Source organism: Myotis nattereri, assembly GCF_964212035.1.
Source record: "Myotis nattereri genome assembly, chromosome: 8".
In the NCBI taxonomy this organism is placed as follows: Eukaryota; Metazoa; Chordata; class Mammalia; order Chiroptera; family Vespertilionidae; genus Myotis; species Myotis nattereri.
The window spans coordinates 32,718,753-32,789,507 of NC_138083.1; the positions used below are offsets into that span (position 1 = coordinate 32,718,753).

The following is a 70,755-nucleotide window of genomic DNA, read 5'->3' on the forward strand; positions in this document are numbered from 1 at the left end:
AGGACATCCATAAGCAAAAAACAAACCTTGACCTAAACCAGGGCCTTTATATAAAATTAATACAAAAATAGATTATGGACTTGAATATAAAGCTATATTACTCCCAGAAAAGGAAAGAAAAGAAAAGAAAATCTTTGATACTTAGGTCTAGGCAAATGTTCTCAAACTTGACACCCAAAACATTATCCATAAAGGGAAAACTTATAAAGTGGACATTATCAAAATTAAAAACATTTGCTCTGTGAAAGATGCTGATAAGAGGCTGAAAGGACAAATTATGGACTAGGAGACAATATTAGAAAATAACATAAGCAATAAAAGACTTCTGTATAGAATAAACAACTCCTAAAATGCAACAATAAGACAAAAATATCCAATTAACAATGTGCAAAAGACATGGCAGACACTTTGCCAACCAGGATATACAGAATTTGTACACAAATGTCCATAGTAGCTTTATTCTTAATGGCTCAAAGCTAGAAGTTATCCAAATGTCTTTCAATGGATGAATGGCTAGACAAATTATTGTACATCCATACCATGGAATATTATTCAGCAGTGGAAAGCAACTGTTAATACATACAACAACTTGGACGAATCTCGAGGAAATTGTGCTGAGTAAAGAAAGATAATTTCAAAAGTATACATACTGCACGATTCCATTATATAATGTTTGTGTAACAACATAATTATGGAGATGGAGAACAGATTAACACTTGCAGGGGTTAGGGTGGAGGAGAAGGTGTGGGTGAAATCATAAAGGGGCAGTATGAGGGAGTCTTGCGATGGTTCCGTTAGGTGGTTTTTTTTTGTTTTTTTTAAATATATTTTATTGATTTTTTACAGAGAGGAAGGGAGAGAGATAGAGAGTTAGAAACATCGATGAGAGAGAAACATCGATCAGCTGCCTCCTGCACACCTCCTACTGGGGATGTGCCTGCAACCCAGGTACATGCCCTTGACCGGAATCGAACCTGAGACCCTTCAGTCCGCAAGCCAACGCTCTATCCACTGAGCCAAACCGGTTTTGGCTGTTAGGTGTTTTAATGTAGCGTTGGTTACACGAAGTTATACATGAGATAAAAATTGCATCCCAGCCTGGCTGGTGTGGCTCAGTGGTTGAGCGTTGACCTACGCACCAGATGGTCACTGGTTCAATTCCTGGTCAGGGCCAGTTGGGGCTTGATCCCCGGTAGGGGGCGTACAGGAGGCAGCCGATCAATGATTCACTCTCATCACTGATGTTTCTATCTCCCCCTTCCTCTCTCAAATCAATAAAAATATATATTTAAAAAGCACTGCATCCCAGAAAACTCTTTAATCCTTGGCAAATCGGGACAGTTGGTCACTCTAGCAGGGACCACCTTGCAACACTTACAACTCTGAGGAGTTTGGGCTTCACCTAGAAAAGATGTAGGTCCTCAGCTGAGATTTTGTGTTCTCCCAGAGCCCTTGGGAAGAGCTGCTTAGAAAGAAGAGCTTGCAGGTGCCAGAGCCAGCACAGGTAGGAGCTGCTGCCTCACTGGAGCTACTGCAAGAGCAGCCCAATGTGGCAGGCTGGCCAGATGTCCACCAAACTCGTTGGTTTTCCTCTGGAGCACATGGCTAGACGATATTACTCAGCAGCCCCTTTAGATGGGTGAGCCACGTGTCTGCGTTCTGACCAATGGGATGTGGGGGAACATGCTTCGCCCTTCTATTTGTAGGTGGACCTCCATGCCCTGACCCATCCACAGTGAGCTTTTTTTTTTTAAGTTTAGAGAGGAAGGGAGAGGGAAAGGGAGATAGAAACATCAATGATGAGAGAGAATCATTAATCAGCTGCCTCCTGCATGCCCCCTACTGGGGATCGAGCCCACAACCTGGGCATGTATCCTTGACCAGGATTGAACCCAGGACCCTTCAGCACACAGGCTGATGCTCTATCCACTGAACCAAACTGGCTAGAGCCACAGTGAGCTTTAATCCATGTACTGAAGAACTCAGAGTATCCGCTGCAAGGGACCCAAGTCCCCGCTATCCCACTGAGAAGGATTTGCTGTCAGGAACATGAACTGTAACCATAATGTGCTTCAGCCATTATACCCGTTTTCATCTATTTATAACCGTTTCCGGTGGTTCCTTAACTGATGCCTCTGGTGTGTTCACACCCCCTGGGGATGCCAACAGCACCACTGGCCTCAATGTCTTTCCTTGGTGCCTACATTCAGGGAGGATGATCGGAACAAACTGGGATTCTCAGACAGCCTCCTAAAAGCTAGAGAGCCCAAGATCCTCTGAGTAGCTCAGGGTGACTTGGGCCCTGAGTTTTGGGTATTAGAATCCTAGAAATATCAAGTTCTGAAAAGTCTGGAAAAGCTTTGAGAGAACACAAAATCTCAGCTGAGCTATTGAACACGTGGAGAAATTGAGCCCACGAGAGCAGGAGGTAGTTGAAGTGCCACAAAGAATTGAGGAATGAGTGAATGCTCATTTATTCATTCTACAAATATTTAAGCGCTTTGTGTGTTGGCACAGGATAAAATAGAAGATTTCTGAAGTCGATCCCCAGTAGCGGGTGTGCAGGAGGCAGCCGATCATTTTATTTTATTTGGAGTGGTTTATTCTATTTTATCTAGAGTGGTCAGAGAGCCCTCTGAGAAGGTAGCCTTGAGCGAAGACAGGCCCTGAGGGTATCTGAAGAAGACTTTTCCAGATGGAGGGATAAGAGGCTATAGCCTGCAGTCATGCTAAAGGGTATGACTCCTGTGCACACTGACCTCTGCTTACCTGGGGGCTGTTCTGTTCTGGACTTTGGAGACTTCAGGACTGGGAGTGGTTGGGTAGAAACTGACTTTCCAACTTTCTAACGCTTGATCTTCTAGGGTCACTTCATTTCTCCAGGTACCTGAATTTCATATATAAGCATGGAGACTTCTGCATCTGAAGAACTCATCCATTCATTCATTCATTCTACAAACATGCCAAGCCCCTATGTCTGGCATGGGCTGGGCCCCAGGGACCCAGATATGACCTCATCTCTGATCTGAGGGAGTTGAGAATTTAGAGGACGGGATCCCACCTGGTGTGATCAAAGCTGTGATAAAGAGGCGCTGAGCCTGAACTGAGAATCAGGGAAGGCTTCCTGGATTCGGGCATGTCCAGGGCTGGGTCCCGAATGAGTCAGTGGAGCAGGGGGAGGGGATGCAGGCTAGCATTCCATGGAGAGGCCACATGAAAGGCTCGGAGGTATGAGAGGCCTGGAGACGTCTGTGAAATACTAGCGTTGGGTTCTCCAGGATTAAAGGGGTGAGGGGTGGAGGTCGTGGGGAAAACTGAGATCAGAAAGGTCAGAACATGAGGGCCTTGGCGGGCATGGTGGAGGGGGCCCTGCTGGGACACCTGGTTGCACGTCCCAGCTCTGTTCTAGCGTCACTGAGCTACTTAAGATAGGCCGCCCAGTCCAGAGGCCTCAGTGGCCCCATCTGTGAAATGGAGCCGTTTGGGTGGGATGACTTTGACAGTCCACCAAGATCCTTAGAATGTTGTCTGCCAGTGTTCATGGAATCCCACAGAAGGATGGTCAGGCCAGAGCTGCCTCACTCCCTGTGTGTTTCCCTTCCCCTGACATGTCTTCAAATGCCCTCACTGCCCTGGGGGACCCCCTAAGGAGGGGGAAAGGGGGCTACAGAGGAGACATCAGCGTTTACCTTCCTTTTCTTTCAGATCAAACCACATACATAAGAAAAAGGAAGGACAATTGTTCAGCAAGAACATGTCAAATGTAAGTGTCCCAAGTAGTTGCTAAGAAGACAGGCGCTGAGCTGTGTGGCTTTAGGCAACTCACTAGGCCTCTCTGAACTTCCCTTTCCTCCCTGTAACATGGGGCTAATCAGAATAGAGCCTTGCTGGTTTGTTTGGAAGATTATATTATGTGTAAAGTCCTTAGCACAACGACCTCAAAAATGATAGTTAGCATTATTATTGTTGTTATTGTTTTTAGTGGGTAAGGCAACAGGGGGCAAAAGTGTGCTGTTTGTTTGGGTGGGAGAAGGGATTTGGCCCTGAGAGGGTTAAAATTCAAACCAGCTGCTCCCAGTCCCACAGATAAGGGTGGAGAAACACAGTCCAGGTCCCCAGCCCCTTCACTGCAGAATTTATGAGGTGCTGGTTGCTTTGAGTCAAAGATTAGGGGCTTCCTCCAAGCGGGGCAGGAGAAATTCAGGGTCAGTGGCCAGAAAGGACTTAGGACTCTTGTAAGAAACAGAGCAGGGAGAAACAGAGGCAGGCGGCAGGGCGTAGGCATGCACCCCACCTGCAGGCGGAGAGCAGAGAGGTGGGCGCCAAGAAAGAGAGAAAAGGCAGGGCCGGGGGCCAGCCAGGTGGGGACACGGAGACAGGTGCCCAGTGCGAAGGAGATGGGCAACCGAGAAATCAAGAAGCTGCAGTGGGGGTTGGGGGAAGAGACAGCAGAGGAGGACCACAGACAGAAAGAGAAAAGCAGAGGCAGGAGGCGGTAGCGGGAGGTGCTGGGAACCGCGGGATGGGGTCACTGGCGTGTGTGTGTGTGTGTGTGTGTGTGTGTGTGTACCTGCGTCTGGCTGACAGTAGATATGCGAGTAGGACACTGTAGGGGGCGGAAACGACGCCAGACCCCGGGGAAGGCGGGGCCGTCGGGCCACTTGGTCCCTGGCCGGGCGACCCCCTCGCCCCACCTCCGACCTCGCGCGCCGCCCAGAGTGGGTAACGCGCCGCCCCGCCGCCGGCCGGCTCCTCCCCGCCGCGGGCAGCGTCCCCGCTCCGCCGACGCCCTCACTCGACCCTGTGGCGGGTCCTCTGGCGGACGGACGGCGGGTCCGGACAGCCCGGAGCAACCCCCGCGCCCGCTGCGCCGCCCCGCCGTCGGGTTGCCGCCGGGCTATTGGGCCTCCCCGGAGTCCCCGCTGGCGCCGCCTGGGTGCCAGGAGACCGCACACCCGCCCGGACCAGGCTGCCCAGATGCGGGTGCCACTCTGCCTGTTGCTGCTCGTTGCCCACGCCACGGACATGCTCCCCCTGAACCGAAGGAGAAAGCAAGGTACGATGGGGCAGCCGGGCAGGGTGGCCAGGCGGGCACAGCAGGGCCCACCGGGGTGGCCTCCGGGGGCATCTGCCCGGTGCCCTGGGCTATTGACTCCTCCAGGTAGGTGTCAATCCCACTTTACAGATGGGGAGACTGAGGCCCATGGCACCCGCTTCGCAAGCTGGACCCAGGAGGCTCTGGGAGGAGAGGAAGGGACGGGCAGGGCTCAGTGTCCCCGCTCCCTAGGGTGGCATCAGTGCCAGGAGGAAGGAAGGTGGCTCTGTGCAGACAGGAAGCCTCGGGTGCAAGGCTGCAGGGCCCTGGGACTAGGGCACGGAGTTGGTGACCTAGAAGGCATCCTAAACATCCGGATAGGCCAGGAGGTGACACAAGGAGCTGTGGGCTGCCCAATCCCGTCACCTACCTGACTCAAGGTGTCACTCCAAGAAGTCATCGATCTTCAGTCCCCCCCCCCCCCTTGGGGTGAGGGCATGAGCTGCAGGAGCTCAGGGAGACCTGAGACCTGCTTTGGGGTCTGTTTTTTCTGGGAATGACCTGGAATGTCCAGCCCCTCCAAGAGCCTCTGTTTTTTTCATCTTGACCTCCTGGGGCCACTAGGAAGATGACCCAGGGTTTAGACTATAACCCGGGGCACCAAACCAGGGGCCCTTCCACCCTCACCTCAGAGTCCTATGCCACTGCCCCTGGCTGGGGGAGTCAGCATCCTCAAGAAGGGGGCGTGAGGGGGTCCCCACAGAACTGGAGTTGGCAGAGCCCGTGGGCGCAGGAGGAACAAGTTTCCACCTACGCCAGGCAGCCCTTCAACCTTTGGGTGCCAAGCTGAGAATCGACAGTCGAATGCCCGCCACTGTACCAAGGGGTTTTCACATACGAAGGGAATCCCCACTACATCCTCACGACATAGCTGGATGCCAAGTCTCAGACAGGTGAAGTGACTTTGCAAGTGGTCCAGCAGGTGCATGGATGACTGGTGGCTTCTTTCTTCCCAGGTGTGGTGTTAGGGCTGAGCAAGGCTACACGGGAATGAGAACCAGAGTCTGCCTTCTGGGGACTTCTAGTTCATTTGAGTGAACAGCCCTACATATGGGCACAGGAGTGGAGCAGGAAGCAGAAAGGGGCTGTGGGAGAGCGGGGAGGTAGGATCGGGTGGGGCAGGGAAAATGTGGCTCAAGGGCTCCAAGCCCTGGTGGGATGGGATAGAAGGACCCAGGGAATAGAGGTGGGTGGGCTTTCAGTAAGCCGGGGGGGGGGGGGGAGGAGGGAGGGGGAGGGACACTCCTTGGTGAATGGCCCTGACATAGTGGTTAAGTGCGTAGGCTCTGGAATCAGCCTGCCTGGGCTCAAGCCCTCTCTTCCTCAGTTACTAGCTGAGTTCCCTTGGGGAAGTCACTTTGCCACTACGAGCCTTAGATTACCCTTCTGGGGACCTTTTAGAGGATCTCTAAACTCTATCCGTTCTAGAAAAGAGCAAAAAACTTTCTCCTCATTGACTCCTCTATAAAATAAGAATAATCGTCTTAAGTGTGAATAAGTCTGAATGAGTTCATGGGTATGTCAAGTGAGTAGCCGAGAGCACCCGCTCCTAGTGGGCACTTGTATTAGTCACTCTTGTTTCCTGTCCATGGTGTTCTTGGCTGCTCTCAACAGCCGAGCCGGGCTGCTCATTATCCGCATGAGGAACCGGAATCTCAGGGAGGGAAACTGGTTGTCCAAGGTTGCACAGCCGGTAAGCAGCAAAGCAGGCTGGCACCCCCAGGCCTCCGACAGGACACAGGTGCCTCCCTCCATGCTGGGCTGGTCTTCGCTTCTCAGAGCTTCCGTTTCCCCATTGGAAGAAGAGCTGTTTTAGAAGATGTTTAGGATGTTTGTTTCTAAGTTCTAAAAAGACACACACAGAGAGACACACACACAGAGAGAAGAAAGGAGAAAAATCCCATTCCCAGTTGCTCAGTGAGGAGGCCAGGCATGGCTGCCTGGTGTGGTGGGGGCTCTCGGCACCCCTCCCCACGGTAGTTGACCTGTTGCATTTGGACGCATGCATGTCCACCCAGCCCGCATCTTCAGAGAAAGGTGTGGCTCCACTCATCAGCCAGGTGCGATAGAGACGGCTTTGGGCTTCGTCCCACTCCCGACACCTTTGTACGGGGTGGCCTTGAGTAAGTGGATTGTCCCCTCTTCCCACCCACAGCCTTGGTTTCCCCATTGGTACTGGGGTGGGTGGGTGTTGGAGGGGGTGTAGGAAAACTCTTCCTACAGCATCTTCTGCAACGTAGTCATAGGATCCCTGGCCACATAGGTTTGGGAAATGCTGGGTTTAGTAGATTTATTGACTGCATGACTTACCAGAGCATTCGTGGTGAAGAGGTGAGGATGGAGAGTGGGGCCTTTCCAAAAACAATTACACCTCAGAGACCATTTTTTCATAAGACAGCTGCTTGGAAAATTCCATGAGATTTCTGAAGGTCTTACTAGTGTTGACATTCTGGTCTAACTTTGGCAGGAGAATGTGTCCTGAAGGCACCTGGGTATTGGCAGTGCTTCATTCACTCATTCATTCATTCATTCATCCATCCATCCATCCATCCATCCATCCATTCATTTGGGTGTTCATTCAGCAAATGTTACAGGGAAATGTCTGTGCCAGGCTCTGTGTTTGGAACCTCGAGGATGCCAAGGTGAACAGACCTGGGGCCTGCCCTTGAGGAGCTGCCAGTATGGAGGCATGCCCCTCCTCTGACCTGCCCCAGCCTCCCCTCCATGCCCAGTCCTTGGCCCCAGCCTTCGGCCTACTCTGGGAGATCAGGAGGAATGACTCTGACCAGCAGCCGCCCCGTCTGACCCATCACCCCCGGGGCCTGGCTCCCACAGACCTGGGCTTCCTCGGGCTTCAGCGTCACTGCTTCTTGATTAAACTTAATTTTTCTGTTTCTAAGACAAGAAAGAATGAAAGAACAAGCTTGAGAAAGGTTTTTGGATCTCGTGTCTATTACAAAACAACATTTTGATTAATTAAATATAAATGAATCAGAACCAGATGGGGACATTTCTCTTAAAACACGCTGGGGCGTCCTGGCAGTGGGGCACTTGGACAAAGTGAGGGGGCTCTGGTCTGCACCCCCCACCCTGACATAGAGGTTCATTAGGCAGCGAGGAGAAGACAGGCTGGGACCGACTCTCCCTGCAGTCCAAGGACGCTGGGGGGCGGGAGGGGGGGGGCTCGGTGGAGGCCAGAGTCCCCCACATTCTTATGGTGCTTTTCCATCCTTCTAAACCTGAGGCAGTAAGGGGCCGAGGGAGGAGCTCTGGAATTCTGACAGCCCTGGGTTCAAACCCTAAGGCTTCTCCTGCCCTAATGTGACATCTTGGACAGGCCACGTGCCTTCTCTGATCCAGGGCTTCACATCTGTGAAATGGGAACAATTGTACCCACCATGTCCCAGAGGGAAGGTGCCCAAAGGCATACAGCAGGGTGAATTCAACCACTTCCTCCTCCCACTTGACAGCAGAGTGGAATACTCCGGGATTGGGGGAGGTGAGACTCACATGGGTTGAATCTCACCTTTGCCTCTTTTCCTTTGTTTGTAAAAGGACTGTGCCAGCGCCCCCTCCAAAGGCTTGTTAGGTGGACTGAATATAATAATAATTCTCTGTAAACAGGAAAGCCCTGTGGGCAGCCGGCGGGCAGCACTGCCCCGTGCACAGACAGAGAAGCTGAGACCCACAAGCAGGTGCCCAAGGCCTGATGGGAGAGGACCTGGATTTCTCTTCTCCAGTTCAGGGCCTTGACTAGGCACAGAACAAGGTGCAGCCCCTAAACGCGAGCGTCCAGGTGAAAGCAGGTGAAGACGCATGTCAGGGCGGAGCTGGAGGGGAAACAGGACTCCTGAAGGGCAGAGCAGGGGGGGGGGCGGGGTGATACCCACATGGGGAGCCTTCGGGGAGTGGCCCTGTGGGTCAGTAGAATGCTATCTTGGGCAAGTCCTTCTGCCCCTCCAGATCATGGTTTTCCTCATAACACAGGGGCTGGTTGAGAAAAGGGAAGCAGGATCCTCAGCGTGGAGTAGGTGCTCAATAAAACAGGCCCTGCTCACCCGCCCTCCTCCTCTGAAGCCAGTTTTGAAGCCAAACTTGGCGCTCAAATGAGATGCTGTTTTCACCTCACATGGCTCTCATTCCCCAGGGAACCCACTTCCTCTTCAGTGGATGGGAGCCACCCAGCCTCCACCCAGACTCAGAAGGAGGCCCTTGAGACTAAGTGAGGGCTGGCCACGTGCAGGAGCTGTGCATACGGGCCGTGAGTCCTCACTGTGGCTCTGCCATCTCTCAGACAAGGGAGCTGAGGCTCAGAAAGGGACAGTGACCTGTCTAGCACCTTCCAACAGCTGAGCTGGGATGCGGAGCTTTGGAGGCTCCAAAGCCTGTGCATAGAAATGGAAGTGAATCCTGTTCATGACTTGCCAAGGACTGCCCAGCAGAGGCACCTGAGAGGAGCCTCGTCAGAGGGGTAGGTTTAGGATTTTGTCAGGCGGGCATGGCAGCGAGGTAGGGGCTGGGGACTTTGGCAAGAGGAGAGAAGGTTGTATCTAGGTGGAAAGGGTCCGAGGAAGTGAAGGTCAGATTGCAGACAGGGCCAGACTCAGTCATGGATGGCCTCGGATGCCACTCGCCTGTCACCATAGTCACAAAGAAATATTGATTGAGCCCTTCCTCGGGGCCAGGCCCTGGACTAGGTGTTGACAAGGACAGCAGAGATGCGCTCTACTGTCTCTGCTGTCAGAGGCCCAGCATCTCCTTGAGATGCTAGGAACAGGTCCCTCGGAAGGATGACATAGACAGGATCCCGCTGCTCCTCAGCCCGCCTTGGGAGGGGAGACAGGTCGGTGGTGGTCCCACGCTCAGCTGAGGGGTCTGAGACTCTAAGATGGGACTTTGCTTGCTTTAGGTGTCACATGGATTAGGTGGCCCTGCTCATTGTATTCCCCTCCATGTTCTTGTCTCTCAGTCCACTGTTTGTTCATCCATCTTTTTGTCCTTCCATCTAGTGAAAAAAACCTGAAGCTCACATTAACGAAAAGTTTTTCACACTGCGGTTTGCAACCCAACAGCAGGTCAGGCAAATGCATTTAGTAAAGCACAGCCAGCATTTTTAATGAAATGGAGTGGAACGGAATAGAATAAAATAAAATATGTGGGGTCGGCAAGTATGTCTGTTGAGGGCCAGATACTTAATATTGTCAGCTTTGCAGCCATATGTGATCTGCCGCATTCTCTCCTTTGTTGTTGTGGTGGGGTTTCCTTACATTGCTTTAAAAATATGAAACCATTCTTAGCTTACAGGCCCTACAGAAAACAAGCTGTAGGCCAGATTTGGCCCATGGGCTAGAGTTTGCCAACCTCCTTTTTAGAAAATATTGGAGTGCATTGCACGTGTTAACATGAATTATTATTTTGGAAATGTGTTAGAATTCTCATATACATTTGAATGTGTGTGCAAGTGGTGAGTGTGTATGCACATGTGTGGCAAGTGTGGGTGTGTGTGCACATGGGTGTTGGCATGTGTGAATGAGTGTGTCTGTGTATTCTGTGCACTGTGTGAATTTACATAAAAGTGCAATTTCACCATTGTCAAAAAGCATGGGTCAGCCTGGCTGGTGTGGCTTAGTGGTTGAGCATCGACGCATGAACCAGGAGGTCACTGGTTCGATTCCTGGTCAGGGCACATGCCTGGGCTTGATCCCCAGTAGGGGGCATGCGGGAGGCAGCTGATCAATGATTCTCTCTCATCATTGAGGTTTCTATCCCTCTCTCCTTCTCCCTTCCTCTCTGAAATCAATAAAAACATATTTATTAAACACACACACACACACACACACACACACACACACACACACACAGGGGAACTGGCTTGTCCACAGTCATCTAGCACATGTGAATGTGACCTGGGCTTTCCTGATCCCAGATCCACAGGAGCCAAGCCTGCCTTTTCCAGAAAACCCATTCAATGCAGCTGTTCACCACCCTCTCAGTTAGACAGCACTTTACAGTTAGCAGAACGGTTCAACCTTCATTTCCTCTCCGGAGGTCGGAGAAGGGTTATGAATAACGGAATGTTAGGGCTGAAAAGGCCAATTGAGACCTTTGAGACCAACACTTGGAAAAATGGAACCTCCAGTCAAGGTCCCCAAGACGGGGGTGAAAGTGGGGGTTCAGGAGAGATGGGGTGAGGGTGGCTTTGGTTAGGTAGAGGAAGGCAGCTTGTCCCAGAGTTGGAAAGTCTGACTTAGAGCTTCTCAGAGCCTCAGCTTCCCTCCGTGTGACTTGGGCGTGCTCTCTCTGCTCTGCCTTTCTCCCTGGTCTAAGGATAAAGGTCAGATGAGCAGATGGACCCACGAGGCTGTTCACAGCTTGAGGGCTGCCTGCAGGGGTTTCTTAACCAGAGGCCAGTCTGGGGTCAGGAGCCGCATAAGGGCCTCTAGAGTTACCGAGTGCCGCATCGGGTCTGTGGCCGGAAAGGGACCTGGCGGAGGCCTGGGCCAGATGCAGAGCCACCGTGGCCTCAGAGCCTCGGGCTGTGGACATTGTCAGGACATAGAGCGGCCCCGGACTTGTTGGGCACCCAGAAGCATGCTCCTCACCTGTAGATCTACATTCTACACCCATATGTGTTCCTTGAAACATATATTTTTTCTTTGAGAATACTTAATTTCCAGTGACATGGAAGGTTTAGGAAAGTCTCTTTTGGATCTGGTTTTCTGGTTGAGCATTTACCAGATGTTACCCGTTTGGTTTTATTCAACAACGTCAGGCACTGTTCTAAGTCCTTTATACATATGAACCGATTACATTCTCCTAATAAACCTTTGAGGTGGGTACTGTTATCCTTATTTTACAGGTGACACTCAGAGGTTAAGTAACTTGCCCAACATCACACAGTCAAGTCCTGCCTGGTCCCAGACCCTAAGCTACAACTCCTGAGCTCAGTAGCCTCCCAGCCTTAATTCATCCTCACAGCAACCTGTAAGAGGACTGTTATCCACATCTTACACAGAAGAAAACTGCCTTAAGAGAGAGGAGCATTACTTGGAGTCTATGAAATGGCCATTTTTTGTTGGTAGAATACAGCCACATATTAGCAATTTCATATGGTTGAGTCCAACAGCTTGGCAAGTACATTTGGCAAAGCCAGAATGTAAACCTAGATAATTGATTCCAAAGCTTGGGTGCCTAGACACCCTGCCAGGCCTTCTCCCAGTTCATCCACATCATAGCCCATGAGTTTGTTTGATCTTGTTGTTCTACAGACGAGGCCCTCCACGCTCAGAGAGGGCAATCAACTGGCCAGGGGCACACCGCCAGGGTGGGGAGAGGTTGGGATGTGCCCTCAGCTCTCCACGGCCAGAGCCTCCTTTCTTAACCCCGTGCAACAGTCAGCACCACCTAGGACACACATGCCCTGGGCCCCATCCTGGGAGACTCCTCCAGATCCCACAGGGAAGGGTCCGATTGCCATGGATGGGCGAAGCTAACGCCTCTGGGGCACTGCTGCCTCAGGCCGGGCCGCCACCGCCTGCAATGGAATGATTTCTTGCAGCAATGCCCCATGATTCATAGGGCCCGCTCTGTGGCCCGTGGTGGGGGCTCCATTGTGCCACTGTGGGTGGGGGGTTCTGTTTCACCAGCTCAAAAGAAAGGCATTCCCCAGCCTGGGGGACCCGACCGCATGGAGAAACCACTCCCTTTCGCCAGAAGCCTCCACTTTCCCTGAGTCCTGACAGCCGTGCCCACATCCGCAGGGTGGAGACCACGGAGGAGGAATGTCACACTGCCCTTCCGGAGCCCGCGCCGGGTTTGGCACATGGGCACAGCTGTCTCCAGCAAGTGGCAGAGCGGAGGCTGGCAGGCTGGCACGAAGGCCGTGGGCTCTGCCGCTCAGACTGAGTGGCCTCGGGCAGGTCATCTCTCTCCTCTGTTCCTCTGTTGGCTACCGTGACCGTGGGGCATGAAGTGCATTCCTTGCACGTAAGGAGTGCTCAGTTAGTGACCACGATGAGTGTCCAGAGCAGTCGCGGGGGGTGGGATGTGGGCGTGGCAGGCCTGGGCGCCGCTCCCAGCTCTGCTACTGCCACGCTTGGGTGAAATACTTCCCTCCTGAGTCTCAGTGTCTCTACCAGTATAATGGAAACAATCTACATCACATGGTTGTCTCAGAGACCACGATTCCGCATGTAACCCCCCTGGGAGCCAGCAGGTGCGCAATACATGGTGGAAACAGTCATGATTCTGGGGAGCTTGGCTCTTTCCAGTGTTCAGAATGCTCCAGCCTGAGGTCAGATCTGCCTCTGCCTCTATTTGAGAGTTCTCGGCAGACCCGTTCATTGCAGGAAGGTTACTTTGAGGAGCCCAGATCCAGAGGATGGGGTGGTCCTCAGTGCTGTGTGTCTGCGGCAGAGTGACTCACCCTCCCTGAGCTTCTGTTCACTCCACTATGAAATCTGCCTCAGAGGACAGCAGCAAGGATGGAAGTGTGCGTGGGAGTGTGCGCGTGTGCGTGTGTGTGTGCATTTGCGTGTGTGTGTGGTGCTGGCCCATTACGAATGTTTGAATAACGTGATGGCTATTTGTGGAGGAAGCATGGTGGGGCCTGTCAGCCTACCCCCTGCCCACGGCGGGCTGGAAAAACCCAGTCAGATGCTGCCTTGCAGACATGTTTCCTTCCTCCCCCCTCTTGCCCCGCTCTGGCAGGCATTGGAGTCCATCAGACTCCTTAATTCACAGCACATTATCAGCACCAGTCATGCAAGACCCTGCATGCTTGCATTTTCCTTTTTCTTTTTCAATTCTTACAAATTGCTGGTTTTCTATTTTACATTTAACATTTGTTTCATTTTTTAAAATGTTTTATTTTTATTTTAACATTCTAATTTTATTTTTAACGTTTTTAATTTTAATGTGATTTATTTAAATTTACACTTTTAACTTTTTCTCAGTTTGTTTTTCATTTTCTATTTTATCATTTGTTTTAAAATGCTATTTTATTTTAAATTTTTTAATAATTTTATTCCGTTTTATTCCCCTTGTATTACATTTTTTTATTTTACTTTTTAGTATTTTCCATTTTAAAATCATTTTTGTATTTTTATTTTTCTCACTTTTTTATTGGGTTTCCTGGATTTTTTAAAAATATGTTTCTTATTGTTGATAGCGTTACAGATATCTCCCATTTTCCTCCCCTTTACCCCCCTCCTCCCAGCCCCTACCTAATTTATAGGGAGTTCCTTTTATTACCTACATTAATGCCCGCAGTTGACTTGAACATGGGAGATATCTTTCTTCAGTCTGACACTGACCTCTTAACCGTGCGAGTCCGAGTAGCAGTCGCGCAGGATGATACTGTTTGTGTGGTCGCATCTCCTGAAGGAGGAGGGGTTTCCTCCGCCTCACGGTCTGGCCTTTTTGAGTTTACAAAACGTCCGATAGTATAGGACCTATGTGAAGGGCTCATAAGAGGGGCATGAGCCCTCAGTTCTCTGTCCCGGAGCAGACACCTGACCCCACGTTCAGGGACCACCTTCCCGGGAGCGAGTCTTCGGTCACACGTGTGGATGGTCCTGATGCCGTAGCGCTCGGCCTTCCCGAGGACACTGCTGGACGTCCCGAGTGCAGGTGACACTTCCCTGTTCACCGTCGCCCGGGATGTCCTGAGCCTCTGCATCGTGGTCAGCACACACCTGTCGAGCACTTGCTGTCAGCCGGACCCTGTCCTCGGGGCCCAGACTGGTGAGGAGGCAGCCCCAACCGTGGGAGTCTCAATGTAGAGTAGGAGAGCGGTCAGCGGGAGCCCTGCCCCCGGACAGGGGTGGTTGGCTTGAAGTCCTCCCCAGAGCTGGGCATCTCTGGCCAACGGCAGACATTTCCCAGGGCTGCTTTGGCTCAGTGGCTTCACTTTGTGGATCATCTTATTCTCCTGCATCAACAACACCCAAGAAAGAGAAAGAGGACGCTCAGGACGTTTGTGCATAAAGCAGACTTGACTGAAGGTCTGGGGAGAGCTGCTAAGGGCTCATCCCTCAGGGCAGACGGTTCCAGATGGACAGTGACTGTGCTGGTCCTACAGCCTCCCCTCTCCTCCGGTCTGGGGTAACTCCTCTGCTTCTGTCTGTCCCCACAAACGGCTCGGGGCTCCTCTCTGACGGGCCTTGGGCCCTGAGAGATGTATGGCTTTCAATGGCATTTCCCTGCTTTTGGAGGGACACTGGGCAGGAGTCAGCAGGGAGGGGCTGACAGGGCACAAGGGGGCAGCTAGGAGCTTGGGCTCAGGTTTGCCTCCCCTGACTCCTCGCTGTGAGTTCTTAGGTCAACGCTTCACCTTTCAGCCCCAGTTTTCTCACCCATGAAATTGGGGGCCGGTGTACCCCAGCTTCGTAGGGTTGTGCTGGGTGTGAGATGGTTCCACACAAGGACCTGAGTAGCATGGAGTCCTGCAGGTGGCAGCTGCCCAGCCAGCGTCCGCCTGGTGCTGCCTGTTTGCAGTCCTGGCCCCTTTGAGGGTCTGCCAGAACTCAGAGACCCGCAGGTCCAGCCGCAGTGGCCCCTCTCGGCTCCAGCTCTCAGTCTTGGTTTTAACTGGGCCAGAAGGACATGGCTCCCATTTTGCAGATGAGACCCACTGACGCCTCTACGCTCTACATCTCGCTGCTGAGCGGGGCTGATTGGGAGCCTCGTCTGTGGTGGGGAAGGGATGACAACAGGAGAGCGTCACCTAGAACAGCAAGGCCCCAGCCACCCTGAGCCCCAGAGCAGGTGCAGCAACAGTGTCACGGGCTGTGCACAAGGCCAGGGGCCAGGCTGTGCACAAGGCCAGGTGGGAAGGACCAAAGGCACCCATTCCGAGACCAGGGTTCCGGTCTGCCCTCCAGTGGCCCACTGTGTGGCTCTAAACAAGTGCTGGCCCCTCTCTGAGCCTCAGGCAGGGCACCATCTCTCAAGTGGTATTATTGCCGATTTTAAACTTTAATAGTCTCTGCCCAAATTCCTTTCTCAACAGGGGCACTAGATGCTGTCTGTCTTCTATATTTGCCTGTCTTGTAGGCCATAAGTAATAATTCATCTTTTTTTTAATCATCATTTTGAAAATTATTAGTGAGGTGGGACAGCTCTTCATGTGGTTACTGGCCCATTTGTCTTTTTTTCTTTGAATTAATATCTTTGCCCATTTTCCCACCTTGGATTGTTCTTATTGTTCTTACTGATTTCTGGGAGCTCTTTGTATATGGAGGATGGTCATCCTTGGCCTAGTTTGTGTGTTATTGGCTTAATGATTAGTTTGAGCACATAATAGAAGATTATAAACATGACATGTGTACTTTTTTTTCTCAAATTCTCTATTACGTCTCTAAAACTCAATCCTTAATAAGTTTGGGCAGATCTCAGAGCTTCCTGGTACTAAAAAGCCCAGTCAAGTGCTACAATTTAAAATCATGTGTCTCCTTCAAAGCCCTCTCCTTCCCCACCACTGACTCCAGGTATCTGCTCTGTGGGGAGATGTGTCCTGCTCCCTCTCTCTCTCCCTCCCTTGTGTGTTGGGAGCAGAAGAAAGGATGGGACAGGGACTGCTGTTTCTTACTTCTCCAATACTCCTGCGACCTCACAGCTCTGAGCACAGAGAAAACTCAGGGCCCCACTATCAGCGAGCAGCAGGGGCAGGTCTAACTGTCCCTCTGCCTCCCCCCATGCCCTCCACGTGTGGCAGGTGCCCTACTGTGGCATGGGGGTGACATGGGCAGGAGCATGGGCTTGACCTCTTCTGACCTTCCTAGCTCCCTCACTGTGGTCTCCCCCCGCCCCCAGCCTCTTTTGGGTTGGGGATCTGCAGTTTGGTTCAAGCTCAACTGCCTCCTTCAGTGTCCACTTGACCCGGACAGAGAATTGACCAAATGGTGGCTGTGCAGGGTTCCCAGGACTGCCCCTGCCCCTCTGCATCTCTCATTATATTCTCCCCTCTACCCCCATAGCCATGGGGAGGGTCAGCAGGTGTGTGCAGTCAGAGGATGAAATACCCATCTCCATGGCCATCAGGTCCCCTCCAAACTATGAGGATTCTCTTGCCACCGCATCAGGGTTTAGGGAGGCAGGGAAGTACTCTGTCTGCCCCAGCCCCTGGGGGTGGGGGCAGTCCTTGGATTTTCTTCAGACATCTGCTTACGTGGGCTGGGAGGCAGTGGTGGGCAGTGGAGGGCGCATAGACAGTTGGCCCCACTCACTAAGTCCCAGAGGGGGTGTCTGGCCCCAGTTCCACCCTCATGAGTCAGCTCTCTTAGAACATGGTGACTGGGGGTGGGGAGGACACAGGCTTTGTTCCACCCTTACTCACAAGTTTTGGAGCAGTAAGAGAAGTCCTGCCCATTCAGTCAGTCAACAAACGTCTGCAGAGCACCCGGTGCACCTGGCGCTGGGCATGGCGCAAAGGCCTGGGGAACTGACCTGCACAATCCACTATCATTTTGCACGTATTTCTGAAATGTTTTCACCCTTATATTCCTGGAGTTTAGAAAAGGGCCTGGTACATTGTAGACATTCAAGAAATACCTGCCAGATGGATGGGTGGGTGGATGGATGGATGGGTGGATGGATGGATGGGTGGGTGGATGGATGGGTGGGTGGATGGATGGATGAGACCCTTATAAACACTGTCTTTACCCATCCATTTGACAGACAGGGAAACTGAGGCCCAGAGACAGGGAGAGACTTGCTGAGGATTCACAGAGCAGGAAAGAGTTCACCTCAGGGCTCTCTCCCTTCTACTAGGATGTGAGAGGGGGATGTGCCTGTGTGGAGAGGCCAGGCCCAGAAAAGGGTCCCTGAAGATGCCTGCTCACTCTGTGCCTGGTGTGGCTGGAGGCCCAAACTGAATTCCTGACTCTCTGTCACCCCTTAGGACCTCCAGGTCCCTTGGGTGCTGACTGAGGGGGCTAGACTGTCCCTGGAATGCCAACAGGGTGTGGTCTGAGGGCCAGATTCAGGCCCGTCTCAGCCTGCCCTGACTTTTAGACCCTGAGGCTAACTGGCAGTATGACCCCAGGTACCCTCTGCACGGGGAGCTGATGGTGTACCTAAATCTTCCTTAGGGCTTAATTTTGTGAGGTGAGGGGAGTGTTTGTGTTGGGCCTGTTTTGAGAGGTAGGCTTCCTCCAATGCATAATAGTAACTGCTCGTTAGTAAGACTGCCTGCCTTTAAATCCCACCTTGCCACGTACCAGCTGTGGGATCCTGGGCAGCTTGCTTGCCTTCTCTGTGCTTTAACTTCCTTGTCTGTAAGAGGAGATCATGATACCTTATAGGGTTTTCACAACAGTCTAGCCGTGTAAGAGCTCCACACGGCTCACATCTGCCAAACCTTGTTCTATGCATGTCACACCCACCAGTTTACTGCGCCTTCACAGCAATGTATGAGGACAGTTAGTGCCTTTACAGGTGGGGAAACTGGCCCCGAAAGCTTAGGTTGGGGTTTGAACCCAGGCTGTCTGTTTCCAGAGCCAGCGCTCCCCCACCTCTCCTCCTGCCGTGAGCACTGGGGTCCTGTGGGCTCGGGGGGCTTAGAGGTTATCCAGGCCCGGGCAAAGGGAACCCAAAGGCTAGGCTTGCGAGCCTCACCTCACCCCCATCCGGCTCCAGCTCTTACCGGCCCTATTCACTGAGCTCCCGTATCCATCTCGTCTCAGGAAGAACCAGGCTTCCTTGGCTGAAGAAAGCTCGAAAGCCCTCTATCAAGACCAAGCCCTGTCTTTCTGCTGGGGACACCGAGGCATGCGGCCATGAGGGGTCTGCCAAGGGCAAGGGCACACATGAGTCTAAGTCCAGCCAAGGCAGGAACCATGGTCCTTCCTAGTTCTTAGCCCCAAGGACTTCAACGTGACAGAGTAAAGGAGGTCATTTGTGGAGCAGAGGGCAAAACGTGGTATCTTCCTCAGTCAGATTAATCTCTGGGGTCACAGGCTTTCCGATCCTTCTTAAAAAGCCCACTCCGGCCCCCACCACCTTCCTAAAATCCTAGCACTCACATCTGCCCCAGGGCTCGTGGGGGGCCTCCTGGTTTGGACTGCGGGCACCACCCCTGCCCCCGAGCGTGGCAGTGGGTCTCCAGATCGGCTGGATGTGTCCCTCCCTGGTCCTAACTGCGGCAGATGCCCTCCCACTCAGCCAAAGCTGAGGCATGTACAGCCTCCCAGAGAGCCACGAGAGGCAATGCAACCCTGATGAGGAATTATAACCTCCCTCCCCAGGGGAGGGAGGGACTAGCAGCCAGCGTTTATTGCCCCCCGGCCTTGCCAGACACTTTACACACAGCTCTCAGAGCACTTTACAGCAACTACGGGAGGCTCAGAGATGGCTGCCCGAGGTCACACAGTCAGACCATCCCACTGTGGAAAGAGCCAGAACTGGAAGGGTCAAGAACCTGAGTCCCTTCTCCAGCCCACAGGGTCTCCCTGAGAACCTCCTACCGTGTACCAGACACTCACTTAACTCTACCAGGTACTGGGGGCGTAGCCAGAGCAAACAGAAACAGGCTGCCTCAGGGAGATTCCATTCTGGGGGGACGTAGGTAGCGAGTTCTCTTGAGCACCTACCATGCTCCCGGCACTGTTTTGAGCATGCTGCATTGATCCTCAAAACAGCCCTCTGAGCCAGGTACAGAAGGAGAAACTGAGGCACAGAGTATTTTAAGGCCACACACACACAGCAAATGTTTCCCTATCACATGAAAAGAAAAAACTGTCCTCTCAATATTTTTTCAAAAGAATGGCAACCTCACATACCCCACAGTTTCATGACAGTTTCACATACAGGGCAACTTTAAGGCAATTTCTTACACAATTTCACACACTTGACAACCTTCTGACACTTTCACACACAAGACAGCTTTGTGACAATTTCCAAGACAGACTGACTTTTTGACAGCTTCACACTCAGGGCAGCTTCATGACAATTCTGTGTTCACGGATAACAGGCGCTGAGCTCTGGGGAGATGGGTCCCGGGGAGGAAGTCCGCTGTGGGTATGACTGCCTGCCCTGGTCCTGGCCTCGACCAGCTGCCCTGCCCCCAGCGTTAGCCTGCCCAAGGGCGGGGGATCCAGCAGCAATCCTTTCTAAAAAAATTACGATTTTCTGAAGGTCACTGGTGGCTGTTCTGGGCTGCTCAGGGCCCCAGAGCTCCCACCAGGAACACAGATGTGACTGCTCTTTAATGAGTGACTAATGGGGGCGGGGGCGGCAGAATGCATCTTGTGGGTCCAGGGCGGGGTGTTAAGAGACAAGGGGGAGCAAAGTGAAGTGGTCAGATCCTGGACGTATTTCGGAGGTGGAACTGACTGGTTTCTGATAGACTGCATGTAGGATATGAGGACGAGAAGAGGCGCGATGACACCAAGGTTTTTGGCTGCGTGGAGTAGCCATTGACTAGGACAGATGGGAGATACAAGTGTGGAGGGCATTGTTGTTATATTCTGAGGGCCTTGGACCTTCACCCCTTGGGGTCATGCATTGACGCCTTAGCAGGCATTTGCTGTCTGCTCCTTGGCCAAGCTCTTTCCCTGCCACCAACTCACATACCATCCTGTGCTCACCTCTCTTAAAATCCTTTCCTCCTCCTACACAAACTAGTCCTGCTTCTGTCTCCACACCTGCCCCTCCAGAAACCATCCCTCCGGGCTGCAGTCTCTGAGCCCAGCCCTCACTCGGCTCTGAGCTCCTGAGCGGACAGCATCAGCTTTCTTTGCACTCTCTGATCCTGGTCCTCCCAACCAGACTGCAGGCTCCCTGAGAACAGTTTTTGAGAACATTTATTATGCCATCATTCATTCTTTCATTTAAGCAATAGTTAGTAGGTACTTACAATGTGCACGGCTATGGATATTGGAAGGACAGCACGCCAAGCTGGGCCCCAGCCCTCCAGGGAGCACCTTCGGATGCCTCCCATTTACCCCCATGAATCAAGCAATGAAACAGGGCTTATGCATCTGCCAGGAGCTGCGCAGAGCACTCCGCATGGATGAGTTCACATCACCTTCACAAGAGCCTGGGAGGTGATTGCTACTACTGTTCCCATTTTGCAGAAGAGGAGACTGAGGTTCAGAGTGAAGGCACTTGCCTTAGGCCTCCCAGCCTGGAAGTGGTGGTTTTCAGGCCCCAAAGTCAAGACCACCTGAACATGCTGCTGAACATGAGACCCTCTAGGTTCCCTCCTGAGGACTCAGAAGCGTCCGGGGGCTGGGCACCTCTGGCCCCAGACGCCCTGGGAGTCTCAAAGCCAGGAGTAACTCCAGGACCATCCCTTACTGGGGATGATGCAATCTGCCCCCCAGGCAGGAAAGCCCCATTCTCCAGTGGCAGTGACTGCCTCCCATATGTGGCGGCTGAGGAGGCAGGAGGGAGCCCAGATGTTACTTATTTCCTCTGGTCATTGGTGACAGCATCCCCCAATGCCAGGCAGGGCTTAGGGAGTGCCCAGCACTCCCTGCATGTGGCCCCCCTACATGGTTCTGGACCCTTCCCAAGGACAGAGCAGGACCTGTCCCTTTGCAGGTTGCACAGCCTCGGGGCTGGGGGGCAGTGGTCTCTCTTTTCTCATCCTTCTCACTCCCAGGGGGTCCTTCAGGACAGCTGTGTTAAATCCTCAGTCCACCATGACACATGATGTTCTCATGCAAGACACACTTCTCTGGGCACACCCCAATTATGAAGAAACTCTATCCCCAAAAATGTTGACATCAAAATGAAGCGTTCTGCCCTGACTGCCAAAGCAAGTCCAGGATTGCAAACACCCACGGAGGCATGGCAGGTGGGGATGGTCATATCACGGAGACCTCGTGAGGGTCAGGCTCGCTCAGGTCCCCACAGCATTATCTGTTAGGTCAGCCAATGCGGTTCCTGTTTTACAAATGAGAAAACTGAAGCACAAAGAGGTTAAGTTCAAGGTTACATGGGCCAGGAGAAGGGGCAGAGCTGGGATGTAAACCCAAGCAGTCTGGCTCTTAACCCGACTCCGCTCTTAAAGTGTGGTCCCAGGACCAGCAGCAGCAGCAGCATCTGGGAACCTGTTGGCAATAGACATCCTCACACGCTGCCCAGACTTACTGAGCCAGCAGCTCTCAGGGAGGCCCAGCCTCTCTGTGCGAACAAGCCCTCCAGGTGAGTCTGCTGTGCGCCCTGGTGTGAGAACCCCTGCTCTTCAGGGCCTTCTAATGTGAGGGAGTGAAGTGGGTGTAAGAGAAGCAGCAGCTCCAGGATGATAAACATAGGAGCTGACCTTTGCCCTCAGTGCCAGGTATAGTAGGGAGTGGTGGGGACTGTAGCAAACTGGAGTGCATACACCCCATCTATGTAACTCCCACCAGTTATTGCCTTGCAGCACTGTAGGCCCAGCATTGGCAGATATTTTGACTTTTTATAGAGAAGCCCAAATTCCAGGTGGTATTTTTTTTTATGTGAAATTTGATTTTTCAAGTGTTGGTAATCTATTCAAATTAGTGGGCGGGGGGTGTTTTCTGTTTTGTTTTGTTTTTAAGCGTGGGGCTGAAGTTCTTCACGTGGGTACTGAAGCTTTTTCGGGGACACATTCGCTGCGGGCTGCTGAGGAGGTGAACCTGTCTGGGGGAACATGTACTTTTCAGAGCCTCGGATGTCACCCTGTGCCTTTTGAACCATCCCCACAGGAAGCTCTCCGAGTAAAGGCAGCTGCATGATCCTGCAGAGATGACCCCGAACCCACTCCAGATCCCTAAATGGAAAAAATATGGAGATCACATGCAACTGCTGAGCCATTGATTCCAATCGCTCAGGATGTGGGCCACCCTGAGGTTTGAAGAGTGCAGGTCATTCCAAGATCCCAGCAGAAAGAATAAACTACCTTTCACCTAAGAGCAAAGTTACCGCCTCATGTCCCTGCCCTGAGCTCTTCACTAGCCCAAGGATGAGAGACCATCTCCCCGGAGATGGTAGTTGGTAGTTGCTGTGCTCTGTTTGCTCACCTATGAAAGGGGAAGAGGGTCGGAGGGTCCAAATGTGGGTGTACAATCCCACCGTGTGTGGTGACAGTGTGGGGACAGGGAGGGCACTCACATTTATGGAGAAACGCCAACTATGTGCCAGGCACCTGCCGGGTGATTTGCACACACCTTACACCAAGGCCCATGAAGGCAGCAGAGGGTACCCGTCCATGGTCTCCCAGCGAGTGGAGCCTGGATTGGAATCTAGGCACCTGAGCCACAACACATGGCCTTAGATTTCTGAGGCCAGAAAGCATGTCATCTGCTTCAATATAATAACAGCAGCTCCGTTTATCAAGGGCCTGCTGAGTGCAGGGTCGTCAGCTAAAAGTTTTCCATGCACTATCTCCTTGAATCACAACAACTTGGAGGATATGCATTATTACCCCCTTTAACGGCTAAAATAATTGAATCTCGGAAAGTGAAGGTACTTTGCCCATGATCACACAGCTGGCCCCTGGACCTGACACAGAGTAGAGGCTACTTGTTGGATGGATGGATAGACGGATTGATGGATGGATGGGTGGACGGATCAATCCTGGGCTAATGCATGCATTCAGAGCTGTCTTAAGCCTGCATCCCTTTGTAAACTGCCAAGCCTGACATGCTGAGTGCCACTGCCATTGTCCACAGCATGGACATCCAAGTCTCAACTAACCCAAGTAGCCGAAAAGGCAAAGTGACTCAGATGTCATCCCAAGACCCTGCCACCACCCGTTCTCCCGCCAGCTGCTAGAATAACACAAGGCCATACATTTTGGTCCATCTGGCATTTTGACTGGGGAAGGATGGTCTTGATTATGGGAGACGGTTGCTAAGGGAAATCACAGCGGTGCCATCCCCTCTGGTGCCCCAAGAAAACTCGGGGAGATTGCCATTAGAACTACAACGCCTTCACTTAGAAACCTGCATCTGAGCTGGGAGAGGGCAGTGATGAGGCCAGGATCCAGGTGTCGTGTAGAAGGACCCAGGTATTTTCAAAGTGTGGCCCTGAGACCCCAGAGTCCCTTGGGAGGCCATGGTGGTGGTGCTCCAGGCCCTTTTATCCTGTGAAACCGTGATCTGTGTCCTGTCTGGCAAACTAGACCATTTGATTGCAAGTTGACAGGAGGAGAGCTGGCTCAAGTGAAAAAGTGACTTTTGGGGGGATCTATGTGGTGAATCAACCCTGGGGGGACCGGAACTTGGGCGTGGAAAATGGGCAGAAACTCAATCTTTTGGACCCCAGTAGGTTTCTAGTTGCTGCTCTCTCTGCATCTGATTATTTTTCTCTCTCTGCTTCTGTCTTGGTCAGGAGTCTTTTGGTTGAAAGTGAAAGAAAACCTAACTCAAAGTGGCTTGAGAAAAGAAGACCCCCCTCCACACCCCCATGGGTGGATCCAGGTGCACAGCCGATCCGTGGCTCGGCTGCTGCTCTGTGGCCTCCGTTCTTGGGACACTCTCCCCTCATGTGGTGCCCACCATCTCTGGTCTACACCTTTCCAAGTCCAAATGGAGTGGAAAAGCACACACACACACACACACAGTCCTTGACTGGCTCTGGTTGAGATACATGCCTATGTCTGAACCCACCATGTAGTCAAGGGGACCTGAGCCCTGATTGGCCGTGCCCAGGTTGAGTGCTTCTGGGTGGAGATGGCTCTGCATGAACCTCAGACTCGGAGGGTGCAGAGGCATGGGGCCTCTGTTAGCAGAGGGGGACCACAGATGCGATTGCCCACCAGAGCTTGTCACATGTGCGCACCAGAATAGGGCACTCTGCCCTCCTACAAATATTCTTAGGTCAACAGGCCAGCCCAGACCATTGTCTATCAACCCAAAGTCAAAATTCTCAAGAGCTGCAGCCCAGCCTGCATGAGCTGTTTGTCCCTGGTTCAGCATCCACCAGGGAACAGGCTCATGCAGTACAAGTGTGGCTGCCAGGGTCAGTTCTGAGGGGTAGGAGGTTGTGAGCAAGGAGGACACTTCCAAAATGCCTAGCATTCTTATACTTGACTTGTTAAAATGTACATTCCCGGGCTTACAAGCCTCCCTGGGGATTCTTATGCACGGTCAAATTTAAGAACCACCAAGTTTGGATCTTTCTAAAGCAGCATTATACAAACTCTAGTTGTCATCACCTATCCTATATAATAAAAGGGTAATATGCAAATTGACCCTAATAGCAGAATGGCCAGAACAACCGCTGGACCAGTCACTATGAGGCGCACTGACCACCTCTTGGTCTGATTGCCTGAAGGCCACCTGCGGCGGGGGCGGGGCAGGCAAGCGGGCAGGAACAGCTGACCTCTTGGTCCCTTCCCCTGGCCATCAGGCATGGATCATCCGATGGTGAACAGGGAACGGAGGGTGGGTGGCAACGAGGGATGGGGCCGGCTGCGGGCAACTGGGGAAGGTGGCCCTGATCGCAGGCCAGACCTAAGGACCGTACCCGTGCACGAATTTCATGCGCTGGGCCTCTAGTTAGTCATAAAATTGGCATTCGACTCTCTGCAACTGTGACCTTGGGGATGGAGGAAAAGAGCATTGCTGTACTTAACTAGTTACACAGATGTGATGAAAACCCTGAGTAAGACCATCAGAATTCACAGTCAGAGGTGCTATTACAATATGGAGGCACTAGAGGGCACCCTAGCCACACGCCAGGACCAAGGCAGAGCCACCTCTCTTCAAAGACCTGGGGTTGAAAGATGCTAGTTGAGATCCATAGTGCGTTCTTGTACACACACACACACACACACACACACACACACACACACACACTCACAGAGACGGGCACTCTCTGAGGTCAAGGGGAGGGTCCTTGTGGGGTTCTTTTGTCTTCAGAAAGTTGAAATATCACCCTACACCTATTAGTGCTGTCGCTCTAATCGGGGCGTCTTTGCTGTTGGCTGCCTGACTTTGGGGAAGGTTCCACTCCTCTGGCCGCAGGGTCCTCGGTGAGCCGGCAGCGGCCGGGCTGAGCCACCCTACGCCCTCCCGAGAGACAGTGGTTATTTCGAGGGTTGCTTTGTCGCCATCTGTGTTGCTACCAGTCACCTCCGCAGGCTTCAGTTCTGCCATGAGGTCCTGTGATGGCAAGGCCAGGTGTGGGTCACCGCTGAGGCCCCAGGCCCTGAACGAACGCTCCACGAGGGCAGTGGACGGCCTACTGACATGGTCCCTGCCCCACGCGGTTCTATGAGACCCTGAGCGAGTCCTGGCACCTCTTTGCACCTCTGTTTTCTCAGCTGCAAGATGGGCAACAACACCCCTGTCAGAGCATGAGTCTCAGTTCACAAACTCAGTTTGCAGGAAATGCCATTGTTTTTCTGCAATTGGACATCATTTCTAATTTAAACTCCTTTCCTGCCAAATGGCAGAGATCGTCTCAAGCCAATTGAGGGTCCCTTTGCCCTTTGTGGGTGGGGCGGCATCTCAGGTCCAGGGGGCTTGTGCAATGCCAAGGCACTGAGGAGAGGCACCTGGTGTCCCCTGGCATCACTCTGTGCCCACCAGTGTGGCCAAGACCTGACCTCATCAGTCATTATCACGTAGTTCTCGGCATTTGATAGAATCGGAGGCCTCAACAGGAGGGACAGCACTTTCCTCCCTCTCCTCTGAAAGAATCTGAGGTAGACAGTCCCGGGGCTGGTCTGGCTCAGCCACAGTGTCTCCCTGTCAGGTCCCTCTGTCACCTGCCTTTGCTGTGGTCCAGCGACCTCGTTCTCAGCCTCGAGGGAGGAATGAAGAAGGGAAGAATAGCCCTGCCCTTCCTTTAAAGGGCATTTCCTGGGTGTGGCACAAGACATTCCCACTTAAAGTCCATTGGCCAGAATGTAGACACATGACCACACGCAGCTGCAAAGAAGCCTGGGAAATGTAGTCTTTATTCTTGGAAGACATAAATTCTGCTAAAAATCAGGGTTCCGTTACTGAGGAGGAGGGGGAGAATGGACATGGGGAGACAGGTAGCCTAGTGCTCAGAGGTGCAGGTCTCCACTGCTCTCAGAATTTCTGTCACCTCCCCCTGCTCAGGATCTCAGCTTGAGGATGGGCCGGTGCTTGGGGGGAGGGGGACGGGAGGAGGAGGAATAGAAAGAATATAGTTCTCTGCCCCTCCCCACACCCCCAGGACAAAATAGAGGCTAAACCAGCTGTGGGCAAACTACGGCCCTTGGGCAGGATCTGGCCCGTTTGAAATGAATAAAACTAAAAAAAAAAAAAAAAAAAAAGACCGTACCCTTTTATGTAATGATGTTTACTTTGAATTTATATTAGTTCACACAAACACTCCATCCATGCTTTTGTTCCGGCCCTCCGGTCCAGTTTAAGAACACATTGTGGCCCTCGAGTCAAAAAATTTGCCCACCCCTGGGCTAAACTCTTCTTTTAAAAAAATATACTTTACGATGAAATATTTCCAACCTACAGTTGAGAATAAAACACAGTATGGTGAAGATTTGTGTACTGGGCAGCCACTTTTATCAAATCTTGCCATTTTCATAGTTGCTTTAGATTTTAGGATATTAAATATTACAGGTACGAGTAGAAGTCCCCCGTTTTCTTGCCAATCTCTTTTCCCACTTCTCACCTCAGAGGTGTTACATCCTGAACTCAGTGTTTATCAGCCCCTTCTGTCTTTTACTCTTAATACAAATTTATGTATAATAAATGTTACAAAATATTGTTTTGCAGGTTTTGAACTTGATGTAAATAGCTCCTTACTGTATGATTCATTGTGCAACTTGCTTTTTTGCCCTCAGCACTGTCTTTGAGAAGTAGCCACGAAAAGACTGTAACTCTCCCTCTGTCATTCATCATGGCTGGGCCAGATGTGGGTTTATGGCTGTGGCATATGTCTATACCACAGTGTGCTTCTATATTTTGATAAGTGGTTAGGTTTTTGCAATGTTTGCTATTAAATAATGTTGCAATCAACGTCTTTGTGCGTGTCTCTTTGTGCACACACACGAGTGTCTCTAAGTCAGTGGTTCTGAGAACGTGGTCCCTGGACCAGCAGTGTTAGCATCACCTGGGTGCCTGTTGGACATGCAGACTCTCGGGCACCACCTCAGACCTACAGAGTCAGACCCTCCAGGGTGGAACCCCGTGCTCTGTGTTGCAACAAGCCCTCTACGAGGTGCTGAAGCCTGCTCGAGCTTGGGAACCACTGCTCTGGGTTTTATAGCAGAAGCATGTCCTCAAATTTACTAGATGCTGCTAGATTTTTCTCCAGAGGATGGAAGTTTCCTCTCATCCTTGCTAGCCCTTGCTGTCATCAGAACTTACGGTCTTTGCCAATTGGGTGGGAGGTCTGGGCACTGTTCACGTCTCAGTTGTCCCTTTCTGGCCCTGGAAGTTCCTCTTACAACATCACACCTTCTCTCTGCCCTCGGGTCCTGCCAGGTCTATCGTTTTGGAAACACACAAACCTTTACTCGGCTCCTTGTGGCAGGTTCTCTTCTCAGGAGCATCAGTACTGTGCACCTCCATATGAGCCCGCTGGGTCAGTCAGGGGTCTCAGATGTAAGCAACAGCAATGGAGTTATCAGCAGGATGTGTGGGCTCCCAGAGTTCAAAGAGCTGCTTTTGGTCACATGACCATATCTAGTTGCAAGGGAAGCTGGGAAATGTAGTCATTTGACTGGTAGCTATGTGCTTAGTTCATATCCCAATGAGACAACATATATGGTTTGACCATCTCTCTCCCTTTCCCTCACCCTCCACCCTGGTCTGGATGGCAGTGGGCACTGGTCTGGGGGGCAACTGCACAGGCTGCGTCATCTGCTCAGAGGAGAACGGCTGCTCCACCTGCCAGCAGAGGCTCTTCCTGTTCATCCGCCGAGAAGGTATCCGCCAGTACGGCAAGTGTGTGCATGACTGTCCCCACGGCTATTTCGGCGTCCGTGGCCAGGAGGTGAACAGGTGCAGAAGTACGTGGCTCCTCCCTTGTCCTGTGCTAGTGTTGGGCTCCTGGGCACCTCTGGCTCCTGTCCTATATGGTACCCCGACAGCCACAGGGGAAGTGGGTGTATGCCTGAACCCAGACTCAGATGCTTGCTTGGTTTCAGGTGGCTCGAAAGCCCTCGGCAAGTCAGTGCCTTCTCTGGTATAAGCAGGGGGCCTTCATCTCTACCCTAGTTTGCTGTGTGGCCTTGGGCATGTTACTCACCTCTGAGCCTAGCTCACATGAGAAAAGGAGTCCTAACTCTCTTTTTGCTGTGACCTGGGACAATCACGACCACCTCTGAGCCTTGACGGAAATGGAGCAGGGAGTCCTCACTCCTGGCCCAGATTTGCTGTGTCACTTGCCTTTTCTTTGCTCCAATGAGAAAGGGAAGCTTGAGCTTTAAACACAAATAACCATGCTACCTTGGACATGTTACCTGCCCCTGCTGAGCCTCAGTTCAAATGAGAGAGGGAGTTCCCCTTGAATGCAACCCAGTTTGACCTTGGACAAGTCTGGGCTTCAAAGGAGACACTGAATCCTGACCCAGGGCTGCAGGGCCTGGGGCTGCTCAGAGGCCCTCCCACCTCAGGCAGTCCCAGAATGCCCTCCTCCTGGGCAGCTGCCCTCACCAGGGTGGCCCTGGCTCTATTACAGAATGTGGGACCACGTGCGAGAGCTGCTTCAGCCAGGACTTCTGCATCCAGTGCAAGAGGCGGTTTTACCTGTACAAGGGAAAGTGTCTGCCCACCTGCCCACTGGGCACCGCAGCCCAGCAGAGCACGCGGGAGTGCCAGGGTGAGTGGGGGCCTCCTCATCCTGCCCGTTGCCCTTCCGCCCTGCAGCAGAGGCTGGTGAGGGTGTCAGGAGACCTGGAAGAAGTGTCACATGGAGGACAGGCCCCACACACCATGTCAGGTACACACAGGAGTCATTCAACATGCTAAAACCACCGTTACGATTATTATTGCAGCCATAATTATTACCAAGGGAGGCAGCTGAGTACAGAAGAGCACTGATTTTGGAATAAGACAGACCTGGGTTCAAATCCCAACTCTAAAATTTACCCATTTGTGACCTTGAACAAGTTACTTAAGTTCCCTATCCCTCAATTTCTTCAAACATTAAAAAAAAAAAAATTACCATAGGACATAGATCCTACTTTGTGGGAGAGGATTGTTATAAGGATTAAATTAATTAATAAAATTGGAAGCACTTAATAAAGTGCCTAGTATACAGTAAGTGCTCAATGCATGTCACTCTTATTACTGCTGTTTTCCCCGCTGCTCCTTTTCAGACGCCTTTGTGAGCTCTTCTTCTGTGATCTGTCCTCACTTGAGACTGGTTGTTCCCAGTCCTCTCACCTGAATTGCATATCTCTGCCCACACATTCCCTCTGGGCTTGTGTTCACGGTCGTTCCGAAAGCTGGTGGCACCTGACTCACTGTCCCTGGCCACATCCCTCCCTGGGCATCAGACCACAGCCGCTCCTGCCCTCTACATGTTTCCGTCCCTCCGTCCCCATCCCCAGCCTGGTGCTTTCTCTGTCCTTAACCAGCTCCACGGCCCATGCTGGCCACGCTGGAGATATGGGCATCACTGGTGACTCTCCTCTCTCAGCCTACATCCAACCTGATCTGCTCATTCATTTGCCAAGAAATATTTACTAGGGTATCTGCTATGTGCCAGGCACCTCCGAGGTGCTGGGGACATATTAGTGAACAAAATAGATAATGCCTCTGCCCTTGTGGATGTAACATTGTGCGGGGAGACAGAAGAGTCACACAAGAATAAATACAGATGTCAGGTGGCAAAAACCCCACAAACTTTGTGGGGGAAATGAAGCAGAATAAAGGTCCCCAACCGGCCTTCCCCCCCCTCCCCACCCAACCCTCTTCTCCCCACACTCTGCCCATCACTGGGATCATGGCCACCGCCTCCTGGCTGTCTGCCTGCCTCGGGCCCATGTTGGCTCTCGTCCGGGCAGCCAGAGAGATTATTTCAAAATGGCAATTTGATCAGGTTTCCCTTCTGCTCAAGGCCCGTCAGTGGCTCCCACTGTCCTCAGGGAGAGCCCTCCCAGGCCCTGTGCAGTCTGGCCCCCATCTGCCAGCCTCTCCACCCATCACTGTTTTCTCTCCACTTGAGTTTATACTCCAACTTCCCCAGTTCCCGGCTGGTGTCAAGCTGAGTCCTGCAGAAGATCTGTGGGGGTTATTCCTTCCACCTGGAGCACTTCATTTTCCTGGTCCTGGTTAACCTCTCCCTCCACTGTACGCCCCGGGTCGGAGTCTCCTGCTTCAGGAAGCCTTCCCAGTCCCCCAGGCTGGGATCTGCGCCCCCTCTGTGCTCCCACAGCTTCCTGGGCTCCTCCCTTTACTGCGCGAGCACCCTGTCCTTCCAGCCTGACTTCTCCAGAGGCAGAGCCAGGGGTGCCTTGTCCCTGCTGCACCTCAGCACCAGCACCCCCCTGGCATGCAGTAGGTGCTCAGTCTTTGCCAGTCCAATGAATGCATCCAGCAGAAGGACATTGTTCTAAGGTCTGGAGACCTGGTTCTGGGCCCAACAGAATCTTAAACCTCCTGTGTTCTCTTGTGTGAGACTCTTCTCTCTTCCCTTAGCCAGTCCCTTCCCTGCTCTGAGCCTCAGTGCCCTAAGCTGCCAAATGGGGGTGTTAATAGCCCCCCCCCATTCTCTGCTACCTCTCAAGGACTCTGAAAAGCATCAACTGTGAAAGAATAGATATATTGAAATTACTCCCTACTAAGACCTTTATGTCCATGACTTCATTTTCCCTCCAACAGCTCTGAGTAGCTTCCACCCTCTACAGCTGATCAAAGCCATGTGATCAAGTTCAAAACCCATGTCCTGGCCCTGAGGGCCATTCAGCCAACCCTCTGGCCTCTCCTTCTGCCCCTCCCCTCCCAGACCCTCACTCCGCCCCCCTCCCCCCCAGCTGCTCTGTCCCTCAAACATAGTTTTCCAGGCCCTGGGGCTGTGTGGGAGCCAGGCATGTGCTCGCTGCCATCGCCACCCAATGCACCACTGTCTCCCCTTAGCTTCTGTGTCACCTCCTCTGGGAAGCCTTCCCCTTTAAAGCCAGATAGTTGGCCCCTCTGGCATCTGGCCCACGATGGCCTGTGCATGCTCCAGAAGAGCCCTCGTCCCAGGCTCTCGTCCCAGGCTCTCATCCCAGGCTCTCAGAAGTGCGATTTAGATGTCTCCCTCTACTCCTGTCCGGCCTGAGTCCCTGCATGGTGAAATGGGGCCTCAGGCAGTTGACCCGCCCTCACCCTGCCCTTGGATCTGAGGGACACTCCCTGCCAACTGACTCCATCGGTCTGTCTGTCTGTCTGTCTTTCCCTCCACCCCACAGAGGAGTGTGAGCTGGGCCCCTGGGGCAGCTGGGGCCCCTGCATGCATCACGGGAAGACCTGCGGCTCGGCCTGGGGCCTGGAAACCCGGGTACGAGAAGCCGGCCACGTGGAACAGGAGGAAGCAGCAACCTGCCAGGTGCTGTCTGAGTCGAGGAAATGTGCCATCCGGAGGCCCTGCCCAGGAGGTGAGCTCCAGACCAGGCCCACAGGGCTGCAGCGGGAAAGGCCCAGAGGCACCCTGAGCAGCCTTGGGACACTGGTCTCCCAGAGAGTACATGTCAGGACCTGAGCGTCCACCATTAGCCGTGGCTTCTTGTGAGTGAGCATTGCCCTCCCGGTGTCCCTTCAAAGGGGGGTCTGCCGTCTGCCCTCCTGGGGGTCAGGCCCAGATCGTTAGGAAGATTGAGCTTGTCCTTCACATCAAGGTTCTCAGCACTTTCAGACTGACCCCTCCCTTTCATCACAAGGGGTTTGGAACAGCCTCTTTAATATTCTGAAATGAAACTCATGGATAATGTAACCCACTTGCATATGTCATTTTCAAAAGATCAGCATAGTGCCCTAACCACAACATAAAAGAGAAACAACAGAAACCTCATCATGGCAATGCTGGGCCCAACACGCCCGAGAATGCTCGGCGAAGTAGAATCATGGCCAAGTGATGGCCAAGCTCAGGGCTCAAGTGCACGTTTGTGTTGCCATCAGGGATGTGACTTCCCTAATGGTGACCAGCTCTTAATAAAGTCAACAAAACTGCCTGGCCACTTGATGAACACCACCCTGGCCACCCGAGACCAGGCAGTGAATGGGGAAAGTGTCCACACACGCTTCACATTCACACCAAGATGGAATTTGGCTCTGAGCAAGCAGATTGTTCAGCTACGGGAGAGCTGGGTGGGATGGGGACAACTCTTTTTTGTGAGGGACTGTCCCACCTCTGATCCCTGTCCACTGAATGCCTCTGGGACCCCCTTTTTTGTGACAACCAAGATCACCACACAGATATCCAAAATATTCCCTGCGGGCACTTAAGAACCATTGATGTGGAAAAGAGGGACTGCAGAGTGTGGTCGGTAAGATGTGAATGGTGAATAGTAATAATATGGAATTGGCTAATGTTAACTGAGCTCTTACTATGTGCTGGGCACTATGCTAATTCTCTATACCCATTAAGTCATTTAATCTGCACAATGACACTATGAGGTAGGTATTAGTATTATACCCATTTTACAGATGAGAAGATTGAGGTCCAGAGAGGTTAACTCATTTGCCCAAGGCTCACACAGCTAGGGAAGTATGGGCCTGGAATTCAAATGTAGGTCTGTGTGCAAAGAGGGATCCAAAGTTGTGTTTCAGGATGAGCCACCTGGAGGTAGGGCACCTGGGACATGGTGGAGCCAGGACTTGAACCCAGGGACACCCCTGGCCAAGTGAGCTGGGAGTCACTTGAAAGTGACACCAGGAACTGCAGCCCAGGCTGTGTCACTGAGCAAGCAAGGCCTCTCACTGGGCACTCAGTCATCTCATCTGAGGTGTGGGACTAATCAGATATTTGTGTCAGAAACTCACCCCAGCTCCACAGGGGTGGGGGCACAATGGGGTCAAGATTCTGAGTTAGACTGGGTTTGCGTCCCAGCCCAGCCCGCCCCCAGTGGGCACTGGGTGAGCTACAGACCCGGAGCTGCCTGTCAGCGCCTCCCCCACAGCTCCCTGAGTCTAACAGAGCATCTGGAGCACGGCTGCCATGCGGGGCCCCTAGCTGAACGCTCCTGTGTAGTTGCTGTTCTTTTGATTGTCGTTGTTTCAAGTGGCATCACTGGGGCCCCGAGGTGAGTGGGAAGCTGCTGCGGGGACCTGGGTGAAATGTGTCCCCTCCAGCAAAGATCCCTGTGAGCCATGGAGTGCGTGTCCCTGGAAGGCTCACGGGCACCCCCACAAGGCCACCCTTAGTCCTTGGGGGGCCCTGAATGAATCTCCAGGCCTGGGGAGGGCCCAGCAAGTGAGCGCCCCTCCCGGCCCCCAAGGAACTGAGAGAGGTGTTTGGTCTGGGGTAGGTTTTCCCACAGTCCAGGCTCCAACAGGAGTGGTTGCCAGGTCAGCGCCCAAATGTTACTCTGGGCCCTGCTGGGAGGTGGGGGGCACCCTCGTCTTTCAGATTGAGGGGTCTTCCCGGACCCAGCTGGCCTCAGAAACAGCAGCCTGTGCTCCCGCTGCAGAGAGAAACCCCAGCCCGAAGAAGGGCCGGAGAGAGCGGCGCCCGCGCAAGGACAGGAAGACGGACCGCCAGCTGGACGTGAGGCCCCGCCGGCCGCAGGCCTGAGAGCCCAGGCGGCTGCCGCCTGACCCCCTCCTCCAGGCCGCGTGTTTTCTCTGCACCCTCTTGCTTTCTGGCTGCTGCTGCTGCTGCTTTTTTTCTTTTCCCTTTTATCTTTCTTCCCTGTTTCCTGTTTTCCATGTCAAGCTGCCTTTCTGCTTTCCTTCCCTTTATTTCCGGTATTTCTTCCATATCTACTTTCCTCTCCATCTTTTCTTCCTGTCCTCCCTCCCTCTTCCCCCTTTCCTTCTCTTTCCTTTTATCTGTCTGCCTTTCTTTTCCTTTCCTCCCATTTTTCTTCCTGTTTATCATTTCTCCATTCTCTCTCTCTCTCTCTCTCTCTCTCTCTCTCTCTCTCTCTCTCTCTCACACACACACACTTTGAGAGACCAAATGCCTGTGCCTTGCCTCTGCCCCGCCCCCTCTCCCCCTCTTTCTATCTACTCCTTAAAGAAAGTAAATATCATTTTCTAGGCCTTTCCCTGACCCTGTCCTGACCCCGCCTTTTCAGAGAAGGGGTGGGGCAGGGACACAGCACAGACCTGCTCCCGAGTCCCGGGAGCCCTGCTTCTGCTCCAGTGGGGACCCCTGACCCCAGCTGCCCGTGCCTCCTGCTCTGGCCAACCTCTGGAGGCCTTTTCCACAGCCCTGGGCCACGGCTCCCCCAGGAAGGCTCCGGAAGAGGCTCCTATGCAGGAGCCACAGTGCAGCCTCTGGCGGACAAGCAGCCCTGTGCCGCCTGTGGCAACCTGGCAGCTCCTTCAGCGCCCGCCCTCTTCCCGTGGGACTGTGGTCCCCTGTCCTTCAGGGACCCAAGCACTCCATCAGGGGAGCTGGCAGCCGGCTCAGCCCACACGAGGCCGTCGAAGCTGAAAGGAACTTGGAGCAAATCCGGTTACTCTGGTCCCCAACCTGGAGCTTTCTGCCCATTGTACCGCTGGGGAAACCGAGGCCTGAGAAGAAAGGGACTTGCCTAAGGCCTCAGGGAACCCAGGGGCTGTGCCTCCCACCCGTTGGCTGCCCTGCTCAGCCCGCCCACGGCTGAGAGGACCTCGGCCTTCGAGGGGCGAGGAAGAGCACTGTGTCGGGAGCAGGAGACGCCCCGTCACCCACACCACCATGAGCGCTGTGTGGCTGTGACCCCACACGCCAGGCAGGAAGACCGGGGGAGTCTCAGGCTAGGCCCAGCTTAGAAGTGGCTTTGCTCGCACTGCTCGTCACTCCACCACCATGGCACCCCTTCCTGCTTTGTTCCCCGAAACCCCAGCAAGGGGCACTCCCGATGTGCAATGGCATTACTGGCTGGTCTGAACTCAGAGAGCTCAGCGGCTAAGAGAGGAAGACTCTGACCCGAGGGGCCCGGGGTGGGATGGGGCACCTGGGGAAGGGGGTGCCAGCAGGCTGGGGCAGGCTAAAGGTGATGAAATACCATCACTCCCCCACTCCAAGAGAGTGCTCAGCCTCGGGCCTTCCTCCCCGTCCTCCGTCCTCGTCCTCCGCTTGGCACAGGGGAACCCCTGACCCCTAAGGCCCACCCTCCCTCTCACCGCCCTAGGGACAGCTAGAGCCCCCCCCCACCCCCCCCCACCCCCCGCCCACTCCTCACCTGGCCAAACCACCAGCTTCTATTCTGCAAAAGTTTGTGCTTCTGAAATGCTCTTTGTTGTTTCAAGACCCCAACATTTTTTTTAATAAAGGGAAAAGAAAAAAGGAACTTGCGAATGCTTCTTGGGCTTGGGTAGCCGAAATGAAACCATATGGGTTGCTTGCACTGGAATGCTCAGGGCTGAGGGAGCCAGGTTGTGTCCGTGGCGCCTGGGGGCTGGGCTTTGGCCCTCAGACCCCCCAGGCCCCTCTCGAGAAGGGGGTCAGCCAGAAACAGAGGAGAGCACCGTGCTCCCTCCCCCGCCCACCCCCCTGCCTTGTAGCCCCAGGAACCCCTCTGTGCTCTGAATGACATGTGCCAGGGGCCAGGAAGGGCTGACAATCCCACAGAGCCATCTAACGCCTGCACTGTTGGTGAGGTGGCCTCAGCACTGGGAGGCACGGGTTCAAGTCCCAGCCTGTCTGCGGTCTGTGGGGCCAAGGCCAAATCATTTCCCTTTTCTGGGCCTGCTTCCCCATTGGAGAGACGAGTAGGTATGACTGGACTTAATCCAGTGCCCAAATCTGGTGGCCCGACAGCATCCTCTGTGCGCTTTGTAAAAATTCCGGTTTCGGGGTCCCACCCAGACTTACTAAATGTGGAGCAGACAGCGAGAGCAAGCTCGGCAATGGGTACTCCCGGACACGCTCACCGCGAGGGCAGCTCTCCGGACCGCCAGCTCGGGTCTAAATACTGAGTTTTCTGATAAGATTCAAATGGGAGGATGCTGATGTTTCTAAAATCCACGATTTTAAGAGACACAGCGAGGAGTAGAAGTTTCCCTTCCGGCAATCCCCTGGCCGAGTTCTCTCCCTCCTGGGAACTGGTTTTCTGTCCCCAACTGGGGTCTCTGGTCAAGGTTGTTTCTTACGTTTCAAATTAGAAGATGGAATTTTGAGTGCCTAAGCCTCTCCTGTGCCCTTCGGAGCCCAGACATGGCCTCCCCTCCAGCTCCTAATCCTTTACAATCCCAGCCTCTCCCACCCTCTTCTGAGGAGCGAAGCGTTTTGCTGGGAAGGAGCGCTCCCCACGGAACTGCCTCTCACAGGTGAGGCTCAGAGATAAACTCAGGAACTGGCCAGGCCGTGGGCACAGCCCAGCGGATGGTGCGGCCCCTCCAATGGGAGAGAACAAAGATTTGGCCGGAGCTGGAGGTTTCCTGCCCTTCCCCTCCCTCCCGGATCCAGAGGGGCTGCACCTGGGCCCTCCGGCAGCCGACTCCCCAACCCGATGCCTCCCTCCGTCCCCATCCCTGCCTGACGCTGCACCGAGGCCCGGCCTCTCATTCCCACCTCCTGTCACTAGAGGGCGCAGCCCGACCAGAAATAGAGCAACAGCCCTCATTACATTTTTCTGAGATAGGAAGCATGTGCTGCTTTTCTCTCCTAGCTAGACCTGGGAAGGGGCAGGGAGGCTGCCTCCTGCTCAGGCCGGAGGACCAGAGTTGCCGTGGTGACCTGAGTGACATTCAGAGGAAGACCCAGCCCCGTATCCCGCAGCCAGTCATCATGACTGGCAGCTCCTGGCCTCCTGCTAAGACATCCAGGGACGGGGAGCAGTGTTGTATGTCCTCATTTTCACCAATGGGAAAACTTCTACCTATCCTATGTGGTCCTGTTGACTCGGGAAATATGCATTCTTATAATAACAAATAACAGTAATCACGACGCCCTGGCCAGTGTAGCTCAGTTGGTTGGGTGTCGTCCCATGCACCCAAAGGTTGCTGGTTCGATTCCTGGTCAGGACATATGCCTGGGTTGTAGGCTTGGTCCCCAGAGGCAGCTGATCGATGTGTCTCTTTCTCTCTCGCCCTCTCCCTCACTTTCTCTCTAAAAATCAATAAAAATATTTGGGGAAAAATAGTAATCATGATAATAATGATTAATAATAGCAATGCCTTCTATGTACTGAGCAATGTCTTCTATGTATGTGTCAGACAGTGAAGTGCTTTGGGAGCAGTATTTCATTTCCTTTGCTTTCCTCTCCTCAGTAAAGGTCACAGTAACTCCCATTCGACTCATTTGCTTTAATGTGCGGACATTTTCACACCCTCATCTCCTGCCACCCTCACAGAAACCCTGCAAGCTAACTTATCGAAGAGGAAACTGAGGCTCAAGTGAAAGTCATTCAAAATTCATCGATCTCCGTTATCCATCCATTCAGTAAATGTACCAAAGTGCCTGCCCTCACTGTGTGACCCAGGCCCGGTCGCTGTAGCGTTCAGTCTGTGGACAAGTCCGTTACAAAGGCCTACCTCGGAGGACAGGATCTAGGAGGAGGAACAGCACATCCGTCCGCAGCTTACAGGCTCAGGGGCTCCTCCTCTAAGACCAGACAACCAGGCTGAGAGCTGAAGAATGAGGAGGCGTTGATGGGATCGGGGGAGGGGCCCCAGCTCGGGACACAGCACATGCCAAGGCCTGGAGAAGAAGCTCCTGATGGGGTGCCAACCCCAGGATCCTCCTGGGCTGTCAGACTCTGGAACACAGGGACTCAGCCCTGGGGACTGCTGGCTCCTCCATACCCCACACCCGCACCCCCTCCATGGCTCCTAGACTCGCCTATAGTCTTCCATGAAACCTGCCAGCCACCAGGTGGAACAGGTCCAGGCAGACCTGCAGCTGAGGAAGCCATCGCAGAAGGGAGCCTCCGGCCCCAGCGGCTCCAGCCCCAGGCATAGTCTTCCCAGCTGGGCCCCAGCAGAGAGACCCTGGCCCCTCTCTGTCCTGTCTGAACCCCTGATCCTCAGGACCCAGGAGCACAATAAAATGGCTGTTGCTTCATGCCTCTACGGTTGGGGAGGTTTGTTTCCAACAATGGACAAAGGAACAGGGGCTAATAGGGGTCAATAGCAGCACTGCTCTCCTAGGTAGTGGGGCAGGAAAGAGCTAGACAGCAAGGCCACAAATCCCATCTCCACCTCTGGCCAGCTACGAGCCCTTAGGCAAGATCCTGTACTTATTTCTGCCTCAGTTTCCTCATCTGTGAAAGGGGATAGTGAACATCCCACACGGTGTCACTATGAGGTTTAAATAATAAAAGTTTTTATTACTACACATATTTCATTTATTCATTCAACAACCATTTCTTAAGCACTAAGTCTGACCAGGAACTGTACCAGGCACTTAACATTGAAAACTTAAATCCATCCTCCCCAGAGCCCTCTGAAGTGGATTTTATTATTATTCTTACTTTTTATAGAAGAATCTGAGGCTCAGAAATTTAGTGAATGAGAACTCAAAACCTTGTCCTCCACCAGGGGGCGCTGCATGCACAGGCGCCCACGGGGCACATCCCACTCAGCCCAGGGAGGTGCGCAGCCCGTGGAGCAGCGGTTCTCAACCTGTGGGTCGCGACGCCTTTGGGGGTCGAACGACCCTTTCACAGGGGTCGCCTAAGACCATCGGAAAACACATATATAATTACGTATTGTTTTTGTGATTAATCACTATGCTTTAATTATCTTCAATTTGTAACAATGAAAATACATCCTGCATATCAGGTACTTACATGACGATTCATAACAGTAGCAAAATTACAGTTATGAAGTAGCAACGAAAATAATTTTATGGTTGGGGGTCCCCACAACATGAGGCACTGTATTAGAGGGTCGTGGCGTCAGGAAGGTTGAGAACCACTGCCGTGGAGGAAACGCGTGCAGAGCTCCAGGGTCACCTTCCACTCAGCGTCTGGAAAAGGAACCCTAACTGACTCTTGCACACACACCGGAAAAGATCGCCAACCTCACTCCAATTAAACAGCAATAAAGTCACACGGAAGTACCATTTTTCACCTATCTGATTGGCAAGGAGCCCAAATTTGAAACCACGGGGCCTTGGGTGGGTTGTAGGTGAGCCGGTGTTTTCTCCTACCTTCCTAGGGGAAGGGACATGGCCCAGCCTCTATGGACAGGAAATTGACAACATCTATCAACATAATAATGCACATGTCCCCCGACCCAGCAATCCGTTCTAGGGATTTATCCTCTAATTCGCCTCGCTCACATGCAAAATGACAGGTGTACTTTGTACAGGGCTGCTCTCTGCAGCCTACATGTGATCACAAAAGCCTGAAAACATCCTAAATGTCCAGAGGAGATGAGGTCACAGTGGTCATTTTATTGGTTTCAGCTCTGACTCTATTTCCTCCTGGAAGCCTTCCCAGACACCCCCTAAGATAGGTAAGGTGCCCCTCTCATTAGCGCTGCACTGATACGCCTGTGTGGTCCCTGACTCGATGTGTCTGTCTTGCCCCTAGACTGGGAGCCCCATGAGGGTAAGGCCTGGGTCTGACTCATCTCTGGGTCCCTGTGCCCAGTCCCAATCTGGCACAAGGCTGGGACACAGTTGAAGGGACTAATGTATGAATGACCCCAAAGTGGCTCTAGGCAGGAATGAGATATCCTGTTACCTGTCAAGCAGCAGCCACTACCATGACATCCACAGGCTGCAGCGGATCAGAATCGAGCCCTTACCCCAAGGTCTCAGCAAACAGCCTCCAATCTGGTCATCAAACTCTCACTCTTCACTTCCTACTCACCCTTCACAGCCCTTACCTCACTCTCACACTATGAGCATGAACAATAAATCGGTGCAACCTCTATCCCTGTGGGCATCTGGAAGTAGCTATCAAATTTATCAACATAGGTATGGCTTAAATATCAGGTTTATCCTATATAATAAAGAGGTGATATGCAAATTAACCCTCATGCCCTCACAAGATGGCTGCCTACGACCAGGCCAGCAGGGGGGTTAGTGAGGACGACCAAATGACTGAACAGCAGGCTGCATGGGGTGACCAGGCCAGCGGGGGGTGGGGGAGGGAGCTGTGAGGGGTGACCAGGCCGGCAGAAGGGGGCAGTTGGGGGCAACCAGGCCAGCGGGGGGGACAGTTAGGGGCAATAAGGCTGGCAGGGGAGGTGCAGTTGGGGGTGACCTGGTCAGCAGGGGGGCAGTAAGGGGTGATCAGGCTGACGGGGTGGAGGGGGGGGCGAGTTAGGGGCAACCAGGCAGGCAGACAGGTTAGTGATTAGGAGCCAGTGGTCCGGGATTATGAGAGGGATGTCTGAGGGGTCCCGGATTGGAGAGGGTGCAGGCTGGGCTAAGGGAATCCACCCCCCCAACCCTGTACAAATTTTGTGCACCAGGCCTCTAGCTGAAATATAATTTACGACAGTAAATAACATTCATCCCTTGAAAATGTGAAGTTCATTGCATTTTGACAAATAGGTACAGTCGCGTAACCACGGGCACTATCATGATCTGGAACAGTTCCATCACTCAAAATGTGTTCAAGCCCCTTAGCAGCTGATCTCCTCGCCCTTCCCCGTCCACCCTGACAAACGCTGATCAGGTTGCTCTCTGGCATGTGGCTCTGCCTCTTCCAGAAGGTCATGGACGGCACATGTCCCTGGGGGATCATACGGTAGGTCGCCTCTTGTGTCTGGTCATCATGCCTTCAAGTTTCCTCTGTGTTTTTGTGTGTATAAATCAATAGTTCGTCCCTTTTAATTGCTGAATAGTGGTCCATTGTTTATCCATTCACCTGTTAGAGGATGGTTGTGTTTGCTGATTGCGATAAAAGCTCCTATAAACACTTGTGTACAGTTTTTTTTTGCCCACCATTTCACTTCTCTTGGGCAAATACCTAGGCTCAGGATTGCCAGCTGGATCATATGGAAATCATATATTTAATTTTATAAAAATTGCCAAGCTGTTTGTTTTCAGTTCCAGTTGCTATGTCCCCTTGCCAGCTCTTGGTATTATCACTTATTTTAGTTCAGCCGTTCTAATAAGCATAGTGGTATCTCACTGTGGCTTTAACTTGCATTTGCACATAATATTGAGCATGTTTTTGTGTGCTAATTTGCCATCAATAGCTGTATTTTAGCAAAGTATCTTTTTCAATATTTTGCCCATTTTTATTGCATTATTTGTTTTCTTATTATTGAATTGTGAAAGTTCTTTAAATATATTCTGGGTACAAATTTTTTTAAATCAGATATTACTTTTGAAAATATGTTCTTCCAATCTGTGGTTTTCATTTTCTTAACAGTGACATTAGAAGAGAAATTTTAAATTTTGATTAAGTCAAATTTATTTATTTTTTCTCTTACGGTTCATTCGTTTTGTGTCTTATCTAACACATCTTTGCCTGACCCAAGACCACAGAGATTTTCCCCCTGTGTTTCTGTCTGCATGTTTACAGGTTGAAGCTTGGCATTTAGACCTGTGGTCCATTTCAAGTTAATTTTTGTATGTGGTATGAGGTATGGGTTGAAATAATTTTTTTACATAATAATGTAGAACGTAATTTTACCTCTAGAAAATAACCCTCCTTCCGCCCTCCCACAGAGGTATGAAACGGGTCTTCACTGCAACCTGGACTGAAAAAGGGAGGCCTGGGAGCCTGCCTCGTGCCCTCACCTGAAGACAGTCCTGTTGGCACATCACCCCATGAAAGCACAGCTCAGACCAGAGCTGGCCCGGCCCCAGCACCGAACAGCTTCCGGGTCATGCGCTGCTGGGACCCATTCTGGCCAGTCAGTGTCCCTGCTGAACACTTCCGTGACGCTTTGAATGTCTTCTTACTCAGGCGTCAAAAAGACTCAGGAGCTCTCAATGGAGTGATGTAGAAAGGCCTCTCGTGTCTTGTTAAATAACGAAAGGACAGAGCCAAATAGTGGATGAAGTTGGACATTCCTGGGTAAAAAAAAACTATGTGGCTTTCCTTGGGTGCTCATAAAATATCTCTGGGGAGATTTATGAGAAATGGGCGATGGGTTCCCTGCGGGAAGGGGCGTCTGAGTGACAGGAGGCGGAAGTGGGAGACGCCCTCTCACTATGTGCCCGTTCGTACCTTCGCGATTTTGTGCGATGGACGTGTATGATACATTCAGAAAATAAGTGCAAATAGAAAATGAAAACCCAACAAAAAGGCTCTACTTCCGCAGGGGCGCCTGCTCTGGGACAATCTGTCCGGTGTGCACAGTCCCCCACAGTTTGGGAGATTCCCTCATGTTCCTCAGTTTCCCCACAACCGCTCTGCCAGGCCAGCTCGGTGGGGAATGCCCATCTCTCAGATGGAGAAACTGAGGCTGGAGAAAGGCTGACATTCCTGAGGCCTCCCGGCAGCTTCCTCAGGCATCTGCCAGGCCAGGGGGGCTGAGAGCAGGGAGGAGGGCTGCCGTCCCGCCCTGGGGGACCCAGACAGTCACTTAAGGTACAGCTCAGAGCCGAGCCCATCTGGAAGCGATCGCCACCCCACCCCAGGCTGCGGAGGAGAGATGGGTGGGAGCCCCGACTCTGTACATCTGTTCCTCATCAGCACTCCTGCTCTGGACCAGGCTCCAGCCCTGGAAATCCCATTTCCCGGCCAGGCCAGGCCACCCTCACACTGTCACCTTCCCACTGGGGCCTGAACCACGGCGCATGTGGGGGAGCAGCCCTGAGATCCAGGCTGTCCCTTTACCTCTCCGAGCTTCGGGGTCCCCTGGTTGTAAGGATTAAATAAGCCAGTTTGTGCAAAGCACTCAGCACAGTCAGCATTCAGTGTCAACAACGGCTGCTCCTGCCACTCCCCTGATGCCCCTCCCACATAACGCCAAGGGGGGGTGGGGTGCCAGCACTGTTTGAAGCGCTGAGTGTGTCCTAACTCTTTCAAACTTCACAACGGCTGTCTGAGCTAGATGATCCTACTAGATCGGCTCTTCTGGTGACCCAGGTGAGGCTCAGAGATGTTGAGTAACTTGCCCAAAGTCACACAGCCAGCAAGGGCACGGCCAGGATTCAAACCCGGGCCACCTGGCTCCAGAACCCCGAGTCCAAAGCTCTCCCGCACTGCCTTCATGGATCTGAACCTCCTCCCACGGATCCCTGACTCCTGCAGGTGTCTGTGACAGTGTCCCCTGAGACAGACGAACACTGCTCTCCACCAGTGTTGTGTGACTGAGAGACAGACACCAACAGCTCGGCCATGAGATGATGCTCAACCTCTAGCCACCCTAGAGGCAGGAGACTGCCAGGATGGAAGCATGGGGGTGAAAGGCACCCTCACACATGGCCTGGGGGCAGCAAGTATGCGGGTCTAGGGCAGCCTTCCGGAGAGGTGGGGATTGACGGTGCCCCCCACACAGAAGGAGCGTGTGCTGTCCATCAGCCTCATGTCCAGGAATCTGCTGAGAGAAACCATGCCCTGTGGGCCAAGAGGCATGAATGAGGGCTCTCCCTGGGGCCCTGTTAGGAACAGAAGGAACCACAGCCCGGAGGTCCATCAAGCCTCTGGCTCCACTGACAGGGTGGCCCAGCCGCCTGGTGGCAAACTATGCAGCGATGAAAAAGCCTGACGCAGGCCCCGAGCTGACGCAGGCCCCGAGCTGACGCCGGCCAGGCCCCCCGAGCTGACACCCGGCCAGGCCCCCCGAGCTGCCGCCTGGCCAGGCCCCATTGTGCAGAGGACAAAGGGAGCTGCGAGGCCGCGTGTGCGGGTGCGGCCCCCTAGAGCTTTCTGTGCGTAAAGAGCCGGGGAGGGGAGTGAAGGCGACCCAGACACAACTCCTCGCTTTACAGCCTTCTAGATCTTCTTTCACTGCCCTGATCATTGTTTTATTAGAACAGGGAGAGAGAGAGCATGGAGCGCAGTGTCTAGCACATGGAGGGGGCGCACCCGCATTGACGAAGGCGTTTTGAGCCCCTGGGGCTGCTTGGTGCCGGGGTAGAGCTCTGAAGGGGCAGCCAGGGGTCCTTCCCTGGACTGTGGCAAAGTGCCCAAGTGAGAGCAGCTCATGGAGGTGGCAGGGGAGGGGCCGGAAAGCTGAGATGAGGGGACAGTGGGAATCTGAGGGTTAAAGTCTGCAGGGGGATTTATCTGGTGTGTACCATGGGCCGGGCACCAGTCTAAGCATGAAATCTTCCGCTATCGTCCCCAACGTGCAGGTGAAGAAACTGACGCCTGAGGAGTGAGCGCTGAGCTGCCCATACCCCCCCCCCCCCCCCCCCCACACACACACACAGCGTCTCCTGCCCGGCCTGAGCACTGCACCAGGGGTCTGAAGCTGGCTTGTGCTCCACTCTGGCCTCTGCTCCCGCATCCCTGACTCCCTTCCAGGGTCGGATGAGGGCAGCCAGCAACCCTGGCCGCTCAGCCAAGAAGGCTGGGAGCGATTAGGGCCTCGCCACATTTTTTGGACAGAGGCGCCGCCTGCATTTTAATCACGCAGGGCAAGGACAGAGCAGCCCACGTTGCTGGTCTCCAGCGGAGCTGGGGCAGGATGGAGGAGAGGGGGCACGCCCTCAGGACCGGGGAGGCGAGCGCTGCATGGACGGCCGGGAGCCAGGGTGGCAGGGAAGCATGAAGAATGTGGGGAACCCTGTCCCTGGGACCTGATGGAGAACCCCCTTTAAAAGGTAGCAAATGCTTGAGACTCCACTTCCTCCCTCATTCCTTCCCGCTCGCTTCCTGCTCCCCCAGACTCTCAAAAACACAACAGCGACCTTCCTGGGTAGCCATTTAGGCCTCAGGGACGATTTCTGGTCCTGACTTCTCTTCCTGGTGGAGAGGACCTTTTTCAGGGGAGGAAAGCCTGGGTCCCCTCAGAAGGGTGTGGGACAGGAGAGCTGCAAGGCTGGAGCAGGAAGGAGGGGTGGGGTCCATCTCCTGGAGGGGAGGGCAAGCCCCCCCTCCTCCCCGGGCCCAGGCAGAGCATCCGGTAGGTAGGGGAACATGACCCCTCAATCCTGGCCAAGCAGTGGAGGTATAGGCAACAACCAGGCCAATCTGAAAGCTGGAAAGGGGCCTCAGAAAGGATCCCCATTCGAATGGAAAAATAATAGTAACAACAGTAATTCCAGCAGGTACTGAGCACTGAGCACCGTGCCTTTAATTCTCACCACAACCCCGGGGACCGGGCCACCCCCATGGAAACAGAGGCGTGGGGAGGGTCCACGGCTTGCCCACGGACAGCAGCTGGAAAACAGTGCAGCCAGCCAGCCCACTCCTCAGGCGGCGGAGGCAAGGGAGGCCCAGAGGTGGGCAGTGAGGAGCACCAGGTCACACAGCAAGTTGGAGGCAGGGCAGGGCTGTGAGGCCTTGACTCTGGGGCTGTCTGTCCCTCTCCTTTGTTCTGCGCAGGCTCTCCCGCACCCAGGAATGTGCCCAAGTCATTCCAAGGGCCTGTGGACTCAAGGTTGGCCTCATTTTCCCCAGGGATCTGGCCTCCACTTGTAGGAAGAGAGTGAGAGTGATAGGAGGAGAGTGAGAGTGAGAGAGCGAGTCAGGTGGAGCACGGAGGTCAATTTGCGCTGAGACCCCTGTCTTCTCTCCTCCTTTGGGTACCCCTGCCTGGACCCCCAGAGCAGGCACCCAGATGAGTCAAGAGTGCTCTCTACCCTTCCCCCCATTGCCCACCCACACTTGCCCCTTGTCCCATCCCTGCAGCCTCCGCTGCTCACTGCGCTCCAGCCACTGTGTCCTCCCTCCTGTTCCCTGATGCGCGGAACTCATTCAGCCTCAGGCCTTGCACCTGCCCTCTGACGCGCTGTTTCCTCTGCCAGGGACCCTTCCCCAGAGCTTCATGCGGCTCATCCCTGCTCTCAGCTTACTGTGAGGGAGGTCTCCCCTGACGTGGAGATTCAGGACGCCGCCTCCTCCCATCGCAGACCGGCAGCTTCCTGACTTAGTGTGTTCATGTTACTCATCCTTATTTGACCCCTTCTTGTTGACATGCCTATGTATTTATTGCCTGAATATCAGCTCCACCAGGTCCAGGATTGCCATCTACTAGTATTTTGTTCACGCCTGTGTCCTCAGCCCCATACACCCTGCCTGGCACCTGATGAAGTGAAGGCACGAGCCCCAGGGAAAGGCTGCACATTGGGAAGGTAGCTGATCTCAGGGACATGCTGCTCATCTAAAGGTCCTGCCTTTTGGAAAGTATCCTCAGACGCCCTCTGTGCTCTCATCTACAAAACGGGGCCGACACCAGCTGGGCCTTCCTCGCTGGGTCACCATGAGGATCAGACGAGATTAGGCCTGTGAAGCAATCAGCTCAGTGCCCAGCGACTGGTGAGTACTCTTGACTATTGGCAGTGGATTCCATTATTATCATTATCACTAGAGGCCTAGTGCACAAAATTTGGGCACTGATAGGGTCCCTAGCGGCTGCCGGCTGCAGGCTGCCAGCTGCCAGCAGGGTCCTCCTTCCCTTCCCCCAGACAGCCCTGCCCCCTGGTCGAACTCCCGGACAAACTCCCGGTTGAGAGGATAATTTGCATACTACCCTTTTATTATATAGGATTATTGTTATTGTTAGTCTTTTACCCTGGCTCCAGGCTTGACGTCATGAGCTGCCGTCTGGGGGCCAAGGAAGGAGGGCTCAAGCGGAGTCTGGCCTCAGCACCAAACAGTGTGGTCACTGCTGGCTCTCCAGTCCTCCCGGCTCCCACCTTCTGTCTTTGCTGACATGCACCGGGGTGTCCTCTCTGCCTGGCCATCCATCGTTTACCCTACAAGTCTTTTCAGGCCACCCTGTTCTCTCTGTGGGTATCCTCTTATCATTCTAGTGAGGCTTGAGGATCTGCGCTCAAAGAGGTCTTCCCTGGGCACCCTACAAGACACACTTTATCCCTTTCCCCACCACGGTTTCTTCATGGCGTTTTTATTATCTGACATTGCGTTTTAAATTTATTTGCCTATTTGCTGTCCATCTCCCCCATTCGATTGTGAGCTCCTAAGGACATGGACTGTATCTAAGGCATCACTTCTGAATCTCCATTGTGTACAATGTACCTGGCATACAGCAGGCGCTCAATAAATATTTGTTAAATGGATGAGGTATTGTGCCATCTAATCGAATTCAAGCATTTCTGGAGCACCTGTGGTCTATGGGCTGTGGATGTGGAAATAAATCACATTGCACTTGGTCTACAGGGAAAAGAGACATTTGGACAAATGCCACAGAAAAACGGAGTTGGGAAATTCGCCTCCAGCTCCGCAAACTCCAAGTGAGTGAGTGCAAGGAAGGAGGAGGGCGATGGCTGTGTGAGGGCCTACTCTGTGATAGAACCTTGGGCATGTCATATCTGGCTCAATCCACACGGGAATTTTACAGATTAAGCAGCAGGAATTCAGAGAGATGAAAAGGTTCCGCCAAACTCAAACTCACGGCAGAATCAGGACTGGAACCCAGGTGGCCTGATTCCAAACTCCGAGTTAGAATCTACCACGAGGCCTCTCTTGTCCAAGAGAAAGAAGTTAATTAAGTCCAGCTTAAGGGGGCAAGCAACAAACAATGTGTGTATTGTTTTATATAAAATAAATTATATGTTTTTATATAGAAATACCTTAAAAGTATTTTATAAAATATATTTTTCTATCTTAAATATTATATGAAATAAATTAAATGTAATATATTATCATTTTCTCGTGTAATGACCATTCTCTCCGCACCTCCCCAAAGAACCAAATCCTGAGGCAAAAAGAATGTCCCACCACAGGCCTTGGGGTTGGCCAATCCGGTGCCCACTCCCATCAGCTCCTCCCACTGTGGAGGCTGTGCAGCCAGGCTCCACCTTCCCAGCCTCCCCTGCAGCTGCAGGGCTCATGGCACAGCGATGGCCAGTGAGATATCAGCCGCCATCAGCGGGCAGGAGGAGGAGCTGCTCTGGTAATAGGGGCAGCAGCGGCCGGGACACAAGCAGGACCAGGGAGCATGGACCATCGCAGCCCGAGGGAAAGGCCCAGTATCACCACCACAACAGCCCTGACACTGCCCCGCCCCTGAACACCACCCTTCAGACTGTTCCTGAGAGAAAAGTAAGACTGTTGTTGGAACCACAGCACTCGTTTCCTTGTGGCGTGTAGCTGAGGGCATCCCTGATGGCTACACCTCTCTGTCGAGTCCGCATGTAGTCCTTGGGAAGGCCTCATCTGATGGGGCCCTGTTCCCCCTGCTGGAACCAAGACTACTCTCTCCAGCAAGGCTGTCCTTCAAAGATGGTGAAACGAAGAGCTTCCCAAACAAAGCCACGGTGGCCAGCAGAGGTGGGACGTGCCAACTGACCACTCCAGCTGCCACCCTCGCCTCATAGACTTGGAGTGAGCAGGGCTGGTTTCCGGCGGAAAAGCAGGGGAGGGCAGAGATGGTGGCTCTACTCCCTACGCCCCAGGATCCGTGGAGATGAGACAACTTGTTCTTGGCCTAAGCTTTCTCCCATCATTTCCTGGACCGCGGAGATATTGGCTCCGTTATCCTCCAGGCTTTTTATTGGAGAGGTGAAGAGGGGACAGCTCAGTGGAACTGTCCAGAGAGGGGTAAAGGACAAGCCATAAAGCCCGCATTAAAGGCAGTGTGCACAGGGTCCTGTGCCCGGGCCATCCCTCGCCTGAATCCGTCCTACACATCTCATTCCTGGCTACCCTAAAAGAAGAAGACAAACCTCTCCCTTCTCAGACGCCCCCACCTTCCTTGTAAGACTTCTGAGCCAGTCCAGTTTGAGTTGAAACCCGCCTCCATCGCCCTGGTAGGTGGGTGGCCTCGGGCTGTTATCTTTCCTCTCTGCACCTGTGTCTCTCTCTCGCCCCGGAGACAGAAGGACCCTCCATGGGGAGGATGGCATGAGAAGGAGTACACCGAGCGTGCGGCCCAAGGTGGCTCTGTGGCCAGCAGCAACACCGAGGGCCCTTTCTCTGCAAACCCTTCTCGTCATTGATGTTTTTCTATCGCTCTCTCCCTCTCCCTTCCTCTCTGAAATCAATCAATAAATATATATATTAAAAATAATAATAATAATTTTTCTTGTTTTCTGAGGTAAGCCTGTAATGCTAGGAACTTCCCTCTCAGAACTACTTGGCTGTATCTCATAGATTTGGGGTTGTCGTGTGTTTACTTTCATTTGTTTCCAGGAAGTGTTTTATTTCTTTCTTGATCTCATCAGTAACCCATTCATTGTTTAATCCATTCAGCTACCCTATGTCTTTTGATTGGAGCATTTAAGCCATTTACATTTAAGGGTATTAATGATAGGTACTTATTTATTGTCATTTTAATTCTTTACACCTATGTTTCTCTCTCTATTTCTTCTGATTATTACAGCAGTCCCTTTAACATTTCTTGTAATGCTGGTTTGGTGGTGATAAACTCCTTTAGCTTGATTTTTTGGTTTGTTTGTTTGGGAAGCTCTTTATTTCACCAACTTTGAATGATAACCTTGCTGGATAGAGTAGTTTTGGTTTCAGATCCTTGCTTTTCATTACCTTGACTACTTCATGCCATTCCCTTCTGGCCTGTAGAGTTTCTGATGAAAAATCAGCTGACAGCCTTATGGGAGCTCCTTTGTAGGTAACAAACTGCTTTTCTCTTGCTGCCTTTAAGATCCTCTCTTTGTCTTTAATTTTTGGCATTTTGATTCTGATGTGTCTGGGCGTGGGCCTGTTTGGGTTCTTCTTGCTTGGGACTCTCTGTGCCTCCTGAACTCGTGCTCTCAGTTCTGGTGCTCTGGGCTGGGGAGCCCAGCTTGGGGTTTAGACCCCAGAGTTCTCAGTGGGAACCCCCAGGCCCCCATCTGAGATATCTCTTCAGAACTTCAGCTGCTGTCTGTAGGAGCCAGGCCAGCCCTGTCACACCTCCACACTTCCTACCTACCAGGCTCTATGTGGTCTCCACTTTCCATCCTGGGTTATAGGGTTCTCTCCAGCTGGTCTTCAGTAAGTATTCGAGATGGTTTTTCTATATTTTAGTGTCAATCCTCGTTTGGTCCTGGGATAGTGTCAGTGTAGCTTCCATTTGAGGAGGGGAATACACCATTTTATGCACCAGTTCGCAGCCATCAGATTGCCACAAATGTAAAGCCTGATAATACGAAGGGGTGGCAGGAATGCAGAGCAACGAAAATGCTCATGCGCAACCTGACAGTGTCCTCAGGCTGGCACTGAATATACCCCACATCCCAGGAGAAGCGCTCCTCCACAAGTACCCTAGAGAAACCTCAGATCACGGGCACAGGGTGCAGGTATAAGACAGCCACAGCCGCCTCGTTAGGAATAACAGAACAACTGTCCACTCTTCCTGGGCTGAATAAAGAGTGGTGCTGAGGCAATGCTCAGCAGTGACAAGAGCATGACCCTGGTCACAGGATCTATATGTGGAATTTGGGTAGATTGGAGAACATACTGCACAAGTGGGACATTGCTTACAGCTTAATAGCATATATAGGGTATCCCCGGAAAATGCATGTAAACTTTAACAGCTGGTAGCTCAAGTTTAAAAATGAAATGTATTTTAATACACACTGCCTTTATAATTATTCAAAGTGTGTGTATGCATTTTTTTGGACACCCTATATTTAAGTTTTGAATATATTTAATGTACATTATTTATGGATACATGTAAAAATGTACGTTATTTATGGATACATATGTATGGGCCAGTGGGCAAGGAGGAGGGAAAATGAGACTGGGAAGGATGATTTGAGGGATACCAACCTTACCTGTAAGAATATTTAATTTCTTTTTTTCATTTTATTTTAATATTTAATTTCTTTAAAAAATCTGGGACAACTTTGCAAAATATTAACATGCAAAATGCCATGTGCTCATGTGGAGTGATGGGTATAATGGGATTATATTATCCTATACAATTTTCTAATTCTTTTTTTTTTTAAAGGGTAAATCCAAAATAAGTAAAATTTTAAAAAGTTTAGAGAATGTTTCTTTGTGTTTTGTTTTATTTTGTTTTGTGTTTTTTGTTTTTTTTTGTGGGTTTTTTTGCTAGAAAATCCATCCAAAAATATATGCATCTCTTTATGCAGACGGACGTGATTAGGAGGAAAGTGCTCCAAACCGTTAGCTGTAGTTTTGCCTCAGGCTGGTGAGAGCACAGGCAACATCTATTTTTTCCCTCTTGCTAATATATTTTTTTCTGACTTTTCTATGAGGGACATGCTGTGCTTGTTTAATAAAAACAAACAAAATCCAGAGGGCCATGTTGGTTCTCTGGGTCACAGGCTCCTCTGAGCCTCCACGGGGTCCCAGGTTCCAAAATAGATCTGTGCTCTGACCTGGCAGGCTCATGCCTCACGTCCTGGAATGGGTGCCAGGCTCCGGCTCAGAGGCAGCCGAGCTCCCCAGGCCTGGGATAGAACTGGCGCGGCTGGTGGCCCAGGCCAAGCAACACTAGCGGGTACTTGCCCTCCACCCAGATCCCCTCAGCTTTTAGGGTGGCAGAGCTTCTGGGGCGGATAGGCCCATTATTCAGAGGGGAAACTGAGGCTAAGGTAGGTTCCCCCCCCAGGAAAGAGCATCAAGTGTTGGCAACAGCAGGGGCAGCTGTGTCCGAGGCCGGTTTGGCTGATAATGGACTAGCTGCTGGTCTGCTGGGTGACTTTGGGCAAGCCCCAGAGGATCTCCGGGCCAATTGCTATGGCAGCATCAATGGAAACAACTCCGCTTTCTGCTTCACCTTTAGCTATCAGGGGGCCTGAAGGACATCTTTTACCTAAAGAGATGCTTGCTCTTTCCAATAACACAGATGATGTAATGATAGCTACACACTATTGAGCACGTACTTACATGCTAAATACTTATATAGCATTTTCTTATTCTCCCCTCCTTTGGCAATTGTATTTTCCAACAATATCGCCCATTTCACATGGCCTTCTGAGGCCTCACCAGTCTCCATCGACAAGAGGTCTATTCCTCCTCTCCCTGAACTTGGGTGGGACTCTGTGACCGCATCTGTGAGTAGAATGTGAGAGCTGACCCTGCATGATTTGTGAGGTGAGGTCACCAAAGGTCATATGCCTTCTCCCCGACTCTGCAGATGCTTGCCCTGGGAATGTTGCCACTGTCCTGGGAGATGCTCTGGATGCTCTTACCCTGGCAATGCAGCCACCGTGCTGTGAGGAAGCCTGGCCACACGAAGAGGCTGTGTGTAGTCATTCTGGCTGACAGCCCGAGCCCAGGTCTCGGATATGTGAACGGATGAGCCTTTGGATGGTTCTGGGCACTAGCCTTCAAGCTACACCAGCTGATGCCAAATGGAGCAGAGTCAAGCTGTCCCCACTGAACCTGGCCAAAACAGGTGTCGCCATTGTTTTAAACCACGAAGTGTTGGGGTACTTTTGTTAAAAAGCTCTGGTAACTGAAAGAACCTCGCCCACACCTTGCTAGTGAGAGACGGTTCTCTCCATTTTATAGATAAGAAAACCGAGCCTAACCTACTAGAGTGGAATCAAGATTCAGTGCCAGAAGTCTGGGGCTCTTAATCATTAGGCCCGGGTCACAGGGGTGACCTCAAAACTCACCCTTGTATCCCTTCTGATGTATCAGTTGTGCCGTGGCTTGGGGTTGGGGCGGTGGAAATTAGAGGTGGGGACAGTTGACAGACTGTTGTGGGGTTGGGGGGGATGGGGTGGGGACACAATGATTCTTGCTCCATAGATTCATCTCTTGACTCTTGGGGACACTGACAGATCATCCCCAGGGTTGTCAGCAGCCCCAGGGCTTCCTGCCAGGACCTCACCATCAGTGGCCCTAAGAGGTGCCCAGGTCATGTCCGCAGGGACGTGAACAGCACCGTACAAGAGGCTTTGGGTGCGCTTTAAGCTGCCAGGCTGGCAACCCTTGCGTATCACCCTGGGTGCTGAAACGCAGGGAGCTGGAAAGGGAGGTGGGTCGGGACGTGCTGGGTTCTGGAGATGCAGCCAGGAGTGGGGGTGACTTCAAACTCTTCTTTGGACCCCAATACTTGAGGAGCCCCCAATTAACAAGCGAATCTCCAGGAATGATCCGTGTTCCCTGCCTTTGTTCCCAGGAGCAGAAAGATCCGTCCTTCCAGGAAATAGATTCCAGTGTGTCGCCTCCTTCCCTGGGTGTGCTTTCTCATGAGCTAAATGTGAGGTGAGGACTCTAGGCTCCAGTGGGTCGAGGTGGGAAGCCAGCTCACCAGGTGAGGGGCCGGGATGGGGAAGCAGGTGGGCCGGTGTTTTATGCCCATCAATACCCATCTCCCTTCTGGTCACTCTCCCCCAGGTTCCCATGACTCCCCTCCCCGCAATCCCTTTGGGTCCCACGGGGCTGACCTCCTCCTGTTCCCAGGTGCCTGCCTCAGGTGCCTGGTGAAGGCTGTGCAGTGAGCAGAGCTGGAAGAACCCAGGAGAGGCTTGTTTGGAGCATAGCAGGGGAGCAGGACATGGGGGCTGTGTCTGAGGCCTTGAGGGTTATGTCCAGGAAGCAGAGATGGCTCTGGGTGTGGGGCTCAGAATGAGGTGGGGATGATAAGCTCACCCACAGAGCACGCTGACTACCAAAGGCCCTTCCAGGCCCACCGTTGAATGTTGCCTTTGGGCACCGGCACAGGGGCTCCCTGAACTTGCCACCTGACCCCAGATGGCGTCTATCCGGTCCCTTCTCTGGGCCCTGCCACCAGCTCCTCGTACCTGCTACCACCTTGACACATGCTGCTTCCCATGGTGCTGGCTGGTCCCCATTTCCCTGAGAGCTGGAGGTCCCTCCCCATAGCTCCTCTCCAGGCTGGACTTATGCCCAAACCCCCTGGGACACTGGCCGAGAGGCCTGTGTTTAAAGGTCCTCAGCAGCTGGACAATTTATGAACTTTCTTTAGAGCTCACCTCTGTGCGATCTCGGTGGGGACGGGGATAGAGCCTAGTCACGCTCTCCAATCCAGGAGGAGGAAACTGGGCCCAAAGCGGCCGCAGCCTGCCCAGGGCCACTCAGGTCTGTGTCAGCCAGGCTTGCCCTGTTAGTGTAGCCCATAGTGACTGCACAGCACCCCTCCTGGTGCCCATCTCCAGGCAGGGAGAGCCTGGCTCAAGCATTGCATTCATTCTTCATTCATTCACACTTTTATTCATTCGTTCATCTGGCAGGTATTTACTGAGAACAAACTGCATATCACATGCTGGGGACAAACAGAGAGAGATGAGTCACCACACAAGTCGTTAACCTTGCGCCTTAAGAAGGGTTCACATAAAGGGAAAAGGCTTGGGGGGGGGGGTCTGTTTTAGAACTTGGACAGGGCTAAGCGGCCTGTGTGAGCAAGTGTCAGCAATATTCACACTGAAACAATGAAAGATGGAAAGAGCTTCTCCTGCCGGCACCACTTCCCAGAGAGGGTCACAGCGGCACGCGCCCCTCCAGCACGCTCTTCTTGCGACAATGACGCCCTTCCACGGAGAGGTGGGTCTACGGCCCTGCCTTGGACCTGGGGAGACCCGGCCCAATGGAATGTGGTAGAAGCTCCACTGAATGGCTTGTGAGGCCAGGTCCTAAAAGGTGATATCGCATCCACCTGGTGCCCTGGGGACGGCACCTTTGTAGCCCTGAGCGGCCACGGAAGAAGCCTGGCTGCCGGAAGCCCCCTGAAGAACCCTGGGGGGAGGGGGGGAGGGGGTGATGGGGGACGCCCAGGAGCTGGCAGGCGAGATGAAGAAGCTTCCAGATGACCCCAGCTCAGCCTGCGATCTCATGAGAGACCCGAGCAGACCGCCCAGCTGAGCTGCTCACAAATTCTTGATCTACAGAAACCCTGAGAGATAATAAATGGTGATTTTGGTTTTCAGTCACTAAGTTTTGGAGTCATTTGTTGGCAGCCACAGTAACGGGAAGCTGGTGAAAGGGGGGGGGGGCGGTAAGGGTGAGGGTGGGCAGACAATAGTGCTCTGAACAAGAGAACACAGCATATGCAAAGGCCCTGGGGTCAGAAGGGGTGCTGAAATGAAGGTGCAGAGGTCGGCAGGCCATCTCCCAGGCTTTCTAGAATTCTTCTGTTCATCCGATCTACATTTCTTCTGTGGATGGGTCATTCTGTTTCTTCTTTTGTACAGAGAGAGCCTAGTGTAATTTTAGGACCGGTGTCTATTTAAGTCTATGCAGGGAAGGAACTTACATTACATTCATTCATTCTTTCCATCAAGAGGACTAAATGCATCACCTGTGCTTCCCATCATCATCTTGACGTCCCACGAGGAGGTTTAATGCTCTCACTAGTGCACAGTGAGGAGACAGAGAATGAGGGGGCTGCTGTCCCTGCGCACTGCACGCTGCACACTGCACACTGCACACGCCCTGGGAGGGTGGGTGGGAGGGAATGGATTAGGCTCTGGGACAAGCCTGGTGGCTACGCCTGTCCTTCTTCAGTCCAGGCCAAGCACTCCAGGCTGTGTAACCTCAGGCAAATCCCTCCTCTACTCTAGGGTTCCGTTTTCTCTTCTGTAAAATGGGTAGATGATAACGCTGGCCTCCCTGGGAATATTGCACAGCTCAACTTACTCAGTCCTAACGATAGGCTCTTGCTCTGGACTCCTGTGTGCCAGGCACCGTAGTAAACCCCCAACCGGTGTGAGCACGCCTCTGCCTTGCAAGGCCCGAGGTGGTGTGACTCTGCCATTTGAGGGGGAGTGAGAACAGGGCTCTCTGCACGCGGGAAGCTCGCGAATGCAGATGCCCGATAACCAGCTGCCTTTCCTCTTCCTGCCACGGCCCAGCACACCTGGCTGAATGTTCGCCGTCCCCCGGATGAGCCCCCGGTTCGCCGCTGTCCCAAGCAGCTGCCCTGTTCAAAATTCCAACAGGATTTGGGAAAACAAAGGGGAAAAAACAATACCAAACAGCGGACCTGCCCCCGCTCTGGGAAAAGGAGCAGAGAAAGCCGGAAGCAGCCACCCAGGAGAGCCCCAGCCGGCTCCTGGGCACCTCCTGCCCCACAATCATCCGCCCGCCAAATCCTCAGCCTCATGGGGTTAACATTCCGGTGGGTTGGGGGAGGGGAGATAGATAATGACCTTACACGGACCCTAATTTAAAATAATTATTTCTACTCACCCAGTGCCAGCACTGTTCTCACCGCCCAACGTTCACACCCTGAGAAATGGGTGGTATTTTCCTTGGTTTATCAAGAGGAAACAGGGAAGTCAAGTGACTGGCCCGAAGTTGAACAGCGGGTAAGGCGTGGAGCCAGGATTTGAAGCGGGAGACAGATAAACAAGGACATCAACAGTCCCCCGTCCCATGCTGAGGACTCACATGCATTCCTGGCGCGAGAGACGGGTTTACTCAGCTGACGGGTGGGGATATGGAAGCCCCCAAGGTCTCAGGGCCGGCAGCTGGGGAGCGGGTTTAGAGCCGCCGCCTCTGACTCCAGGGCTGCCTCCCAAGCTCTTCTCCCGACCCGCTACCCCCAGCTGCAGGACAGACGGCCTCTCCGGCTGTCACAGGACCTGAGCCAGGGCCACCTCAGGGCACCACGTCCCTGGCGGCCCGGCCCCGAGGGAGCCAGCCCCGTGGTGAAGCATGCACTCCCCTGGCCCCCCAAGGACGTCTGTCTGCTGAAACAGGTTGGACGGGCTGCCTCCTCCCCAGCCTCGCCCCTCTGCCCCTCCCTTGGCTCTATCCGGGTTCTTTCCCTGTGAGCCAAATGCTCCCCCGGAACTAGAGCAGGAACGTGCTGGGGGGGGGGGGGGGGCAGCGGAGGCATGGGGTGCTGAAATTTGAGATTCCGGCCTTCGTGGGAGGAGGCGGGAAAGAGAGACAGACAGAGACAGGAAGAGACAGTTGGGTTGGGTTGGTTTTCGGCAGCAGGCGGCCTGGGGGGCGTGTGTGAGTCTGTGAGTGTGTGTGCACACGTCTGTGGGTTGTTTTCTTTCCTGCGCCCTCACCGGGAGACCGGGTCCCCCTGGGTCATAAGGGCTCTGAAGCCCCTACGCACAGCAAGGCTGGTGCACAGACAGGGTAGCAGGAGGCCCCGAGAGGAAGGAAGGGAAAGGGGAAGAACAGAGGTGAGGGAGAGCGGAGCGAGCAGCGCGGTGGGCGGAGCTGAGCAGCTGTGGCATCTGGAACAAGTATAAATAGCTGTCTGGGTGGAGCTTGGCCAAACAGGGGTTTGCAGCTGCAGCGGTTCTAGGGCAGACCTGTCCACTGCTGGCCACAGCGGGGACACCCAGGCACGGAGCGGGGCCGGGGGGCTCTGACCAGACACCCCTCACCATCACCACATCTCTGGATGCTCTCCTGGCCGGCCATGCTGCTGGGGGGCCTCCTCCTCACCGTGGCCACCCTGACTGTGGCCCAGAGGAGGGGGCAGGAGGTGAGAGAGCGCCGCCTGGCGCATCGCGTCCAGCATGGCCAGTGCAGCTACACCTTCCTGCTGCCCGAGCCGGAGGCCTGCGCTCCAGAGACTGGGGGCACCTTCAGGGGCTCCAACAGCCTCCAGAGGGACTCGCTGAACCTCGTGGCCTGGCCTACCAAGCGGATGCAACACCTGGAGAAGATGCTGGAGAACAACACGCAGCGGCTGCAGAAGGTACGGGCTGGGCCTGCGGGGGGGGGGGGGGGGGGGGGGAGGGGGAGTTGGGGGGCAGCAGTTGGCAGCTGGAGCATCCACCCCAGAGGCCTTCCCTGGGCACAGAGGGCCAGGCTGATGGGACCCTTGTCTCTGAATTGTAGAGACTGAGATAATGAGGCCCAGAGAGGGGCAGGGATAAGCCTAAGGCCGCACAGCAAGACTGGGCAGGGTCAGAACTGGAAACCTGACTCCCTAACTGCCCATCACTCATTCACCTGATAAAAGCTACCATGGGCCAGGCCCTTCCCGGGTGCTGGGGATTCACCAGCAAATAAGCAGTATGTCCCCTTCTGGGCTAGTCGGGGCAGAGGCATAAAGAGATGAACAGTAAACATCTACCCGGTCAGATGGTGAAGCAAAATGAAAGAGGGGGAAAGGCAAGAAGTGACCAGGGGTGGCTATTTGAGGTCAGAGAAGTCGAGAGAACCCTGAGAACAAGTGGGGTGAAGGAGCGGCCCGTGCAGGGACCTGGGAGGAGGGCCTTTACGGCAGAGGGCCAGCGAGTGCGAAGGCTGGGAGGTGGGGACAGCAGCCCGGTGCCTGGGGACAGCAGGATGGCCAGTGCGGCTGGAGCAGAGGAGGAGGGGGACCAAGGGTGAGGGATGAGACCGAGAGGAGAGGGGAGGGCAGTCCGTGTTGGGCCTTGGAGGCCTCTGGACGGACTTTGGCTCTTGCTCCGAGCACCCTGGGAGCCATTGCAGGATTCTGAGCCGGAAAAGACACACCTGAATCTGTTTGAACAGAACAGTCCGTAGGGCATAACAGGGACAGGGTGGAGGTTTGAAGCCCGGGGAGGAGGCTGCTGCAGCCACCAGGCAAGAGCGATGGAGGCCTGGAGCAGGATGGGGCTGGAAGTGGGCGTTGATGCCATTCATGTCCACAGTCAGGTGCTGGTATATCCTGAAGAGGGAGCTGGTGGGCTCTGCTGATGCATTGGATAGGGGGTGGCAGAGACAGGGAGCTGAGGACACCACTGCCACGTGCCCCAGGCCAGCGCCACTAGGAGCTCCTGCCCTCATTCTTTCAGCAAACACCCTGAGCACCTACTGCGTGCCAGGCCCTAGGTCGGGCACTGAGGTGAACGAGGCAGGCTTGGCCCCGGGGCCGGCGTAGGGGCAGGAAAGGCACCCTGCAGGTCCCGAGATGGACCTGGCCAGCCCCCTGAGTAGGAGCTACCGAGGGAGAGAACAGGACCCAGGCACCAGAGACCGTCTGGTCGATAGCAGGAGTGGAGAGGAGTGAACCGATTCCGGGAGCTTGTGAATGTATGAAACAGCAGACAGCAGCTTATAGACTAAGGTGAGAGCAAAGGAGACAAGAATGTCCCCCGAGGTGCCTCTCCAAGGAGCGGGCCCTTCTTACCATGGTTTCCAGATTGTTCCAATCGTGTGCCCACACGGCAATGTTCACTCCCTAATATGTGCATATTTATTAGATAGCTATGCACGTGTGCCCACATGAAGATCATAGGTACAAGGGGTGACACAAACGGAAATGCACATCAAGTGAAAATGAACACAAATGAAAATGAACATTAAAAAGGTGGCATAGGACCCTGGCTCGTGTGGCTCAGCAGGTTCGGCATCGTCCCATGCACCCAAAGATTGCCCGTTCAGTTCCCAGTAGGGGTCATGCAGGAGGCAGCCAATCAATGTCTCACTCACATCAGTGTTTCTCTCTCCCTCCCTCTCCCTTCCTCTCTCTCTGAAAATCACTAAAAAAAAATCTTTTAAGAAAGATGCCATGTGAAATCATGCAAATTGAAGTTCTGGTATTTTCTCCCAGTTTCCCAAAGAACTGCCTTTTGCACACTCTGGGGGGCTCCATCCGCAAGGGAGAGGTTGCCCTGCACCTGCCTAACCAATGTGTGCCATGCACACACACCTTTGTGCACACATGCACTTAATCTCCTGTTTCACTCCTGCCCAGACCACCCGTCTCCTCAGCCCTCACTCAGCATCTTCCCATAGTCCTCTGCCCACCTGCCCTCCCACTACCTGCCCTGCAGCACCTCCAGCCTCCACCATCCCACCCTCAGGCCTCCACCCTCAGGCTCCCCTCCAGGGAGCTCTTGGCATCACACTCTGGAGCCAACCCAGTGGGGACGCCATGCTGCCCTGAAATCTGTGTCTTTAGGCACCTGTTTCCAGTCCCATAAAAGTTACTCCAAACCTCACCTTCCTTAGGCCTCCATCCTGAACCCCACCCATCTTCTCACCAGACCATGGACCTCCTGCAACAAGAAATGGGGCCCGGGACAGAGATGCCCCTCAGCAGCCTGCCCCACACCTGCAGGCTCACCTGCGCACCCGCCAGTCCCCAGAGCCTTTCTCCAGGGGCCAAGGCCGCTTCTCCGTTCTAGGCTGTGAGCCCATCCTCTGCAGCCCCTCAGCCTCCTCAAATCAACATCCTTCCTGTGTCTCCATCCACTGCTTCCTCCCTGCTGGCCCTCCCGCTTCGTGTTTAATCGGATCCAGGCATCTTCTGTGTTTCAAAAGGAAGAGAAAGAGGAGGGAGAGAGGAAACAAGCCTCTTCATCCCACAGCCCCTCCGACTCGGGCCTGGCTCTCAGAAGCCCACATGCTCTACCTCTGCTGCCTCAAGGCCCACTTCCTCGTTCCTGTCAGGTCGCCTCCCACACCCCACTTCGCACATCCAATGGCCACGGCTCAGTCTTCATCATACGTACTTGACCTCCTGACAAATCTAGTACCATCCTTCCAGAAGCTGTCTCCATCAGCAACCCTCATCTACAAGGCCTGCTGTTCCAGCCACTTTCCCTACCTCCACGGGCCCACCCTGACAGCCACCCCATCCCCTTCCTACCTAGACAGTCCTCGCGGCCACCGTCCTGAGCTCCGTTTCCACCCAGCCCCACAGGCTTTTATGCACAGCAGGCAGGGGGTCCTGCTCAACCCTAAGTCAGATCCTGTCCCCCCTCTGCCCAAACCCTTCCCAGGGCTCCCATAAGAGCAAATAGCCTTAACTCCTGGAACACCCCTCCCCCAGATACCCACATGTCTCACCCCCGACCTCCCTCAGGTCTTCGGTTAAATGTCACCTCCTCAGAAAGGCCCTCCTTGTCCATCCTATTGAAAACAGTCACGCTCCTGCTATCCCTCCACCTGGTTTTGGTTTTTCCCTTAGCACTTACTACTACCTGTTCTTACGAGCATTTCTTTTGGTCTGTGAGCTGCCAGAGGGCAGGGACCATGTCTGTTCCGTTCACTTCTGTGCTCCCAGGGCCTGGAACGGTGCCTGGCACATGGCAGGTGCTCAATCCGAGTCTCCTGGATGCACGGTGTTCCTCCCATCTCGCAGGTTGCCCCTGCTTCTCCCCGATCCTGAAATGTTGGTGTTTCCCAGGACCTCATCTCATCTCTTGGTTTCCTCTCACCCTTAGTGGCCCTGCCCTCCGGGCGGCCCCCCACCACCACTCCTGCTCACTGTCCCCAACCTGCTCCTCCATGACACCAGATGGGCACCTGATGGGTTCCTGTGCCCCAAATCCATAACCCTGATGTCCCCCAGCCCCTGGAGCCCAACTGCTGGGATTCAAAACCAGTGTCTCAGCTCCAAAGTTGTCTGACACTCAGCTCTTCCCTCCCCTACCCACTGCTCTCTCTGTTTAAGGTATCATCACCCAGCCAGCAGGCCTCCGCACCTGGGCTGTCCTTCACCTCCTCTCCCCCAACCCCCACCCCCCAGGCAGCATGTCCCATCCATCCTGCTGCTTCAGCTTCTCTCGTCAGCATCCATCCTCCCATCTACCTGGCGCTGCCCTGGCTGCTGCCCTGGCTCAGGCCTCATCAACTCCCACTTGGCTTCTCTACCCTGAGTCTCACTCTCTCATCCTCTTTGACTCCCCTGGATGCCTGGTGCTTAGGCAACACTGTCTCAACCAAAGGATGGATTTAAACTGAAGGCTTTTGGGTCAGAAGGTCACCCAGCTCATCCCTTCAGCTCACAGTGGACTGTTCTCTCCCTGCGCCCATCGACCTAGCCCAGTGGTCGGCAAACTGCGACCCCTTGAGTGTGGCTCTTCCACAAAATACCACGTGCGGGTATTTTGAAACTTCGTGGACACACTCAAGGGGCCAAAGAGCAGCATGTGGCTCGCGAGCCACAGTTTGCCGACCACTGACCTAGCCTGATAATCCCGGAGTTCCCATAGGACACCGTGAGCCAGAGGTCACTGATGTAGGAGTCAGGCTGACCTGAGTTCACATCCTGACCCTGAGTTCGCAGGGCTATGGATGAGCGCATCTCTGTTTCCCCATCTGCAAAATGGAGAAGATGACAGCACGTCAGGGGGTGGCTGGGGAAACCGGCGAGGTCACTCCCATGCCACTCTCAGCCTGCCGCCGGCTACGGCCCTGCTTCGCGTAGCCCACCTGGGCAAGAATGCAGAGGACCGATGGGCCATCATTTAATCAACATAATCTCTGTTTTGAACTCTGTACCACGGGTTGGGGGAAGCTCAGTCCTGGTCAAGTCAGTCCAAGGGTGGCAGATCACCTCAGGGTTGGGAATGTCACTTGTCTACGCTGCTGTTCTCGAGGGGCCCCCCATCATGCTGGGTCTTTGGTGGGGTTCATGCAAGTGTTGGCCATGTCATCTCCTACGTGACGGACCCCTTGGGTTGAGTGCTCCCTCATGCCTGTCAGTGCTCAGGTCACTGCCAAGTCCCTCTGTGCCCGAGGAGCCGGCCACCGGTCCGGCTCATACGCCTAACCACACCTGGCAGTCGCTTTCCCCGGGTCCTGCACTTCCGGGGGTAGCATCAGAGCCTAGAAGGTGAGAGCCCAACGCTGGAGCCCAACTGTTGGGATTCGAAACCTGTTCTGCCTCTTCTTTGCTGTGTAGCCCGGGGCAAGTTGCTTCACCGCTCTGAGCCTTGGTTTCCTTTCCTATAAAGTGGAGTGGCAGCTACCTACCTCTGTGAGGTGAGGCACAGGCAGTCCTTGGTCCGGTGCAGGTACCTAGTAAACTCTCAATACATGTTCCCCGTTTCCATTGGGCGCTCTCCCTGGAAATAGCAACATGAGTCCTGTGATTCCTGGGTCCCTCCTCCCCCCGGCTGAGATATATGACCCCTGGCTCAGTGATAGGCAGCATTTGGACAGTCACTCCTCTCCCGCCTACTCTCCCCGGCTGCGGTCAGGAAAGCTTGCTACCTTTGTGGCCATGGTCGTGACCTCCCTCTGGCTCTTCTCTTGTGTAGCCTCTCGGTCCAGGGTCTTTGAAACGCCAATGCCACTTTTTGGCTTCTTCTAGAACAGCCCAGAAAAGAAAAAAGTGATTTTCAAAATAGCCTTATCTAGTGGCAGCAGCAGCACCATGGCCATCGGGGTGACCTGGGGTGACAGGAGATAGCCTGCCCCCCGACCCAGCACCCAGCAGGATTCTGTTCATCTCGGTGGGTGCAGGGGTGCTGTTGCAAGCACCCAATGGCCAATGCCTGCCCAGCCATGCCCCCAGCTCCTCCCCTGTACAGATAAGGAAACTGAGCAGAGTCCTGCAGCAGCAAAAACCAACCTCCTTACTCTAGGTTCTTCCTCTGGCTGGAGGGTGTCAGGGAGGTGGGGGTGGCAAGATCTGAGAGACAGCTGGATGCCCCCTTCTGCCTCAGAATCCCAATTCCCAGATTCCCACTCTTCTCCCAGCATGCAACTGGCTGGTGTCCTGCCCTATGCTCAGATGTGCATAGGGTGGGGGTGCCCTGCCCTTGCTCCGTCTCCCTGTTTCTTGCTCTGCTCCCCTGAGCCCCTCTCCCTTCCCCTCCTTCTGCTGTTCTTACCTTCCTTCCCCCTCTCTCTTCTGCCCCAGTGACTCGTGTCCGTCAGGACTCTGGGTGGGCTCACAGCAGCTCCAGCCAGGAATGTTGGGGCGCGGGGGCAGGGCTAGCTGGAGGGCAGGCTCCCCTAGCTGAGCCGAGTGGTACCGTGGTTAGTCACATGGCCTCCTGGGGTCACCACAGACCAGCTCGGTGCCCCGGCGCGGGTCCTCACTCGGTGCCACAGCTGTGAGGCATGTGACGTGGGGCCGTGAGCAGCAGAGCTGGGAAGTGTCTGCCCTCAGCATGCCCCCCACAAAGGCACACGCTAGGCCTGCCATTCCCCAGCTCCCAGCCCCCCAGCAGGAGGTGCGTCCTCTGCCCTGGCCCGTGTTCCCACAGGCTCCTTCTGCAGAGGAGGAGAGTGAGGAAAGCTGGGGCCACACAGGGCGCCAGGCTCCTGCCCCCCCCCCCCCCCCCGGCACCAGAGGGCAGCATGCCTTCTTCCAGGTCTCTGGGACGCCCGGCCCGGCAGACTCTGGACCCGGAAACTGGAGGTCACTCCACTTTCTCCCTGTCCTGGTAGCAGCTGACCCTCTGTGCCTGCGTCCCTGTCTGCCTCTCTCCTCTCACCTCTGTGTGCCTCTGCCTCTTGGGGTCTCTCCCGGGGCTCCCACGGTGGCCCTGTGGTTTCTGTGCACGTGTCTCTCTCACTCTCCAATTCTCTCTCTTGTCTGGCTGGTGTCTCCCTAAGTCTCTCCCTGTCATTCTCTCAGATTCTCCCCTAACCACTAGGCCATCTGCCCCCACCACCTCTACCTCCCCAGGAGTCCACATGCACTGTCCACCCTGGAGGACACCCCGGCCCAATGGCCAGCGCCCACCCCTCCAGGGGGAGGCTGGAGGCTGCGCAGGAGCCTCTGACCGGGCACTGCCCCTTGCCTCTGCTGTTTGCTCCAGCTCCCTGACGTCAAACCTCAGAATAACTCAGCCCCTCGCCTGGCGGCCACTGGGCCCTGCCTGACTGGACATGGGTCAGCAGCAAGTGGGGCGGGAATGCAGTGTGGGGTCCTGGCGCAGCCTGAGACCCTCCCTCACTGGCCGGGACTTCCAGCTGCCCCGGCCTCCCCAGGCTGCCCGTAAATTCTTGGCATTTTCAGCCGTGGGTTATCCAAACAAGAAATGAATCTCGGTTGCTGAACCACATCTCTTGGGGTTTGATTTCCTAACCTTCCCCTGGCTGCTTTCTGCTTGGGGCGGGGGGTGGGGTGGAGAAAACAGCATCTATGTCTTGGAGGAAGAAGGCTGTCTTCCCGAGCAGGGAGCCTAGAAAGGCTGGCACCGATGCCCTCAGCTGAGGGATGGCCTGGCACAGCGGCCACAGAGGCCCCGAGCACGGCTTCCCCCCAGGAGCGGGTTTATTTGTTCAAGCGCCTGGCCCGGCCATCCCGTGGGGCAGGGCATGTGTTTCTGGCTCTTTCCTTCCAGCCCCAGAGCTCGGCGGGCTGGGTGTGCACAGACCCTCTCCCTCTTCTCTCCGTGGGCAGGAAATGTGAGAAAACAGCCCCTAGGTCTGTCCCCTGAGCCCGCACCTCTGGCCTCTGAGCGTTTGCTTAACCACAGCGCCGGCTCTGCAATGTCTGGAACGGACCCCGGGCAGCTCTGTGGGATCTGAGGAGGCCTGAGCGGAGGTCAAGTAGCCAGGCCCCAGTGGTCCCACTGGCCAGCTGTGGGGTCCTGGGGCAGCCACCACCTGCATCATTTGGTTCCTCTAGGAAGTGGAACCGAAAATATTCCCTGCCTCCCAGAGAGAGCGCAGGACAAAGAAAGATGGCCAGCGTGTACTTACTGTGTGCTAGACACTGCTCTCTGCCTTGAGAATTATTCCATTTCATTCTCACAACAAGGCTGAAGCAAGATTGTTTCCCATTAAAGGGTGGAGAAACTGAGGCACCAAGCGGCGCCATGACTTGCCCCAGGCCGCATGGCAAGGAAGGGTGAGGAGTCACACTCATACACGCCAGACACCCTCCCACCTCAGGCCTTTGCACTTGTCTTCCCTCCTGACTGTCCACAGCGGGCCCGTCTCACCCTCTCAGCTCAGGTGAGGGTTCCCCTTCACTCTGGCTAATCGTGCCCTCGAGCCCAACCATCACTCCCTCTTATTCTCGTCATAGCACTCGTCACACCTGGAATTTAACTGGTGGATTTAGTGGCAGTGCCCTGGAATCAGGTAACTTGCCGATTTTGTTCATTCCTGATTCCACAGCGCCTGGGAGAGCACCTAGCACGTAGTAGGTACTCAAGGAATAACTCCTGGCAGAACACATGAATGAAACTCAGGGTGGGGATTACTTTGAGGAAACGTATTTAGTATGATGATATATATGGGATGTTTGAAAGAACTTTGTGTTGGTGGGTTTGTTTTTTATTGTATTTTATTCCATATTCAATGAAATTCACCCTTTTAACATATAGTTTTATGAGGTGTTTTTTGTTTTGTTTTGTTTTTAATCCTTACCTGAGGATATTTTTCCATTGATTTTTAGAGAGAGTGGAAGAGAGAGGGGAAGACAGAGAGAAATATCGATTGGTTGCCTCTTGCATGCACCCCGACCAGGGCCCAGGCTGGGAGGAGCCTGCAACCAAGGTACGTGCCCTTGACCGGAATTGAACTTGGGACCCTTTGGTCCACAGGTCAAAGCTCTATCTACTGAGCCAAACCGGCTAGGGCTGTTCTATGAGTTTTGACAAATGTGTACAGTCCTGTAACACTACCACAGTCATGATACAGACATTGCAAACTCCAAAGAGTTCTTATCACCCTTTATGGTCAGTCCTTGCCCCCAGGCCTGAGCCCCTGGCAACCACGGATTCTGACTTTTCCAGAAAGTCATATAAATAAGCCAGACAGTGTGTAGCCTCTGAGTATGCAGGCTTTGTTCACTCGGCAAAATACATCGGAGAGTCACTCAGGTTCCTGCAAGGCTTCCTTTACGTTGCTGAGCAGGGTCCATTGGATGGACGGACCCAGGTTGTTCATCTGTTCGCCAGTTGAAGTCTTCTTTATTTAAATACTGAGGAGGAAAAGGTGTGAGAAGATTTCCTTGGCTCCCAACACTCATCCACAGACACTCATCCGTTCTCTTTCCGAAATCTGGTTCTTCTTCCTCAGCCCCAGCCCCTGCCTGTCAAGGCTCCTTCCCTTTCTTCCAAGGCCCTTTGCAAGTGCCCTCTCCTCAGTGAGGAGCAGGGTTTCCTGTCCCCGTGTCCCAGGGTGGTGAGTGAGCTCAGAGCAGCAGAGGTCTAAATGACCAGAGGCCAACCGCTGGAGGGAGCAGAGCCAGAGCTCAAACCCAGGGCCAGCGGGGAAGGAGTAACCCAAGGGCCAAAGATCAGCCTCTTTGCAGACTGGAGGGATGCTGGGAGTCCAGGCCCTCTTTCCCCATCTTAGCCCTAAAAATGTGCCAGCATGAGGGTGAGAGAGCAGGGGGAGGTCTAATGGTGGGGTGGGAGGAAGCTGTGGCCGATCCCATCACCTGCGGGTACCTTCATTGGGATCCCTCCCCCACCCTTTCAGCCGGCTCCTGAGCCCTGGTATAAACCCAACCCCCACCACCCAGGCTGACATCAGTCACCAGACTCTCACCTTGGCCACACTGGGCCCATCTGGCCTGCATTACCCATCCCAGAACTCGCAATGGTGGGTGGGTGGGTGTGGCAAATGAGATAATGAGCCCCAGCTGTGGGTAGGCTTTGTCCCACTCAGCCACTTGCAGCCAAAGGACCAGTGAGAGACCAATGAGGGAGTTCCTGTCACTCAAGATGACCCTCAGCTACCCTGAGGTCCTCCCCAGCTCTGTAGCCCGGAGTCTTGGAACCTAGCCCACCAAGTAGTGACCTTGGGCAAGTCTTCTGGGCCTCGGTTTGTCCATCTGCAGCGAGAGGCTTGGGGGATGCCTGCAGAGGCCTTAGGGCAGGAATGAACTTGCTGCCTGAGAGTGTGGGGCAGAAGCTCGGGGCCTAGGAGTCCTGGGGGTGGGGGTGGGGGGGTGCACAGGATTCATCAGAATAGGTTATATTTTTTTCTTGAGCGTGGAAAATACACAGCTTTCATTGTATTATTCTTTATGCTTTTTTTTGTATGTGTGAAGTACACCATAATAATGTTGTTAAATTTTTTAAGGTGAGGGTAAGAATGGAGGTGAGAAAAGGGAGATAATTTGTTCAAGAAGTTATATTATTGACGGGACCAGAGAAATTGGAGGCATAGTTGAAGGGATCTGGGGGGGGTCCAAGATTTTTTTTCTTTACTTTTAATTTTTATTGATTTTTAGAGAGAAACAAAGGGAGAGAGAGAGAGAGAGAGAGAGAGAGAGAGAGAGAGAGAAACGTTGATCTGATCAGCTGCCTCCTGCACACCCCCTGCCAGGATGGAGAGCCCACAACCAGGGCATGGGCCCAGGGAATCGAACCGGTGACCTTTCGGTGCACAGGGCAATGCCCAACCAACTGAGCCACACCAGCCAGGCTTTTCTTCACCTTTCACATGGGAGCTGTTGAAGCATGTGTGTGTGCTGCAGGGGACCGTGGGCTGGGGGCTGAGGGTGCAGGGAAAGAAGGGGGCGCCGAGGGGACAGGGGCTTGAGGAGCTCAGAAGCGCTTGTCTCCCTGGTGCTCAGCCCACTTGGTGACCCCTGCACTCAGGGTCCTCCCACTTGAGTGTCAGACCCACCCGGAGGGCTGGTGTCACCCCAGAGTTCCTGGTTCGGTGGGTCTGGGGTGAGACCTAGAAATGGGCATTTCTAACGAGCTCCCTGGGGATGCTGTTTCAAGGGCCACACTTTGAGAACCACTGTTTTAATCAATACCAGTGCGCCCAGATGCACCCTCTTCTGGATTTGACCTTGCACTACAATAGAAGATGCTCCTTCAAAAGCACGCTGAGGAGGGGATGGGAGCAGACAATTGAGATGGCAGAGGGGAGAAGAGATGAAGGAGGAAGCAGCCAGAGCCTGGGCCCCCAGCCAAGGTTACCACCTCTCTCTGGGGAGAACCAGTCTTCCCAGGCGCCCTGGGAGCTGCCCTGTGGGACCTCCAGGAAGACTGAGGGAGGAAAGAAGCTGGGAGTGTGTGTGTGGAGGGGGCGGGGGGCGTGGCAAGAGGCCAGTATGTGTGCAGAACGGAGAGGGAGTGCAGGAGGGGCCCTGAGCCCTGGGACACGCATTCACCTTTGCAGCTTGATCCTGGTGTCTCTGCCAGCCCAGCTCCTCCTGCTCTTGGGGGAAAGGCAGTCCTGTCAGGAAATGAACATTACCTTGGGGGATCCCAGAACTTTCAAGCTGGGAGAACCCTTGGAGACAGGCCAGCTCAGCCCTGTGTAGCAGATGGAGAGAGCCAGGAAAATAAAAGTCCAGTTTGGCAGATGGACCCGCAAACTCTTATACGAGGAAAGATGTGTCCCCACTCTCTGCTGCGGGCTCTCCCCTAGGAAGCTGGGTAATGGGCATGATGGTGGGGGCTGTGCTCTGACCCTGGCTGCTCCCCCTTTTCTATCAATTCAATGAACACTTATTTATTGAGCACCCAGCATGCGATAAGCATTCTGCTAGACATGGAGAGAAAGCGGTGAACAGGACCAAATTTCTGGCTTCGTGGAATTGACATTCCAAGGATAAAGCAGGCAATAGACAGAGAAATATGTACTATAAAGTCAGGGATTGATAAGTGGTAAGAAGAGACCTGAAACGACATGAGGGAGTGAGCCATGTGATGAGGATGGTGGGTAGAGGCTTCTCCATGCAGAGGGAACAGCATGTGCAAAGGCCCTGAGGTAGGCACACGCTTGCTGTGTTGGAGGGATGTCACAGAGGCCAGTGCCTCTGGAGCGAGGGAGGAAGAGAGGACTAAAGAGAAAATCAGAGTGGCGGTGGGAGGCCAGGCCATGCGGCAAGCTGCAGGCATAGCAGAGTTTGCCTTTCCCTGTGAGGAAGGAAGGAACCTGGGAGAGGGTTGAGTGGAGGAAGAATGTGATCTGACTTAGTTTAACAGGATCCCTCTGGCTGCTGAGTGGAGGATGGACTAGGCAAAGAGGGACAAGAGTGGAGGCCAAGAAGCCAGGGAGAGAGCTGCTGGAATAGTCCAGGCGGGAGGTAATGGTGGCCTGGCATGGCAGGGAGGTCTCTGCTGGTTGTTCTATGTCCTTCGTGGAGACATATGAAGGGGCAGGAGCCCCCCCCCCTCCCCGTGACCCCGCC

General features: G+C 53.6%; 2 protein-coding genes across 2 annotated transcripts in view; both read left to right on the forward strand.

Annotated features, from left to right (window-relative positions):
• Window positions 1-4,977: 4,977 nt before the first annotated feature.
• On the forward strand, window positions 4,978-34,729 carry RSPO4 (R-spondin 4; the record flags this gene model as incomplete). Its single annotated transcript, XM_081096445.1, has 5 exons — window positions 4,978-5,056; window positions 28,830-29,018; window positions 29,690-29,830; window positions 32,409-32,594; window positions 34,626-34,729. The coding sequence occupies 5 exons, from the start codon at window positions 4,978-4,980 to the stop codon at window positions 34,727-34,729; spliced, it is 699 nt and encodes a 232-aa protein (XP_080952571.1).
• Window positions 34,730-58,380: 23,651 nt separating this feature from the next.
• ANGPT4 (angiopoietin 4) overlaps window positions 58,381-70,755 on the forward strand; it is a gene marked incomplete at both ends in the record, with an annotated part of 26,523 nt that continues 14,148 nt past the window's right edge. The window contains one exon of the mRNA XM_081097988.1: window positions 58,381-58,680. Within this exon, the coding sequence (XP_080954114.1) occupies window positions 58,381-58,680 (300 nt within the window). The remainder of the gene's footprint in view (window positions 58,681-70,755) is intronic.